Below are 59,841 nucleotides of genomic sequence, written 5' to 3' on the forward strand. Positions count from 1 at the left end.
GAGTCTTGATTCCATTTTAAAGGTTTTGTAATGCTACTTTATTGTTTTTGTTCAAATAATAAAATAATGGAAAGTTGAACCACTCAAAAGTTGTTTTCTACACTTTTTAATGCTTTTATCGGTGGACATTTGAAAGACATGTCTTGATTTATAACAAGTTATTCATAGCTAGTTAAACAGATAATAATGAAATTTCAATAAATAAAAATTGTTGCAAATTGAGCATTTTATTCTACATAATCTAAACAGCGACTTTATCATGTGTTTATGGGATTCTCCCCACCTTATTCAGTATCTTCTTTGTGAAATTTGCACTTTTTCATAGTGTAGAAATTACATAGGGCTTTAAAAATATCAAATTTATTCAGTGGATCAATTATATTATTTGACGGTTGAAAATATACATACGGGAGTTTAATTTAAAAAGTAAGATATTTGGACCAATGCAAACATACATTTTCCGATCGCCGAGTACTGGGAATAATGTGATTGACCTGTTCATTTAAATTTCTCAACTGCTCTCAACAAACTTGTTTTTTTATGATAGAATATATTTATAAGTGCTTTAAAATGTTTATATTCGTCCTATGAATTTGTTCATTCTACCATGTGCACCCCTAGCTGGCTGTGGTTTATCGAACATGTAGATATTATCGAATACAATTTAACATCATGCTACAATAATGCATTAGCATACGTGAGCCAGAAACTTTATCTATTGTCCATCTGTCTGTATGTTTGCATGTCATATTGTAACTTTTCACAATTTTAGCTTTTCTCCAGAGTATTTCAACCAAACTCAGTACAAAGCATCGTTTACAAATGAGAATTGATGTAAATTTTAATGAATGACCACCCCCATTTTCCATTGAAAATATTGTGAAACGTAAAATATACTGGGATCATTTACAGCTTCTTCTCAAGGACCACTGGTCAAAAACAAACACCATATTATATAAAACTTCCCTATGGAGTCTAGCTTCTCGGTCGACCCCCCCCCCCCCCCCCCCCGGGAGTGACACAACAGGGGCTCTCAGTTTATCGTAAGAGAATGTATCCGTAAATCCCGGTGTTTTTTAGTCAAGAGAGAGACATTCCTTCCGTTCAAGTCACACATGTTAGGTTAAGTACTTTTCGATATTCAATAGTATGACGTACCAATCGGACACAATTACACAGACAAAAATCATTTTCAGTTTTTAGCCATGTATATGACACAGGGAAAACCAGCAGCAAATATTAGCTTTCCAGACGAGGAAGAAAAAATCCTTAAATATTGGAAAGAAATAGATGCCTTCCGAACTTCTTTGAAACAGTCAGCTGGAAAACCAAGGTAAGTGGGTTCATACTTCTGTGATATTGGGAACATTTCAATTTCTTCTACTCATTCTTTCATACTTTTCTAAATACATTGTAAATAAAAAAGCGTTAAAATGTAATAGGAGTAAAAGTTTTTTATAAGCTTTACAATAAACTAGCAAAAAAAACTTTATATACATAGCAATATAAAAGTAAGAGAAGTTATTAGTCTTGGAAAAAATAGCTCTGCCTTCTTGCTGTAAATATACATTTTCGTTAATATGCCCTGGTATCACTGATAAATTCCAACTCATAGAAATATATTAAATCTTCAGAAGGTGAAAATACACAAAAATTGCAACATCATTTTATTGACGTTTGTAAAACCCCTGTATTTTCCCCTAAACATGCTAAATACACAGAAAAACTTCAGTCGGGTTAAATTTTTTGTTTGACGTTTGATTCATTTTGAATATCATTGAATAAGTACGCTAAAAATCATAGAAATGGGTATATGTATTTTATCAGCAAAAAGAATGGTAAAAAATGTGTATCCTGCTAAAAGAAAGAAGCTAAAGGAAAAAAAGGTTGAACTTGGAAATATTCCATTCTTCATTAAATGTAACACAACACTCCAAACGTAAATTTAAGAAATGTTTTTTTTAGTTTTGTGTGAATTATTAGTATGTTAATCACACAGACTTGTCACGTAGGCATATTTCACGAAGCGCTAGCGCGCTTCCTGAAAATAAGCCTACGTGCAAATCTGTGTGATTTACACACCCCATTAATTTACCCTACAATTAAGAAAAAAGTCAAAAGTCTTAAGAATTTTCTGTCAAGTATATTTTTATATTTTTTATCTACACACATCTATCTTAACTAAAAAATCAAAACAAAAAAAATGGGGTCAGTACGCTTCTTTTGGCGCTAGTCGATACATTTAATAATAAATATGACCTTTTTACACTGAAATTGTCTCTTAAACATAAATCATTTTTTCGAAGTTTTTCTTCAATATTTTTTATCCAAACAAATCAATGGTACCAAATATAACTTAATCTAATCTTGAAAAGACACAATAAAAATTGTGACAAAGAAAAAATTTCAAATTAATCGCATAATCAATGACTTGACCTTCAAGCACTCAAAAATTGTCAAATTAAACAAGCAGAAAATTATTCTAAAAACTTGAATGTTTACTGAATTTAAGCAGAATGATAAAAGTAATCTAATATATTCAGAAAAGAAAATCAAACGTCGGGGTCTAATGTAAATTTTTAGATATTACTGAATAAACGTTAATTTTAGGTTAAAATTGGCCCTAGTTTTTCCTGGTCTTTCAGAATATATTTGCTATATTTCACACAAAATGATGATAGAAATCATAAAAGTTAATTTAAGAAATATTTCAGGACCAGCTTAAAACATTTCACTGCACAAAATAACTCTGTATGTAGCCGGCTTGGAAAAATAGGAATCCAAACTTATCAGTACTGTAAATACTTTGAAAGAGAAAAATAGATTATTTCTTCTAAAAGAACCATCCGCCACAAAATATAGTTCCTCACTAAATTCTCTTTGTATGGAATTAAATCGTGGGCATTTAATTTGATATAGCTTAACTTGCATTGTAGAATCCAAATTTAATGTAAAAACTGAAATATGATGCAGAATTCTAGAAATAAATATCCAGACAAAAATCTGCTCAAAGGCTCAGGATCGAACCTCTTTAAAAACATTCCTTATATTTACATTTTACACGTTTAAAAGCAGCAAAAATATACTCAGTGTCTGAATTTCTTGCAAATCTATATCGTTCTATTTTTATTAAATATCGTATCACATCTGAAGCCTCAATGTGACGACAGTTTCGCTCGAGTATATTTCTACGCGTGAGTATATTTAAGCATTGAATTGATTTCTTTTTTTTTGACGTCGTCAGTCCTATAACAGCACATGGCGTTAGCGCGCGGTATGATAATTTGTCGATACGGACAGGTACTGTTCATTTATTCTCTAATTTTCTGACCTGTCACGGTAGCCTTGTGGTAGGGCGCTCGGTTCGTGATCGGGAGGCCCGGGTTCGATACTCGTTCGCGCGCCGCGTCAAACCTAAGACGTAATCATAGGTAGTGACTGTTCCTTCGCCAAGCGCTCGGCACTAGAGGTGAAAGTCACGGGTCTTTCGGATGAGACCTTAAAAACCGAGGTCCCGTGTCACGGTAGGCGTTGGCACTGCTCAAGGCCCTGAGTGCCGAGTATAGGACTAAATGTGAAGCCCTTCACCGGGAGACGGTGACGTCTCAATATGAGTAAAAATTCTCGAATGGGACGTAAAACAACATACACCCAATCAATCAATCTAATTTTCTGTATTCATGATTGTTTATTTCGTTATTCTTTATTATGAATTTAGCACGTTATACAGAGCTGGTGTGTTTAATAGACGTAAGAGCCGTTGGGACTTGGAAAGTTAAATAACGCAAATAAATTTTGTGAGGGAAAAATGACAACTCGAAAAGTACAATTGTTATATCTTTACGAAAAATTTATATGGTAATTGTTTTTAATTAAATTGAGCCAAACCAATATGCATTTTGATGTTCTTAGTGTATTAAAAATGTATATATATAAAGTTCCTACTGTGTATTACCGCGCAGTGACAAGATTTCGCGTGTGTTATAGAGTATTGAATGTTGTAGATTTCCAATGGATTTCATAAAGAAAATTACACTGAATGTGTAATAACACAGCAAATGTAAATATAATCAAATACTAGAAGAGTAATTAAACACATATGTATATCAATCAGGTACACGTTTTATGATGGGCCACCATTTCCAACTGGACTGCCTCATTATGGCCACATTTTGGGTGGAACAGTAAAAGATGTAGTTACCCGCTGGGCTCACCAAACGGGCTTCCATGTAGAGAGAAGGTTTGGATGGGATTGTCATGGTCTACCAGTGGTATGTGCAGAATGTTTAGTTGCTCTGAAAACCAACGTTCTTGCAGAGTATATATTCTCAAAGATTTTGATAAAAAAGGCTTTTGTAAATTTAGGAATATATAGATATTCAAAAATTTAATAAAGCAGGCAGTTAATTGAGACTAGTTGTTTTTTCTGACTCATTCAAGGAATATGAGATTGACAAATCATTAGGACTCAAAGGTCCCGAGGATGTTCAGAAACTGGGGATTAAAGCGTACAATGATGAATGTAGGAAGGTTGTCATGAGATACTCCACCGAATGGCAGGTGAATTTTACAGGAATAATTTAATACAAATAAAGAAACAAAACATCAACTGACATTTTTTTCAATCCTTTAATAGTACATACAGTACCAACCAGACCCAACCTGACACAAAGCAGTCCCAGAGCAGTCCCGGGGACTGCTTTCTGGGCTGCTAAAGCAGTCCCAGAGCGGTCCCGGAGCAGTCCCAGAGCAGTCCCAGAGCGGTCCCAGAGCAGTCCCAGAGCAGTCCCACAGCGGCCCCAGCAGTCCCAGCGGTCCCAGAAAGCAGTCCCAGCAGTCCCAGAAAGCAGTCCCAGCAGTCCCAGTGGGCGGGGTTAATTAATTTAATGGGCGGAGCTTACTCAGAATGAGATTACCAATAAACAATGTAACTATATAAAAGGCAGTTGAAATTGATGAGCAATTCTTTCTGAGTAGTATCAACAAATATTTACAATTCTTACGCGACAGTCATTTCTGAACTGTTAAGAAAATCACAGTACGCGTATAGAAACAAATTATAATTATTGAATGAAGAAGACGTTCACACATATTAATAACATGAATATTTAAACACAATTATTTGGTATATTAATTTTTAACCAAAATAAACCAATTTCTTTATTTTTTGTAATTGATATTGGTTTTCATATTTATTTTTTTATATAGAAAATTAAACTTGAATTGTTTATTTTATACCAGAATTAGCTTTAAATAGATAATAATAATTATGGAGCAAGGCCGATTCCCATACTATACTCTGAATACATTTTTCTTAAGTATTGGAGCTTTTGAAAAATTCTTTGTTAAACATTGCCGAGTATTATATTTCAGTCATGATTATTTTCAATGACTTCTTAATTAAATCATCTTTAGATTCTCAGTTTTAAGTGTTTTATTATATAAATGTTCGAGTGTACATCTGTAAATCACGCAAATGGAACCCTCAGATTATGTTCAAAATTAATTAATCCCGAAATAAATTTATACACAATTATTGAAACTAAGATATTTTGCAGGACATAGATTGAAATTAGTGTCAATGTTGACCAGCGTGTTCAATGATGTGTAACACTGATACCCAAATAACATGCATTGACTTTCTGCTAATGCCCAAAGGCCATTGAAACCTCAGGTGTTGACACCATTTTATACAATCCAGCTTTATTAACCGGCCAGGTAAACACAAACAAAGAAATAAGAAACAAGTCACAATTCCCGATATTTTCAAATGTTTATTTTTTAAATAAATGTACTCTTTTAATAACTTGTTTATAAATTAAAAACTAATTCATAAATAAATCCTCGAATAATTTTTCACATTGTTTATGTGACAGAAGAATGGTAGAATAATTTTATTTCATGGTCATTAAATAAATTATTACGTTTTATTTTAGGGTGGTAAAAAATAGCATGGAGTGCTCTTTTTTAAGCATGGTATTAGCTTTTTTCAATTAAGAAAAAAAAAAATCCAGTACAGTACGTTCCTCTGAACACATGTATCTTACTGAAATGACAAGTTTGTTTGTTTTTAAATAGTGCTAATGCAAACTTTGAGTACATATATAATTTGAAAGCATTAATTTATTAAATAGGCCTAGATAATTTTTTTTTCCAAACACCTGTATTGAAGTTTAATTTAAGGGATAAAAATCATCCCCTGACTTCCCTTTTTAACTACTTTTATTTTCTTAAAATTAATTCTAGACTACAATTGTGTAAATTTACAGCCCTCTTAAGACATTTAGTAATTACATGTATAACTATCTCTATTTATTTAATTTTTGTAAGAAATTAATACTTGTTTTTTTATATTTGTTTCTATCTTAAACACCTCTCTGCAGAAAGTAAACAAAACAACAACAAGGAGCTGCAAATTCAGAATACACAAGGGGCGGAGCTATCATGTCACTCATAACCTTTTTCACGCATGAGTAAACAAAGCAGTCCCAGAAAGCAGTCCCAGGGACTGCTGGGACTGCTGGGTCTGCTTTCTAGAGCAGTCCCACAGCAGTCCCAGAGCAGTCCCATAGCGGTCCCAGAGCAGTCCCACAGCGGTCCCAGAGCAGTCCCACAGCAGTCCCAGAGCGGTCCCAAAGCAGTCCCGGGGACTGCTTTCTGGGACTGCTTTGGTGTCAGGTTGGGTCTGGTTGGTACTGTATGTAGATATCACGCATTTATTTCTATATTATTTCTCTATAATTAAAAACTTTTCTACGAATAAGTTTTTGCATTATATATGTTATAAATAATTAAAACTAAATATAAAACTGAACGTACAGATGATTAAGCGATAATTTTCTCATTTTCATAAAATCAATCGGACATTGATAAATTGTGACATTTTCAGGAGATTGTAACCCGTCTGGGACGCTGGATTGACTTTGAGAACGACTACAAAACAATGTACCCCTCTTTTATTGAGAGTATTTGGTGGGTGACTAAAGAGTTACATAAAAAGGGCTTATTGTATAAGGACACAAAGGTTGTGCCGTATTCCACTGCCTGCAACACCCCTCTGTCAAATTTTGAAGCTGTACAGAATTGTAAGGTCGTGGAGGATCCATCAGGTACTATCATATTATATATATGTGCCTCAAGTGAATATCATGTGAAAAGAGTTTAACATGAAAAGTCTTCCTTTTTTGTGAAATTCACATGAAAGAATTTCGGCTGATCTTATTTTGTGTGATTCACTTGAAATTTGCATGAAAATGTTACATTTGGCATGTTTGCCTTCAATGGTATTTCATGCAAGGTGGAAAACAGGAAAAGTGGTACTTGAACACAAAAGTATCTTGAGTCTATTTATTTATTCATAGCGTTCTTACTCAAATATTCAGATGGAAATGCATACCGTAGATTCCTAAATAAACGCACGGTATTTATTATCTCCAAATTTCGTGAGAAGCACCGCTCGCGAAATAAAATTACTCGCTTTTATTTTTACATGTATGTGGCTGAAATACATGAGAAAACTTTTAATCAACAGTCCTCTTGCGAATTTCTGTTCTCGCGATTTGACGTCTACGAGTCATTTTTCGATATTTTAAAGTAATCACGTAAAGTAAGGAATCTACAGTATCATTTAAAGTTAACCTTACTTCCTTGTCACTTCTCCTGTATTTATACTGTATAAAAAGAAAAAAAATGAATGTATAAAATTTTAAGCATTTTTTATTCAATTATTATAATTATATATAAGATATTGTTGAATGAAATTCGCTTTTTTTCCAGTGATAGTAACATTCCCTCTTCTGGATGACCCCAATGTTGCCATGGTTGCCTGGACAGCATCCCCGTGGACGTTGCCTAGCAACTTATCTCTTTGCGTGAATCCCAATATGAACTATGTTAAAATCAAAGGTGATTTCGATTTAACTAGTTTAACTAGATTATAGCAGACTGATTTTTCTTAATATCTAAAAGTAAGAATATCTTCACCGAAAACATTTTTATCATATATTTTTCTGTATACTCATGCACTTCAACGAATTCAGTTCTCACAACTGTTCAATTAGTTGAACTGGTTTTTTTCCTCAATAACAGATAACTCCACAGGGAAGGTGTACATTATGATGGAAGCTAGATTGGAGGCTCTGTTCAAAAAGGACAACGAGTACACAGTTTTAAAGAAGTAAGACCCATTTCTTTTAAATCAGTCATTAATTTCTACAAATTAGAAAGTAAATGAAGGATTCTGTAAGAAGTAATTAAAGGGATTTTTTATGGTCTGAAGCATGTTGAATTGTACATATAAAGAATATTTTAGTGCATGAAGAATCCATAATAAAAACTTCAAAATTCTTGTAGATATGAAGGACGAGCTCTTGAAGGCATACGATATGACCCAATCTTTCCATACTTCAAATATGTAAGTCAACATAGAAATTATTTAGTGTAAGTCTCGAGGATCAGGTGAACTTAAATACCATAAAATGAATAAAAATAATTATTTCATGTTTTAAAATGGAAAATTTCTATTGATAATGAAGGGAATCGATAAACATAATTTATCAAAAACTTTTTGAGCCTCTGTCCAATGCCTAGTACTACATTGCATACTAATACTACAGAATTTTTTTTAATCTGCCAACTGTGGAAGTCTCTGAGGTTTTATTAGCATCAATCATATAATCAGTCATATGTAGTTATAGTATTTCGTTGTATATAATTATATACATTTATATAATCTCAGGTAAAAGGAAGAATTTTAAATTGACCAATCATCTTATTTGAAAATCATTTAGGGAATTTTGCAAATAGGGGACTAGGATATGGGACACTTCTCAAGAATATGGACGTAAATATTTTCCTTAACAACAATAAAACAGCGCCATTAATAGACTTAAGCTGATCTGGCAATCAAAAATACTGAAATTCCCTCCCATATGTATATTTGTAAATGAATATATATGGAAGTTAATTAGGCTGAGAAAATATATAAATCAGAAATTGGGAAGACTTTCCTTATCTTTCATATCTCACTGTTCAATGTAAATTTTTCTTGGTCGGACCTGGTGGTCTTCAGACATTTATTCACACTCATGCAATCCTTGTTGGATCTACTAATTAATTGCATAAATATTTTCTGATTCAAATTTGACTCTTTTTAGATGAGAGAGAAGACAGGTGCATTTCGAGTTCTACTAGATGAGCAAGTTTCAGCTCAGAGTGGGACAGGTGTAGTCCCCCAGTCACCCTACTTTCAAGAGGTGCTTTACTTCATCTTTGTAATAAAAAAAAGCACAAAGTTTAAAAGCATGAAAATTGAATTGAATTAAACAAGATATAAAGAAAAAAATTAATGCGATTTACAAAGTCTTAAAGCCTTGTATACCTCTTTGAAAACTGTCAAATCACATGTTTTAGTGTGTTCAAATTTTCGTTGTTTGAGGATAAAACACAGGATCGTAAGTATTTGATTGCGGGAAAAAAGTGTTAAATTGTTATATACTGTGGAATCATTTTATTCGTGAGGGTCAATGTTCGTGGGCAGGCAAAGGTTTACTTGTTTGTGGGGATGTAATTTTATGGGTTACTCATTTAAATACAGAAAATTCAATGAATCAATATGTTTACAAAATAAACGTTCTTCGGGATGTAAATTCCCCTACGTACAATGATGATACCACAGTATACGAAATTTTGAATTTCGTGGAGGATAGGAATTTATGGGTCTCTTTTACCACGAAAAGAACGAAAAGTAAACCCGCACGAAAATTAGTGATTTCACAATACATTTATATGAACTATGTCATGAAACGTACCTGTATATAATACTATATTTTAAATTTTTGCCCTAAGCAAATCGTAAAATGCATGTCAATTTAGACTAGAGTATCAGTTCTAGTTGGTCGTAGCTTAGGAAATCTTTTGATACTCAGTTGACGTTAGGGCCTTTTGTCAAATTTTTAGGATGATTATCACGTGTGTTTGAGGTATGGTGTCATCACCAAAGACATGAAAATTATATGTCCCGTCGATGCAACTGGAAAATTCACCGATGAGGTTGAAGATTTCAAAGGACAATATGTCAAGGTTATCTGTTGTACTTTATTATTGCTATCACATATTCAACAAGTATTGTTTTAAGCATAGATCAGAGTAAATGAAGTCGATGAATTTCACATATATAAGAATTGTTCATACTCTTCCTAGAATGCAGACAAATGCATTATACAATACTTGAGAGAGAAGGGTCGTTTGGTACATCAGACAACATTCAAACATAAATACCCATTCTGCTGGAGGTAAACCATTTTCTGCCTTATAATTGCTCTACTCTGCGTGCAGCTCAGAAATTAAAATGCCACTAGTTCATTCATTATCCTCTTATTTACTTCTTGTTAAAGAATACCGACTTACAATTCCTGGTACCAAATGCCTTGTTTTAGTAATATCTTTCATTAAAACATTATGATATTATTAAATTAGGTCGGAGACACCATTGATTTACAAGGCTGTGCCCAGCTGGTTTGTGAGAGTGGAACAGGCAACAACACAGCTACTAGAAAACAACCAGAAAACATACTGGTCAGTGAATGGAGACATCAATTATCATAACCACTTTACACAATCAAATATCAGCTACTGAAGAGAAACTTCTTACTAAATTGATTTTCCAAACATAACTAAATTAACGTAAGCTTCTTTCTTTCCTTCTGCATTAGCTCTATACGCACGAATTTTTATTTTTAAAAAAGAATTTTATTTAAAGGGTGCCAGACTTTGTGAAAGAAAAGAAGTTCGCAAATTGGCTCCGGGAACCCCAAGACTGGGTTGTATCTCGTAACAGGTACTGGGGAACACCAATCCCAATTTGGATCAGTGAAGACGGAGAAGAGGTATAAGAGTGTAAAAAAGGAGAATTCCCAATTTAAATGTTCAAAAAATGAAAAAAAGAAATATATATATTGAACGATTGAAGAAATTATCAGTGCATGTGAATTCTTTAAAACAACTTACTAAGTAACTAAAAATAATAATTGTTTGAACAAATCTTAATAAATGATAAAATGCAGTTTATTTTGGTCGTACATTCATTACAAATAATTTATGCAGCTTTGATTTATCCACTGTCATTTCATTGTGACCTGTATTATATCATTTTCAGACATCATTATTCATGTATCAGGCCATCTTTAAAATAATGTTTGTTTGCCCTCTCCCGACTCAGGGTAAAAATATAGAGTCGGTAGGTAGGTGGGAAACTCTTTTTTCTAGAAGATTTCAACATATTTGTTGACAGGATAAGGAGAATAAAAAGAAAAAAAATATCGTATCCGGAATGTAAGCAAAAGTTTTGAGTCGGGCCATTTTAGTCAGTCGGTCGGGAGAGGGCAACCAAACAATTTCCTAAAGATGGCCTCAGTAAAAATATTTTCCCTAAGCTGTTGCTCATTTGTTAATTTCACGACTTTATTTTAGTGAAAAAGGTAAGTAAAACACTAGTAGCCCAAAAATAAAGACGAAGGCCGTTGTGGAACACATGAGTTATTTCTCTACATTGTTACTAACAGATTGTTTGTGTCGGATCAATAGAGGAACTTAAACAACTGTCAGGTGTAGAAGTCACAGATCTCCACAGAGAATTGTAAGATGAAAGAATCTTAATAATCATCCATAAAATCTAACATTTCATGTATTGATGCATAAAGCAAATTAATGCACATCAAACGGAAGATTACTCATTCTCTAAAAATGGAATTTTCGGACAAAAAAAACAATATTTAGATTTTAAGGTATATCACTCGTGAAATTTGTTATATCAAGGATTTTTGAGAAGTATATTTTAGATAAATACTCATACAGCATGACTCAAAATCGCAAAGAAAACTGGGGTCAGTGTGCACCTTACTGAACAACGGTAAAAATTATAAAATTGACCTTTTTGCACTTAAATTGCAACTCTGATATTTTATCAGATGTAATCATGGCAATAAATATAATCTTATTTTACATAAAATAGTTGGAATAATATGTATCATTGAACAAATCATGCAAATTTATGCGCATAAATTATTGTGTGACCTTTTTGCACTAAAAAGTACCATATTTGGGGTATTAAAAATCCAAATAGGCAATCAATTTTTTCGTGTATCAAACATTTTATGACTTTTTTTACTGATCAGTTGGAAGTATTGTGTTGTTTAAAATAATGAAAGAAAAAGGTGGGGTCACTGATGTAAATTTTGCGATATTGGTCAAAACATGCGATTTTCGGGGAAAAAAAAACAAAAAAAAACAAAAAAAAAACAAAAAACAAAAAAACAAAACAAAAAAAAAGAAAAAAAAAAACAGTGTAATTTTATCTAGACTACTTTAATATATCTTCATTTCTTTGCAGATCTGTTGAGTGAATGTGTAAAATTTGTTCTAAAATATACATTGAAACCTATATCTAATATCCTAGCATATAATAACGGAAAATAGTCTCTGAGTAAAAATATATGGGTTTTTCTTTTATTTGAGGTACGTCACTCGTCAGCTTTTAAGAAAAGTTTGGTCAGAAACTTTAACTTCAAAACTATTCATTACATTTCAACTTTTATAGCATATTTGAATTAAACAATGCAAATTTTACAATATTCAGTTTATAATCTGCTCACGAAGTCATAAAGAAACAAGATTTATGGGGGACTATTTCTTGTGATGGAAGGATATTTAGAAGAAAACAGAACTCCTGAAGTTTCTCCTTCACTATTGTTAATATTTTCATGAGAAGTAAAGAAATAGGCTTGGTAGAACTTATACCAGAACATGCTATGTATCTTTGTAAGGGTTTATTATGAAGTTTAGAAATTCAGTATATGCTAGGTATCGTATTAAATTTGGTTGTTGGGAATATAAAAAAAAAATATTTAAAAACTGATATATAATTTTGGTGAATTTCCTCCTTTAAGGAAGAAAACCATGAGTTATGCAATCTGGCTTAAAAGTAAAGAAAATTAACTGTTTTCACTAATGAAAACCCTTCAAATTAGTTTGGATAATGTCACCATCCCTTCCAAACTCGGAAAAGGAGTCCTAAGACGTACCCCTGAAGTGTTTGACTGTTGGTTTGATATTGGCTGCGTGCCTTATGCCCATATTCACTATCCCTTTGAACGGAAGAGTGATTTTGACGATTCCTTTCCTGCTGACATCATAGCTGAAGGACTGGATCAGACGAGAGGATGGTATATTATATCAATTAAAATACATCTAGCTCTTAATAAGCGGAGGGAATGCAAATATACTATACTGATACATACTGTATGGATACTTATAAGGATTAGTCTCGTAGCGTAGCATCATTTGATATTCTCATAATGTATTATTTAAATATATCCTAAAAGGAAAAAGAAACACATACCTAAATACATAAGGTTAGCATTTATTACTATGCGACACTATGAAAGCCAATTTCAATTTTGTGTAATATTTTATTCATTACTGTCATAAATAATGGCATTATATTGAATCAAACGGCATTTAAGCACCACAGTTATTGATTGTAGGGGTCTGAATTTTAAAATTCAAAATTTCGAAAGTCAAAGTCGTAGGTCGAAATCCCGCATTTACAGCAGCTGGTATCATTTTGAACATGGAATTGCTCAGATGGCTGATTCTTCGAATAGGCATGAGATTTCATTCCGTCATAAGAACTTGCATTCAGCTCACTGGTGGTGCTTAAATTCGGATTTTGAAATCAAATGTGTTGATCCATTTCTTCCCTTAATTGATTTTTTGGAGACAATTCGGGACTAAATGGTAAACATTCTGAGTTCGTACATTGTTAGCCACAAGGAAATCTCAGTATCCCCTAGGAACACTCGTTCTTGTCATGGGAACACGTTGTTCTAAAAGGATGGCCAGCGTGCTTTGAGGCCTGCCTCTACGAGACTTTTGAGTAAAGTTTCCTCTCTAATTCTGACATTGTGGTGTCCAGGGATGTTAATAGCGGTTTCACTTGCAGCTCGAAATCGTTCCGTCCATTCATGTCCAGTTCAATTTATCGATTCGATATTGTCGACATCGCAATGTAGACAATGTTGACACGATGTAGAGTTTATACCGTCTACATTATTTCAGAATTTCAGTAAGGTGTAGCATCTTTTAGAGTCAAAATCTGATCAAAATCCCAACGGATATTTAAGAAAAAAAAAATTCATTAGAGATTGCAAAAATGCTTCAACATATCCAAAATTCTAGCTACATGTCTTTCAACTTGAAGCTCAAAGGCAAACTACTAGTGCTCATGTCGAACACGCCAGATTCATGGTTGAGTGATTTTCTACTGAATATTCATTTCAAATAAATTCAAAACTACTATGTATATTAACCATGATTAGACGCAGTTGCAGTAGATCAATAAAACATATGCGTTTCTTTTTCCGTTCAGTATTTTTACGTCAATAAAATTGGTTTAGCATAATTTTTTATGGTTATTTAAAAGTGAAATATTTTGTGTCATGTGAATAAACCGTTTTATTCTTCCCAGACTGCTAGCGAGACTTTATTTCATGTACAGCTCAAAAAGAATTATTTATTCCAGGTTCTACACACTGCTTGTGCTATCCACTCTACTTTTTGGAAAACCAGCATTCAAAAATGTCATTGTCAATGGCATTGTCCTGGCTGAGTAAGATCACTTTTTGCATTCTCTAATTTAGAATATTGTGTATAAATATATATATATATTTATTTACCAATAAATTCTCAAGTGTCGCAGAAGGACTCGAGACAATGAGAATGACATACTAGTATGTCATACTAAGATTTTTGCAATGATGGCTTCATATTACTGTTACACACGACCGTTGATTTAAATAGCCTTTTACAGTTTAAAAATATGTTTAACCACCCAAATAGTACTAATTATAAAGGATATCCAAATCCTATAGCAAATTTATTAATTTATCAAAGTCATTTTGGTTTTATCCAGAGATTTTAAAATTACAATGAAACTTGCTTATAATATCTAATTTAGAAAAGTATAATAATTAAGTCTTTAAAATTCTTAGATATTTCCTACACGTATCTTATCATCTTATTCTTTTAAGGGATGGAAATAAGATGAGCAAAAGACTGAAGAACTACCCAGACCCAATGCTGATTGTCCACAAATATGGTGCTGATGCACTCAGGTATGAAATAAATACTGATATGACCAGCAAATATTCTTAAACAAAGATTCTATTCAGGTACGAGAGTTAGTAGTATCCTTTTGAAATTAACATTTGCTTTCACTAGCTATCTAGTTTAAAAGCACACAAGATACTTTCTATTCAAAATATTGTGACGGATCAGATTGCTAAATGTATACACATTCGTGTTACACAATAAAAAGTATCAAGAAAACTTGAAATAGCTATAGATTACATACATGTATAATTACAGTTTCTTAATTTTATTATCATCAACTTGATTTCTAGTGTTTCATTACAGATTTTACCTGTGCAACTCTCCTGCTTTAAAGGCAGAAGGTCTACGGTTTAAGGAAAAGGGGGTAGATGGAGTGGTCAAGCGTGTGTTCCTTCCTTGGTACAATGCCTACAGATTCTTCATGCAAAATGTCGACAAATATCAGACTGTAAGCCTTCCTACATACTGTATATGGTAGATGAGTAAATTATAATCGTGTAAGATCAGTTTGGTGGACACCATATCTATGGGATGAAAGAAAGAGATCAACAAATAAAACATGACATAGAAAATATTGAAATTGAATTGTGATTTGAAATGGATAAAAAAGTATGTAGTTAAGAATCATAAAAGATTTACCTGAATACAAAACGCTGCACGACCAACAAAATCATTGTTAACTCTGTGTAAAGGTAACTGTTTTGTGTAAAGGTAACTGTTTTGTGTAACAAAAACATATATTGATCGAGGTTACTGCAATACTTTGCTAAGAAACGTTGATATAGATATTTTTTGTTTCAGGAACATGGTCTGATTTTTTTGGTCAGCGAGAATAAGATCACCAAACGAGCCAACTATACTGACCGCTGGATCCTGTCACTAACTCAATCACTCATCAAGTTTGTTCGAAACGAAATGAAAGGTAACGTAATGTCGATTTACTTCATTGTATATAATGCTTTTGAAATATGCAGCTTTCTATAACCATTCGCAAGTTTTGTTTGAATATTATTTACCAGGTACTTTGTCTATATCAATTCGTTTTAAATACGCACGTGTACGTTTATATGCTTGTCTGCTTTTTCTCTTAAAATCTTCTAAGAAATGAAAGGGTACCACCGAAAATATTTAAAAAAAAACACATACATCCAGTCACTTCAGAAGATAGAGGTCTCTGATCTTATGAAATTATTCAAAACGAAAAAAAAAAATTATTTAAGTTTATAATTTATGTAACATTTTTTCACGTGATATTAAATAAATTTATGATCATAGTGTTTTGTGGCTTGTGTATGAAATAAGTGTGTCTTGTATTTTCAAGCATACCGTTTGTACACGTTGATGCCGACACTTGTAAAATTTATAAAGCAACTCACCAACTGGTACATCAGGATGAACAGAAGGAGACTAAAGGTAAAAAAAAGTAACGTTAAGGGTCAAAAATAGAGGAAAATGAAAGTAAGAAATAAGTAAATGACATCTCTGAAAATAGAATGAAAATAAAAAATCTTTTGATAATTTAAACTTGGTAGAAACACATACTCAGTCTGTAAATCATAATCACAAGATTAAACTGCGCCATTTGGTCAGCTAAATTGTCACCGGAAAGTCTGGAAATGTGACTGAATACCGCCATTCAGTCATCCTTCAGTAAAGTTTCAGTCACCACTCAGTTAACTTGGTGATAGAGTTGCATCATGTGAATATAATTTTGTTCTAATTGTCAGGGAGAAAATGGTCTGGATGATTGTAGGATGGCCTTGGAAACTCTATTTTCTGTTCTAATGACCATGAGTAGGCTTCTGGTGAGAAATTTATATTTATATTTATATTAGAAAGGTTGCCAATCAAAACCTCAGATTTCATGTATTTCTTATATTCTTTGCATGAACGTTAATTGAGCATATTCCACAAGAATAAAAAATTAACTTGGTTTGTTTTAGAAGAAAGTATAAAGCAAAAGAAGAAATTTGAACGTGCTTGGTGCTGCTAAGCAAAATTAGTTTTTCCTTTCCAATGATATCATTTTGAATATGATCCTATAAATCTGTCAATATTTTCCAGGCTCCCATGATTCCATACATCACAGAATACATGTTCCAGGGTCTTCGGAAATGGATTGATCCCGAGTCTGTGGAAACACAGGACATTCGCAGTGTTCACTTTCTTATGATACCCAGTTATCGGTGAGAAATGGAATTAAATCAAAGCTTCATAGATAAACATATTTTATGAGTTTCTAGGTGAAACATGTTCAAATAATTTAATATTTGCCGTGTTGCCTCTTGATTGGTGTAGAGTAATCCTTTTCAAATACATCGTTTATGCTACTATATATAAAAAAGTATTCGAGGCTTTAATTTTGCCACTAAGATATTGATTACATTGCAAGACTGTATGTCTTAATTTAAACAATGCGAACTTGCAGCAGGACACAAAATTGATTATGTATAAGATATTTCATATATTAATCATTTTTTTAGGAAGACAATAGTGTAAAAACGAAGTTATAAAAATGATAAATTAAATTTACTGTGGTGACTTGTCTGAACAACATTTGATATTTGCTAAAAAACTATACGTGAGATTATTTTACAAGGCCAGAAAAAAAATCATCATTTTAAAAATAATTTTACTATCTGTAGGGAGGATCTGATCGACACTGCGGCCGAAAGATCCGTGTTTCACATGCAGTCTGTTATAGAATTGGGACGCATCATAAGGACAAGGAACAAATTACCCCTTAAGTATCCCCTCAAAGAGGTCGTCGTCATCCATAGTGACCCAGAGATTGTAAAAGACATTCAATCTCTCAAGTCGTACATTGTGAAGGAACTAAATGTACAAACGGTCAAAATATCTGAGAACAAGTCCGATTATGGGGCACATCTTGTTGCGAGAACCGATTTTAAGTCGTTGGGAGCTAGGATGAAAGTAAGAGGACGAAAATTTAGTGACTGTTTCAATTAGTGATTTTAAATATATAAGAAGAAAAATATGTTTTTCTTGGTGAGGATATGTAAAACCATTCATGTTCTTGAAAAATACTAATGATAGTAGTAAAATTAAAAATTAAAATAGAAGAATTATTGCAAGAGTAACACCTTTGCAGGAAGCTGTGAAGACTATTGATAAGACTGTACAGAAACTGACAGATGCAGAGCTGGAAGATTTTCAGTCAAATGGAAAGATAGCTGTGGCTGGCCATGTGTTGGGGCAAAGAGACATTAAAATAATGTACAAGTGCGACAGGGCTAAGGTGAAAAATTCCTTTGACGCAAACTGGAAAAAAGAGGTAAATCTATCTTTTTTTAACAGATATGTGACAAAGAGCCTGCATATTGTGATGAGAAATCTTGACATGGCTCAACAGCTGAAATAAGTTTCAGTGTCATTTTTCCCATACAGTGATAGAAAGAGATATAATTGGGGTAGAAAGGAGAGACATTTGGTTTTTAAAGAATGTTTCTTATGTTCTTTAATATACGTTGTAAAATTTCAGCTTTTCAGATTTCAATTGGATTAATCCTAACAAAACAATTACTTTAGTAAACTATAGATAACTACAGTAAATCAAAGTTTAAATGTTTTTACTATAGTAAATCAAAGTTTCAAAGTTTTTACTGTAGTAAATCAAAGTTTCAAATATTACCATTCAATATATAGACACTGTAGTTTCAAATGTTTCAAATGCTTTGATAATATAGTTTACTATTGTAGTATTTTTTGTTGGGGATGTGTTGAATTAATTATAATGAATGGGAGAGGGTTTTCTTCACTTATACTAGTATTAGTATCCTTTTTTCCCTAGATTTTAGTTTTAATGGACATAGTTCCAGATCAGAGTATGCTGGATGAGGGTGTAGCCAAAAAGGTCATCAACTTAGTCCAGAAACTACGAAAAAAAGGTCAATCTGTATGTGTACACAATTATCAGAGAAATTGTATTAAACTGTGAAATTAAATCGCATAATAACTCTTTAGAGGATTGTTTGTTTGTTTCCTTTACGTTGCTTTGAGAATTTTTACTCAAAAGAACTGGGAGGATAAGCCGAGCCATATGCTTACTTAACGACAGAAAAAAAATCAATAAATTTATTTCTCACAAATGCCACTTTATGTTAAAGTAAGGTAATGTTTATTACCATTTGCATACAAAATTGATAATACCTGAATGCAGTAACAGTAAAATTGATTATAATTAGCACAACAAAATGGCAACACGCTCAATTTTCACAAATACTGACAAAAATTGGATGCTATAACTACATTTTTAAATTGAGTGGGTCTTTACACCACTTTTTTTAGAACGAATAATGAAAGGCAATGGAAAGATATATCTTCTACATTTGCGAAAATTGGATATGATGACCTACTCTACATAAAAAATTAAGTTTACTTACGTAAATTTTACCGTGGTTTTAAAAATTTCTAAGTCCAAATACACTTGTTAAATACGGAGAACTATTCGCTATTTAAATAGCCATGTTTATGTAACCGTTGTGTAGTGGTCAGCGAGGAACCCGGGCTGTTTAAAAGGACATTTATGGAGGAAAGTGTTCGAATCATGCTCTGATGTTTGGATATTTTTCTATGGTGTTGTATACTTTATAATTAAGTCGAAATGTTGCGATATAGGAATAAAACATTTTTCACTAAAACTAAATTTGTGTTAAATAATGAACCCATTTACAGTAAATTAATTAAAATGCCGGATAAAATTTATAATAAATATTGGAATAAGTGTATTTCCGTGTTTTTATTTATTTTTTACTACGAGCTTAGCCAAAAGATCACCACTATCATTATATACAATGTAAACATTTGAATAATATATACACAATTTGTATTAACATTCAGTATACAGATTGCAGAATAGAAATCACTACCTTGTTAAACTTTCTGTGGCAGAAAAAGAAGATCAAGTGTTTAGCTTGTTTAAAATCTAGATACAGTATATCATCATTTTGACAAGTACTGTACACATTTTAATGCTTTGGTCAATTCGAACAATCAAGATATTTCCAATCTGCGTACTTGCATAGCCGCCAAAAAAGGGGCATTGGCATTTGGCTCATCCATTCCTCCCAAATTCTTTGACACATATCGCTTACTCTCAATAAATCTTTGAGGGTAAGATATTATCAAATCCAATAATATAATGAATTTTGAATAAATATTTGTACAAAGCTTAAGAATATTATTGGAAAGCAGGTTAACTTCAAATTAAATTAATGAAAAAAATCAACTGAAACTGCATATGAAAATTTCCTTAAAGGGAGATGTCACTCCGTCAGATCAGATTACCGTGTATTACAAGGCATCTGGAGATCTACAGAGGATAATCCAGGAGTTCAGTGATTTTATCTCCAATGCCATGGGACATCAAATCTTACCATTCCCTGTCCCACCATTACAAAAAGTCTTCCTGCAGAAAGCAATGAAGGTAAGTCTAACATCTATGATGGATCAAAATTTTATATTTTTCTTTGTATTCTTAGAAAGTAAGTTTTTGAATAGTTGTTAACTTTACTTTATAAGATTATTTAAAACAGGTAGTTATAAAAGAAAAATAATCATAGACTGAAAAATTGATTCATCTAACTGGTTAGTTAATTATGTGATGCACAGATACACAGTATTCTATATCATACCAGAAAAATACACAATACATTATAAAGCATACATCCCTCTTAATTATTTACAGGTGAAAAAGGAAAAATTGGAGATAGCCATTTTAAAACAGAAAGCGATCGTAAGTCCATGCAATAACCTAAGCTTTCTCAACCAAACTCAAGCTAATGGTACACCCTTTCATACAATAATTAATGGAGTTCTTGTTGGCATGCCCCAACAGAAGGGAGAAGAGGGCAACGAAGCCATTAACTGTTCCTTTGGATAACCTTTTGCTGGAATACATTTGAGTGGCTTGATGACTAATAATGCGTAAATGTGTGTACATGTTTAAAATTGTACATTTATTTCGTTTTCATTCTGGAGCACCAAAATTACAAAGTGTTTTTTTAAATTGTTTATGATAAATTTTATATCTTTAGTGATTATGACGGTAAATGCTTTTACAAATGTATATTTTTCACAGGAAAATGATCAGAAATCTGGCATAGTGTAGTGTCTTATGGTAATTGAACTTTCAAATTATCATTAACATACATAATTATACAAGATGCATGACTTGATTCAAATTGGCTACAGAATTTGTGAAAAACCGGGGATTATTATTTAAAAAAAAGTATCCAGAGAAAGATATTCAACTCAACGACTAATACTTATGACAGAAACTCATAGACTATAATGTATGACAGGAATGTGAAAACATTACTCATCAGATAAGCAAAACTATACCATTTAAATACTAGAATACTTGTATATCTTAGAAAGGTCTATTCTCCCTTAGAGGGAGTTGCAAATTGAATAAATATCATAGAATTTTCTAATTTTATTCATCATGACATTATTATTTATCAAAATAATAATAATAATAAAAATATTTATAGTATGGTGTGTCTTGATGTTTTCTCCATGTATACCAAGTTTCATTGAAATCGGATGAAAATGGGGAAGAGTAGCGTATTAAAAAAGGTTTACAGGCAGACTACTAGCTAACGCAGACAGATAAACAGTAGAAAGGTAGATAGATAAACACGTTACAGTCGCTCAAACTCAGCATTGCCGACTCTTCAATCGAAAGCCATTAATGAATAGCAAGGAATGCTTACATTTTACACGTTCACGCTCCAAAGTTAATGAGATGCATAGCCGATATATTGTTGCGGAGATAATTGTCTTAAGATTTAAGGTATGTAACTCCTGAGTTATATCAAGGATTTTTTTTTTGAAAGTATATTTTAGGTAACTTCTCGTACACCATGACTCAAAATCGATAAGGAAATTGGTTTCGATGTGCATCCTAGTGAGAAGGTACAATACACTTGATACTTCCACGTGACCAAATATGGTGTAGCTGGGTGTTTTTTTTAGCTCCGCAAATTTTGCTGGAAATCAAGAGAAAAATGTAGATAACAGCTTCAGATCTTCATCGATAAGGTAACCAGTACACTTCTATCAGTGTTTAGTACTTTGTGTGTACTTTGTATGAAAAAATGCGTGGCAATCTTGTGGAGTTTGTGCAATAATCAAGCACTGAGTACTGAGTACTATTCGCCTATATTCACCTATACAGCTGTACAGCTGTAAGTACCATTATAGAAACTGGGTGCCTTAAACTTTCAATGTTAACATTATTTGTATGTAATTGTGGTCTCAGAATTCATCACAATGGATGGAAGAGGTAATGCATATAAAAAAACATTCAGATCCTTTAACAAATCATCCAAAAACAATGAGACAACGTTAAAATCTAACCCAACCAAGAGGTCAAGGCCCAACTCGGACTCTGATATGTCTCAAAACATGTCTCAAGATCTTTCGGATCTTAGTGACATTCTTGACAACATCTCTAATGACGATGGCCTACTACAGCAAGCAACAAACATCATCTTAAATAAACCAGCTCTCAAGAACAGCATTATAGACAGAATGGCTAATGAAGTTAGGGATCTCAAAGATCGGGTATCGGAACTAGAGAATAGAGTTGACGATCTTGAGCAATACTCCAGAAAAACATGCTTAAAGTTCACTGGAATTCCCGAAATGTCGGATGAGAACACTAACAATGTAATTCTTAACACAATCAACAAATGTGTTTTGAATGAAGGGCAAATTTCATTAAATGTCAATGCTATTAGTACTTCCCATCGTCTTGGACCTCCTCGTCAAGACAGGCCAAGGGACATTATTGTCAGATTTGTACGATACAGCGACAAGGTCCTTGTTTATAACAACAAGAGCAACCTAAAGGGCTGGAATGACAACCCTACTAATGGCTACAAAATCTATATCAACGAGGCACTGACTCGAAGAAGGTCCATGTTGTTCGCCAAGACCAGAGAAGCTGTCCGAAATCACCGGGTTAAAGGTTGTTGGACATACGACGGAAAAATCTATATTAAGAAAAACAATGACAAAAAGGCCGTTATTAAAAACATAACTGATTTGGACCGTCTTATAGTTACAAACACTCAGGCAAGGGAGACGATAGATGAGGCCTAGGACGACACACAGGAGGGGTTATATTCATCAGTGGTTAAGGCCACCTCTGTAGGAGCATCAACCAGCTCTCTTTCCGGAAATCAAGGTACGCCCCATGGTGAGAATTTAAACGGCTGACCATTTGATCCAACATGTAAAATAAATTTACCAGATGTAATATCGTCTATTTTCTTCATTCACAAATCAAAATCATCTAGCAGAATTGTGAGCATAAGCACTTTCTCTATGGCAATCTGCCTAGTAAGACTCTGTTTTGCTAAACTTGTTTATCATTCTAAACTACACCATAACCGTGTTTCGGTTTCAAACCCTTTATTCTCTTTTGTACATATATTACTTGTCTTTAATTTTCACTAAAGTCACTTATTTTTGTATATTTCTAGCATTTGCACTGTTTGCTTCTTTTTTGTTACATCGTTTCTTTTTTTATGTTAAAACAAAAAAGTGTGATTGTCAACCTATTTTCCAACAATCTTTTCCCTTGTATTTCTATTTGACACATATATACTTTCCTATGTGCGACCAAAACATCAATCACTTTTTATTTTGCATAAATACAGTCATGGACAATGGGTAATACGGTTATGCAACATCGTGCCGCAATAGGAAATTTCTACCTTGCATGTAGAGGTATTTATACATCTTCAATGTTTGTTTTCTTTAGTTTTGTACAGTTATCGGAATACGCCCGTAAATTCTTCAAAAAACATTTGTCATGGGATTTAAAGAGTTTTATTAGAATATCGATGTGTGTAAACTTTTTCTTTCAATTTTTTACTTTTACTTTATTGTTGTCTGGTGATATCGAGATTAACCCTGGTCCCACTCATGAGAGTGTCCTCGACATTTTTCACTTAAACATTAGAAGCATAAGAAACAAGATAGATTATTTAAATACAATTATTCATGATTTTGATATCGCCTGCTTCACTGAAACTCATTTAGACAATAGTATACTAAATGATGATCTTCATATCTATTATTCGCAAAGACAGGAATTCATTTGGGGGCGGTGTGATGATTTATCTATCAAATGCTATTTCTGCCCGTCGTCGGGTAGATTTAGAACCTACAAATATTGAATGTATATGGATTGAAATAGAAAACCCTACCTCTAACTATCTTCTGTGCTGTATATACCGCCCACCACACACTGAAAATGTTTCCTGGAGAAATTTTTCCTGGTCCATAGATAAAGCAGTCGAATTATCCAATCGAATAATAATTGTTGGTGACATAAACACAGATTTTTTAAACATTCCTCCTTCACACCATATATACGACATCATCAACAACAATAACCTCACAAATAGAATCCATGAACCAACGAGAGTCACGAATACCACACGAACACTTATTGACCCCATTTTAACAACACAAAACATTGAAGCAAACGATTCAGGTGTTCTATATATAGACTCCTTTATAAGTGATCACAAAGCAACCTACATATCAATTTCACAAAACTACAATCTTAATCGTGCATATAAACGTAAAATATGGCAGTATAAAAATGCAGACATTGAAAAATTAAATAATTTAATTGAATGTTGTGATTGGGATGAGCTAATCTGTAATGCAGAAAACATAAACTCCGCTACTGAGCTTTTTTCTTCAAAATATTTGCCATATGTTCGTGAATGCATACCCGAACAAACAATTACTATAAGACCTAAAGACAAACCTTGGTTTGATTCCCTTTTAAGAAAATTTATTAGAATACGAAATAGATTGCGAAACAAAGCGTTGAAAACTAAAAATGACTCTGACTGGGCTAACTATCGTAAAATTAGGAATAAAGTTAATAATATGAAAAAGCATGCGCTGTCAAACTACTATGACAATATTGATATACAAATCAACGATGCAAATAAAAATAACAACAAATTATACTGGAAGCTAATGAAAGAAGCTTTCTGCACTAAACTTTCATCAGATATACCGCCCATTCACTATACATCCGAAAGTGGAAATAATGCAACAGCATTTTCTGATCTAGAAAAGGTTGAAATACTAAACAACTATTTCTCGTCTATTTCTAATATAGATGACAATGGCAATGAATTACCGAAAAAATATTCATTATGTAATGATAGGCTAAGTGATATTGTGATTCAAGAACAGGAAATAATTGATATGATATATATACTTCCGGTAAACAAAGCTATAGGACCAGATTGCATAAGTCATAAAATGTTGAAAGCAACAATCCAGACTATTTCAAAACCATTATGTAAACTATTTAACAGGTCTCTAAAAGAAAAAGTTTTCCCATATCACTGGAAACTAGCTCATGTACTGCCTCTTTTCAAAAAAGACGACCCATCTTTAACATCAAATTATAGACCAGTATCATTACTGAGCTGCGTAAGTAAAATTATGGAAAGAATAATTTTTAAGCATGTTTATAATTATTTACATACAAATGATTTGTTCTACAAATACCAGGCGGGTTTTCTACCTGGTCACTCAACCGTTTATCAATTGCTAGAAACATACCACAGTATTGCTAAAAATATTGATGAGGGAAAATCATGTTGTATGATATTTTGTGATTTATCAAAGGCTTTCGATAGAGTATGGCACAAGGGTCTTCTTTTTAAACTACAAACGTATGGAATTTCGGGCAATCTTTTTGAATGGTTTCAAAGTTACCTGAACAATCGTACTCAAAAAGTTACGTACAAAGATACTTTTCTTCTAGCAAGGCTATTAATGCCGGGGTACCCCACGGCTCAGTCCTTGGTCCCTTGTTATTTGTAATATACATAAATGATGTTTCAGAAAACATGTTATCACTTTGTAGATTATTTGCAGATGACAATTCTATACAAAGTTCTTCGTCAAATGTTGCTAACATAGAATATAATATTAATCACGATCTAGAAGTTTTAGATGAATGGTCTAAAAAATGGTTACTAAAATTTAATCCTTCAAAAACTAAAGCTATATTCTTTACACTTAAAAAAAATTTGAGCTTCCAAAACTATATTTTCAACAATGTCAAATACAGTGTGTATCCACGCATAAACATCTTGGTCTACTTTTTTCACAAGACTTAAGTTGGTCTGAATATATTAATAGCATAGTAAATACTGCATATAAAAAACTTGGTCTTTTGAAAAAACTCAAATTCACTCTTGGACGTAACACACTTTCTAAAATGTACATAGCTTTTGTTAGGCCTCACCTTGAATATGCATCCGTTGTCTGGGATGGATGTACACAATATGATATTGAAAAATTAGAAAAAGTTCAGCTTACTGCCGCACGAATCATTACAGGTCTCCCCATTTTTGTTTCTAGTGAATCGCTCTATTCAGAAACGGGATGGGAACCTCTCGTAGAGAGAAGGAAGAAAGCTAAATTAACTACAATGTTTAAAATACATAATAACACTGTCCCTGATTACTTAAAAGAGATTTTCCCAAATACTCGAGGGAACATTTCATCATACAATACTCGTAATACAGAAAACTACACAATTCCGAAATGTAGACTTGAAATCTTTAAAAAATCCTTTGTCCCAGACGTAATTAATAACTGGAATTCTCTCAATCTGGGAGTAAGGGAATTAAAGTCCATCAATCAATTTAAGAAAAGTATTTGTACACCATCCTCTAAACCTCCCTCTTATTTTTCATATGGAAAACGTTTTTGGAATATAATTCACACTAAATTAAGACACAACTGTATCTTAAATAGCGACTTGTATCGGAGAAATATAATTTCTTCCCCCAAATGTACTTGCGGCCAAACTGAAGACATTTATCATTTTTTCTTTGTATGTAAGAAATATGAACGTCCAAGAAATGACTTAATAAACACTATTCTTCAACTTAACCAGCAAAATATAATAGATACTCATTTTTTATTGTGCGGAAACGAATCTTTGTCTACCGATGTAAATATTAAAATTTTCTGTAGTGTCCAGAAATTTATTCGAGAATCAGATAGATTCTAATTCAAAACAGTGTCTTTGATTTCAATATGTATATGCAGTATGAAAATTTTAAATGTTTTATCAAATATGAAAGCTTCTTGTTCAATAAACATTGTAATCAGTGTATATGTAACATTAGAGCTCTGGTAGATTACTCTGAGTATATGTCTTTATAATTTTTCATATATATTACATGTACAACATAAAATTTCGTAAATTATCTCAATTTACTTATTATGACAATCATATATTGTATTCACTGTTTGTATAATAAGGAGAGGATTTATTAAGTTGAAAGAACTTGTATCCAATCCTTTTGTATATGTATTATTACAATAAAATATGTTCAAATCAATACACTTGACCTTTTTGCACTTAATTGTAATTTTTAGATTAATCACTTTAATCTTTATCATATTAAACCAGATGTTATGGCAATAAATATAATCCTATTTCTATGTAAAATAGTTTAAAAAATATTTATTATTGAAAATATTTTGTAAATTACTGCGTGTTAATTATTGCATGACCTATCTGTACTAAAAATTATCATAATATGAGTATGAAAAATCTAGAGGCAATAAAACATTTTCTTGCATGAAGCTTTTTGTGACAATAGTGATGATAGGTTGAGAGTATCGTGTAGTTTAAAATAATGAAAGAAAATGTTGTGGTCAGTGATATATATTTTGACATATTAATCAAAATATACGATTTTCAGGCAATAAACAATTTATATTTTATTTTAACTTCTTCAATATGTCTTCTGTTGTGGCAATGTCTGTTGAGTGAATGTTTGAATGAAATAGCAGAGTAAACGCAATACTGAGATGCTCATTGCCATCACAGGGTTATTGTGTGTTTTGGGAACACAGGAATTATTTTGTTTCACCCTGAGAAGGAGATTATATGCGACGGAGTTCACTTAAATAAACTAAAGGTACTGTGAGCACTGAGCTCACTAAATGATACCCCCGCCTCCCATATGTTTATAATGGCAACGTCCATGTTTTGCTCTAGGAGACTCGAAATAAGTGTCAAATTAAAAAAATAAAATAGGAGGTGCACATTGTAATAAAGAATCTGTGAAAGTATAGTTCACTTATGGCGTTTATTTAAAAAAAATAAACGATTAATAGTTGTCAGTTACAGTAAAAATTGCCGGTAACTTAGAAAGCCAACCGTATCCACCACTGTACTTTTTTTTTGCTCTTTTACGGCTAGTTATCGAAACGAAAGTAGACTTTTGATAATAACTATGTGAGTACAATGTAAACATAGTATAAGGATACGTGTATCTTCTTATGTCTAATGTAATATAATATTAGTAAGGATGAACTCTGGTGCCGGTGTTTAGGAGTTTATTTGCAAAATTTGTTAATTTCTAAGTAAAGATAAGTTACTGTTCCACACATATCTCAATAGGGAATCATCAAAGCATAACTGCAAGGAATACTGTGTCTAGAGAAGGAATGATTTTTGGGACATTTTTCCTGCATGCTCATTGTTAATACTCCAAACTAGCATCATTGGGTTAAAAAGTAGCATATTTGTGAAGATGAAACCAAAAAAAAATAAATAGATAAATAAATAAAAATAAATCTTGTCTGGATTTTATTCATTGCTTGGTAGAATGTTTATGTTGAATCCAACAATCGCAACACACACTTCTTTTTTGAAACCATAATTTAAAAGCTGCATTTTATCATAAATTATGGAAATGAAAAAAAATATCGTCAGAAGAGAAAGAAAAAAATCAAAGAATTCATTGATTGTTAAATACATGTGATTAGTATCAAATGAAAAGATTTTCTTTTAAAATTTCATTCAGTATTTTTGAAAAAAAAAATGAAAATGATCAAATAAACAGACAATAATACAGAACAGTCACACACATGCTGCAGTAATTTAAATGTTTCCAAATTATTGTAATTATTGCTGAATATGACAAAGTTCCCTAATCAGGTTATCATACTTGATTTTTTTTTTAAATATTTTTTTTTTACAATTCTCGCTATATTAAGCTCATGGTTGATTACATTTATGCAAATATAAATAAGCAAGAAGTGATTAACATTCATCATATGACCTTTGGCGTCTTGTTCTTGTTTCATTATCAGTCATTGACGTTCCTTCGATCAGTGCCGAAAGTTCTCTACTTTGTAGGTCAGTTGTCTCTTCTTTGCTACACCACGACTCAAAGAAAAACAAAGCTGCCTTGAAACGGTAAAATATGACGAAAGGAAAAACAATTTTGTTGAAGATTTTCCACCATGTATCATTATAGAAAGACTTTAATGAATATGTAAATGGGGGATATCTGGCTTGTGCCAAAGAATCGACCATCCAAAATCCCAGGTTATTAATGGAAAGAAGGTAAAACAGCAGTTTGATGCCTGATTGACCATTTTCATCATGCTGACCATCGTGTAAAATAATCAGGTAGATTGTTTGAACAAATGTATTTGTAATTGTTAAGACACCATTTAAGCCTCCTGCATATTCTCCAATGTAAAAGGAACTGTAGCTATCAAAAAAATTGTAAAGGATATTCGCAAAAGCACAAATTGAAAACACAATGTTATCCAAATGCATATTTATGTCACTGCGCCAAGGGTAGGTTGCGAGTAACGTCATGCTTAAGAATAGAAATTGTAAAATATCAAAGGTTAAATCACCCCTGTTATAAAAACGGTAAAATGATGACATGGTCGTCTCATCAGGATTTGCCGCAACAACTACCATCAGGACAGAAACCAAAGCAAATAGTGAAACCAAAGTACAGTATACTCCTTTGACGGCAAATTCAAACGTTTTCAAGCTCGTAATTTTGTTCAAGATGGCACGTGCATACAAAGGTAATTTCATTAGCTTCTTTACAATACTCGAACCATGGCTGTTTATCTCCATCGTTTCATTAGTGGATACATTATGTTGCCAAAGGTTCTGCTCCTGTTCTTGGGAATCGAATTGATCTATTTTCGATGCCAATAATTCAAGAGCCATGAGAAAAAACTCTATTTTCAATGGAGTTGCGTAAGGGTGAATAGTATGAGCAATATCATCAAATAGGCTATCTATAGTTGAGGCTCCTTGAGATTTTTCCAAAGTTGAAAGCGACATGTTAGTGTCTACCAAAGTTGAATTGAATATGTCGGATTCGTGAAAAATGATGTATATTTCATTGATTTCTGTATCAGACCAGATGCAAAGGTTAACGGCAATAAGCAGAATAAATGCTATTCCTGTGTATTTATTTGTTGGTAGACTATTCGAATCGTTAGAGCAATGATAAAATATTTGCAAAGTCGCAAACACACAACAAAGTCCATTATAGGATGTATAGCATAAACCTCGTGTTGTCAAGGCGTCCACCAGAAAGGAACCAGTCGTGGAAAACCCAAGTATTAAAAAGAAAACTCTCTCAATAGAAAACATAACACTTCCTCGACATCGTTTTGCATACAGAATGCATATAACTAAACACAGCTGATCTGAAACACCAATTACAACAACTGTGATAAGAATTCCACTGAGAGCATCTCCATATTGTGTATCTTGATTTAGACTAATTTCTAAATCAGGCCCAAAACGTAAGCCAAATATTAAAGCAAAGAAAATGGCAAACGAAAGAAATCCAGTGATGTAAATACAGCACACGTGCCTCTTGTTGTTCTGTTGCCCTCCCGTTCCTGAAAAATTGAAAAAATACTAAAATTGCATAACTGTTTTAGCGAATTTTTTTTACAAAAAAAGTATTATGATGTGCTTGTCAGACCTGAAAAGTGAAACACCCAATGCACTAAGCAAATAGCAAAAAAAAAAAAAAAAAAAAAAAAAAAAAAGAGAGTTAACCAAAGTATCTTTTTCCGGAGGTACAGTATAGTTGTAATAAATTAAAGTCATTTACCCTAAAATGCTTCATTATTTCATTTCTAGAGAAACAAACGATTCAAGTTACAGGTTGTTATTGCAAACAAGAGGCCCAAGAACCTAAACGGTCACCTGAATATATTATAATAATTGAAAGGATCAATAGAATTTAGTTTTCCAGCGTTTTTGGAGAATAGCGGGAAAAAGTTGTATGATGGCAACGTGTTTGAATGGCTATGCGTAGAAATACAAGGCGGGCAATAGGAAGGCCAGTATAAAGGGTCAGTATCGTAAAGTTAAGATCATTTTAAGCCAGTCTGGCGCAGTGCACGGAGCACTAATTTCGCGGGCAGCAGGGCGGTTCCAAATGACGAATTATTACAAAGAGTTTCAGAAATAATGGACTCCAAACTTCCCTCGATTGATTCAAATGTTAAACATTTTATTCAAAATCGTAGTCAAAATGCAATGTACCTGGTTGTCTATGATTTCCCGCGGACATGCGTGTCTATATACTGTTTACGCACTTCCTTCATCAATATTCATGAATAGGCTAAATTCTTAATTGCAGATCTTGCTTAATTGTTTTGTAATTACGACTTATTTAGTAAAACTTTGTGGAAAGTTATTATTTTTTATTACACATCATGTTTCTCAAATCATTTAATCATTTTGTTTCACATAAAAAATCGCGTTGATATAGCGTGTATATCTTTAAGCAGTAGTGAATGGGCCCTTTTTCTGTGCCGTTTTAATACAGAATATATTACCAAACTCTTGTCTGTTGCTAATAGTTAAACAATGGTGGATATTTCTAATTCAAAATCACGTTAAACATCATCTAAATCAGCATGGATTTTAAACAATAGATTTTTAAACGCCTATAGATACACCAAATCCGGAAAAGTCGTACCGAACCTATTTGAGTTTCGTCTACTTAAATCAGGGGGAGGAGACATTTAAATCGACACTTGAACAATCTGGTGATGGATCATCGACGGGCGCGTTTGCCGAATTATACGTCTTGCGTTAATTTGTCTATAAAAAATCGAATGAAGCTGTATAGTTGCCTGTAGATATCGTGATCAAAGTAAGAATTTTGCACGAATACATTTGAAATTGTACGTTAAGTTAACATTATTTTCTTTATCAATTTTAAATTACAAGACGGTATTTAGGTGTATTGAGTGAACTGTTTTACTGTACTACCATTCAAGAACATAGTTTGATTTATTTGTTATCAATGTTATTTAAAACAAGTAGAGCTGAATGTATAAGTAACATTGAGTCAAAAAGTTTGTGCAAATCAGTTTCATTTAGCATTGTAATAATTAACTTGATATAATTGTTGATTAATTATTTTTTCCATCTGTATTTTTAAGAGACCATTGGAAACAAGCTTTGAAGCTTTAATAGGTTATTCTGATATCAAATATATGTACAGTCATGCATATAATTTATTGTATTTATTTATAACTGCGTAATACTAGTATTATGGCTTTCAATACAGCTACCATCGTCTTTCATTAATGTTATTTTTTAAAAATGTTTGACATTTTTATGTATGATATTTTATAAACGACACTAAACCTTTTTTACATGTACCCTCCCGTTTTTCATTAAACCAAATCTCTAAAGTGGCACGACTTTGGCGAACGATACACGTATAAAACGTGGTTGTGTTTTACGGTGAGCATTTTTGAGGAATGTTTACCAGGTGGAACTCACGTGACTATTTAAAATAATTTATTCCACAGGTGGGTTAAACAAAGGTCACACAGGTACATAGCTCTAGGAAAAACATGGAACTTTTCATACAATTTTAATATTTTAAGTACCAGCCTAATCTTGTACAGATTTCTTACTTTCACACAAGTTTTATAAATGTATAATGCGTCTTTCGTCTTTGGTGCAAGTTTGTGCAACGTTAGGCTGACAATAAACATAGGCTTTGAAATGAACGTCCGTCTTCGATTTACTACAGAAAATCACAAACGTCGACTGACCCCTACCACATTGTATGCCTTGGTATAAGCATGAATTTTAGCGCCAAAATTTGTTGAATCTTATAGCTTAGATATCAATTGATGATGTGAGATGAAAAATTATGCTTGATTTGAATCTTCATTTTTTCACCTTTTACCGGGACCATAAGTTCACTTGTTCGTTGAAAGAGTTGAATGCTCAAATAAACAAAATATGGGATTTTATGTAATGTGTGGTATCGCCTTACGGCGCATGGTTGATAACGTCAAAATGTCGAAAGCAACGTCACGTTACATCTTTCCTTAAAAGGCTAGATAAACCCCACTTAAATTCCGAGAATTTCACTGACGCACACACTCAAGTTCCCCTTTATTTCTCCATAAACAGTCGAGATGATCAAAAACAGTCGAATGACGTCACTTTCTGCCAAACAGGGGGTAGTCTAAAATGGGTATTTTTTGCAGATATTAGCTTGAAATCGAATAATGAATGTCACAGAAAACGTCCGACTTCATTTTCAATGGAGTATCGTCGCTTTGGTTTCACATATATAGGCGTAGATTTTTACTAAGACAGATTGACGTCATTTTTCGCCGAAAAGCATGCTTTCATGAGCCCTACTTAGGGCAGTGATACTAAAAATTGGACGGAAGACCTACTTTTTGCTTTGCAACGAGCGTTGCTCTAGTTATTATTATTATTTTTTATCCCTCCTTTTTTGTCTGCACGATTTGGTCCCACTAGAAACAAAAACCACAAATTCCGGTTAAAAGAGAAAAAACTACGTAATTTGGATATTTTACTTTACCATAAATATCGCGTGTAGATAAAGTATCTGAAATTATTTATATATATAATATTCAGACTGCAAATGTCTAGAGAAACGTCAAATATTTTTGTAAAATTCACCCGGTCGAGTGTTTTGTTATACGAGCGAGATCTCGGAAAAATCGGTAGGAGATTAAGACCCCAACTTATAAGAATAATAGACCTTGAGGAGTAGGCGAGACCATTTGGTTTAAACGCGTAAGCCTTCACTTTCGGTCGTCACAGGAAGTGATAAAAAAATCAAAAATTTCAAGTTTTCTTTTTCAAATTATAACTTTCATTACTTCATTCCTGAACATCACTTTCGTTGTTTTGATATATGTTAGATCGCATCGGAAACAAAAATGACAACGTCCGGTTATAAGAGAAATTTACGTTACATTGTAATTCAGTGCTTAATTTTCCCATAAATATCGCTTATACGTAGATGAAGTTTTTGAAATGATTTTTATAGATTTTGTAGATACTTCAAATGTCGAAAGTAACGTTAAATACCTTTGTAAAATTCACTTCCTGTCTCGTATTTTCCTGTCCTCAAACTGAGATTTTGTTCACACAATTGTTCGGCAACAGAAAACGACTGAAGTCTAAAACTTTCAGTCATCAGTTTATCTGCATCATTAAAAACCGTGTGTCGCCATTACTTCAAAACGTGAAAGGAATTAATGTCAAAAGTGAATTTTTCAAGTTCTTTTTGTTTCTACAGAAGTTTTAGGCTAATACCGACTTTAGAGAGGACATGTCCATGCAAACTATTTCCATCGGAAGTGACTGTCGAAAAACCGGAAGTTGTCTCAAACATGAGAATGTTATTATGTAGAGATGATCAGTGAATAATTTAGGTGTATAATGACCTTTTCATTCGTTTGTAGCATTTCCGGTAACGACAGAAGTAAATAAATAAAACAGGAAAGTAATTCAAAAATAAAGATATTTCAATTTTCATTTTTATTTACATATCTTTGGAAGGTTTGAGATGACTTCTAATAATAATTTAGCGATATCTACAGTATAAGATTGTTTTAAGAAGGAGTCAAGAAAACGGAAGACCTGTAATTGCCTAGGCATTCTAGTTCTATTAACCTTTCAATTACATTAACAGTGATTAACTATCAGAGGTGAAAACCAAAGGGGAATAACTGCTTCCAATAGAATACGAATTAATATAGTTCTGGCCAGCACCAGAACACTTGATCACGTGGACCAGAATTTCAGAAGTCTGGTAAAATACCCTTGCTTATTACAACTTTTACTTCGTTTGCCTCCTAGATGCCCAGGAGCAGAGAAGAAGATTTTCAAAAATATATTGCATTTTCACTAAAGATTCGACAAAGCCACACCCTACACCAGAACCTATGACCATGGGTCATGAAATTCACAAATTTGGAAAAAGGTGTCCTTGCTCATCATTACTGAGCACTCAGTTGACAATTTTTAAAGAATTGATGCATTTTTAATCTAAAATCAGTATAGCAACACCACAACACCAGAATCCTTTGAATCAGTAGCCATGAAAATCTCAATTTTGGAAGAGGCACCCTTGCTACATGTAATCATAACTATGCTCTTAGTTAAAGAAAATTTTCAAAAATTAATATATTTTCACTATATTATCAGTACAGTGTAGTGCCCTACCCTAACAACAGAACCCCTGATCCAGGGACCATGAAGTTTACAATTTTGGAAAAGGTACCCTTGCCATTATAATTATGGACTTAGTTTCTTTGCTTTATGACCAGGAACAGAAACGAATATTTTCAAAGAAATTATGCATTCTTACTATATAATCAACAGAACACTCAACCCCATCCCAACCAACCCCCAGTATCCAGAACTCCAGACCCTAGAGCCAAAAAATTAAAATTTTTAGAGGAAGCATCCTTACTTATCAAAACCATGCACTTAGTTTGGTTATATTATATCCAGGAGCAGAGAAGAAGATTTTCAAAGAAATAATGCACTTTCACTATATGACCTATATATCCCAGTCTTGGTACCAGAATCACTAACCCTGGGACAATGAATTTCATAATTTTGGTAAAGGGCTTAATGCTAATTGCAATCATACCAACAGTTTGACTGCTTGGTTTCTAGGAGTAAAGAAAAAAAAGATTGCTTAAGGTTGCATTAATTTTGATAAATTAATAATCACTCCTTAGCTCCAAGGGGACAGGTACCATGAAATTCACAAATTTTGTTCCCCTTCACCCATAGATGCTATATGCCAAAATATGTTAAAACTGGTTTAGCGATTTCAGAAAAGAAGCTAAAAATATGTTCAAATAGTCAAATGTTACTAACGAACGACTGAAGACGCACGACGACGCCGACGGACGAAAATAGATAGCCAACAGGTCATCTGAGTGATTCAGATGACATAAAAATAAACATCTGATGGATTTAAGAATGGATGAAATGCCGTTTTTTTTTTATCTTAGTGACAAATAAAGATCAAGGTAAACAAAATCGTTACATATAAATATATTTATCAGCAAAAAGCCTTCGAATTTACGCTTTAAATTAGCAATTTTATGATTTGAGGTAGTATAGAGTCAATGTAATGTTGCTTTGTTATTTATATATACATGTAGTTTGTATGATTTCATGTACACCATTCAAATCTTTGACACCTCTGCCCACGGAGACACATTTGAACAAACCAATATTCAATAAATAAGCTTTAGTTTAGTTGGTCTTTTCTGACCTTGAGGTTCTTGAAAAGATTTAAAAGCCAATCTTTTACAAAGCTTTTTTTTTTTTTAAAGTATATTATTTCTCCTTTTTAAAAAGGAGTTGCCGTCCTTTTGAAAAAAAAAATCCTTTGTCAAAAGGTTCTTTGTAATAATATGGCCTGTCGTTTTGGAGAAGGGGACGAAATGAGAAAAGTTTAAATGCATTCATGCATACAGACGAACAAACCAGGATCAGAAAACTCACTTAAGCCTCCAGTAAACCTTTTCTAACTTTTACGTCAGGTTTGTTATTGTGACGTATTTGCTTTACAATCGATTGCACTTGATTTTTGCTGTGCACAGTGTTTGTTTCACTTACAAGTGTAGAAAACTTCGCTTCATTTTTATCATCATCAATTTTTTTGAAGATTATAAAGCATATTGAGATCTTTGCTAGGGAAGAAGTCTGTCGTAAATAAAATCTTATGTTCAATCTGCAACAAATGTATTCATGAAAAGCACGTACATGTAAGATGTTTTGTAAGAGATTCCTAAGTTAAAATCTTACTAAAAAACTTAATATTGTTTTGTGAAATTTTAAAAGAGCTACAGATCAGGAAAGTTGAAAACTTTGTAACCTATGCTTGAAACTCTGTCACTATCTGGTCTTGATCCATTTCCAAGAAGAGGTGTTGTTTCATCAATTTCATCACATTCTTCGTTTGCACTTGCATTGGCATTAATTGCACTTAAAATCTGAATAATGATGACAGAAAACATTAAAGAAATAAAACCATTTAATTTTGTTTTAGTTTTACAAGAAGATTTGATTTCTAATATACAAATTGTTTCTTTTTTAATTTCACTCAACTTATCGTATAATTCATAATTCAGGCAATAATCACTATTTAACTATCAATAGGCTGGTCCACGTTGTAAAGTTTACCTGAGGTGCTTTAGATAAATAATTTATCTGACATTGCTTTTCCAGGGTTAAATAAATTCTACGGAAGGATATAGTGTGGCAAAATTCAAATCAACCTGTCTTCCCTATCAATTATTTCCTTATTCGTGCGAAAAGGAGTCCAGAAGATACAAAGCCGTAGTGAGTTCGGTTAGAGTAAACATTATTCCAAAGCATCTATGAAATCTAATGATAAAACAAGATATGCAGTGCCATATCAGAAGAAAAAAAAAGACATCTGCCTGATAGCCGATCAAAATCCAGAATTTTCTGGTGCCTTTGAGAATGCAAATGCTTTGTCGCAGAACGCTATTGTAATGTCAACTCATGTCAACTGCTTCTTATTATTTCAGGTAGCTTACCTGTTCACAATCCATGATATTGATCTTTTGCACCTGCAGTTATTACTTTGAAATTTATACTGATCTTCTGAAATGAAGAATACATTATACTACAAATAGATTTTTTTTTTTAGAATAAACAATAGTACTCTATCCAATAACTTAACGTGGCGTTATTAACAGACCTATTTTTGTATTCATATGAAGCAGAATTTATTCAAAAACTTCTACATGAGAAGAATAAAAACGCTTGCTATGGCCTTCAACTCGAATTTAGATACTGTACATGTACATAAATTGGCGTATTCAAAATTCAGCGCAATCACTGGGTATGGAGTTGTTGGCGTAATCATGAATTGGCGTTATAAATGATTTCTTAGCGGTATTCATGAATTAGCGCATCAGTGTCCGCGCCAAAGCCGCTAAAATATGAAGCCCGCGTTTTAAAGTACATATACAGTATATCGACGACGTATTTTCAATTAAGAATAGTTACTTCCATTTATATGTCGATTCGATATATCCCAGTGAACTTGAAATAAAAGACACCACGGACTCTGACACATTCGTTTCACATTTGAATATTTTACTAGAAAAAGACGTTAATCGTAACCTAACAATAAAACTTTATGATAAAGGTGATGATTTCAATTTTTCTATCGTCAACTTCCTTTATCTATGTGTAAGAGCATGCTCTACGTACGATCAATTTTTAAAACGAGGCAAGCTATTAACCATCGAGTTGATGAAACAAGGATATCAACAGCCTCGTTTGAAGTCATCAAGTTCTATCTCCGATATAATGACCTTATCAGTAAATACAATCTATCATTATGTCAAATGCTGATTGACGTTTTTCATACTTATTGTTATTTACACACTGAAATTTCTACAGATTTTTCTGCTTACCCAATCACGACAAGGAGCACATGGCAGGTGTGAACGGTCGACAGGGGATACTTACTCCTCCATTGCACCTGATCCCAACTTTGATGTTTTTGAAGGTTCGTGTTTGCTCTGCTCCCCATTTGTATTATTTAAATGGACTATGAGCTTGAATACTGTTCGTTATCTCCAACTTTCATTGCCATCGAGTCATCAGTAGTAAAATCATGTTGCATAGGGATCTGCTCATGTCCATTAACTTGTTTCAATTTAGACGACAAATCAACAGTTAATTGTAATTACATGTAGTTATGAATTGTAAGGTTGCAAATACACAACAAAGCCTTCTACATGACAAAAAACCTAGATCTTGTGTTGCAAAGGCATTAACTAGAGATGAACTAGTCCTTTAAAAGCCAAAAAATCAAGAACATTATTTCAAAGAAAAAATTGACAGCTTCATTACTAGCCTATGGTTAAAAAAAACCCAGGCCTGGCCATCCAATTCATACATACATTCCTTCAATATGTTAGTAAAGGAGTTATCGAGGGCTTTAATAATGCTGCTATGCCTTTTGTCACACCTAGATTTTGACTGTTTTTATTTTTTTGTATAAATCCATTCAGTCGCATATAAAGTCTTTATTTTAGCGTAAATATAGTTTTATAGCTTTGTCTTTAGAATTAAAATATGTAACATGTGTTTTCCTTATTACACTTTTTTCTGGTTGTTGTATAAAATGTGTGAAATGTCTTATAATTTCTACTTTACGATTCAAAGTATATTTTCTTTAAATTGTGGCATCTGAGTCTACTTGTATTTGAGTCACTTTTTACCTTTGATATAATTGTTTTTTCTTGCTGTTAGACAGGTGTAAACCAATTAATTGTTCAAACACCAGATGTCATAACCGAGTACCTTGTTTACTCAAGTTGAGTTGTTTTAGCGAAAAGTTGTTTGTGACTGTCGTTTAATTATCATTACTCGTTAATTGTCTTTTCACTAATTGTTCCCTGAAAATCCTGAGTTATAATTTTTGATTGGTCCTTTTTCAAGAACTAATTCTTTAAATAGGCAAGAGTTGGGAAATGCGCATCACATCTATGATTGCGCTAATAAAGACGTAAAGTTTATATTTCCCACTCTTCGCCTCTATTTCTAGGTATGTACTGTATTTAAATTATTTACTTTCATTTTTTTAAAAGACGGATTTTATTGATTTTGGAATTAAGTTCAGAATTCGGTTTCTTATTTTTGTCTAAAAATGTACACTCAACTTTATTTCTTAATTTTCTTATTTAAGAAATTGGATTAACAATTAATATGGATTCTTGTAAATACGCTTTCTGCATTTATATCATGTTTTATTATTTTGACAATTTTAAATATAGTTAGCTAAAGGGAAATAATACATGCATTTGCTTATCAACAAGTACAACTCTTCCATGTAGGGAGATAGAGTTTTTGTAATTCTTAAATTATGTTAATCGTTTCTAGAGGTGCATAATGACGAGCAAAAAAATAAATTCTATTCCTAAAACTTTGTCAGAGTTCAAATTTGTAAGCAATAAGTAAATATTCATTTCTGGAATTTTTAGCTGAATTAATTAATAATTGATTTTTAATATGTTTATTATATTAATGGTAAACAGTTAATCTGTACTTTGTTATTTCAATTTACTTTTTTTGTGGAAGTAATTATATTCGAGTGTCACCCCGGTCTCAATAAATTTTTTTTTTTTTTTAAATATATTTTTTGTTACATTTTTTTTTTACTGAGATCGGGTTACTTTTATAAGATCACATCCATGATTGCGCTAATAAAGACATAAGGTTTATATTTCCCACTCTTCGCCTCTATTTCTAGTTCAAGGACAAACCTGATTGCAAGGATCGTCTAACTGACAAAAGATTGTCTCAATTTACGGATCGAGCACATTTGAAATAGAAACATACCGAAACCGTGTGAGACACTTTGATTATATCATAAAAACACTGAGTCGTTTGAATAAGAACCTTATGTAAGAGCGAAGACACCGAACAAAATGATCCTGTGATATCATTATCTGTAAGATATATCAAATATCAAGACTGTTTCTGCATGGAACTATTTTTCTGAAAGCATTGTCTCTACGTGTTAATTTATCAAAATAAGGAGCGCGACAAAGATTAAAAAACTTAAATAATTAAAAAAAAAAAATTGTTTGGGAATTCTTATTGTATATACCTTCTTCTCTAATGTTTTAAAAGATGTTTTTTTAAATCATGCAAAAATAGCTGAGGTTTTATTGATGGGGCATGGTATTATGAAAAATTAGTACTCTCAAGTTCATTCCATATCTCTGAAACAATTTTATGCCTTAATTAATTTTGTAGAAAAAAAACTTGCATAATTTCGATATAATACTTTGGAAGCAGTATTTAACTTATATTTATCATGCCGATTATAGATTATAGTGTTTCCCAATGTTATATACAGGTAACTCTCGATACCTCGAAGTCCGCGGGACCGAGGGAAAACTTCGAGAGATCAAGAGTTCGAGTTTTCAAGAATCCAGAATTTTCCGGGTTTTTTGACAGGTTTTAAAGTTAGTCTTACCGAATTTAACAATTTTCATGCAGTGCTAACCTTTTACACGTGGTTTTTATAAAACAACGATATTTTTTCGTAATTTAGATGAATATTTCATTAAACTGAGTAAAGCAAAACAATATATATCGTCATTTCATGTATATTTATTTATTCTTTGTAATACGGACATCATACTACGCATTCGTTACATGGAAACGACATTTTACAGCGTCGTACATAACACTGACTATTCCAAACATGATCATGATTGAACGCAGTTCTGTAAGTATATGTCCAATAATAGTCGTCATTGACATTTAGGCTGTTTCTGCTTTTTCATATTTCATTTAACTTGGACACTGACTCGAAATAATGATTAAATTAGTGTTTCGTCTTTTAATCAATTACTACTTTTCACTGACACTGCGTCTCTTAATTATCGTAAGACAATCGATGATAATTATTTTAATAGCATATAGGCAAAATATGATTAATTATAAATCAATTACCACGTTGCAGCATAAGTGTCACCTGAATAAACACCCCGTTCCTCGAGACCCGCGTCTTCTGCCTGGGGCCATTTAAATGTCCAGATAAAGGTGCTAATTATATAACCTTGTATACACATAGCCACTTCGAGGTATCGAGGATATATTCTAATAGAATATGCATAGCGGGACTGCATTTTGACCTCGAGGGATCAAGGGTTTCAAGCGATCAAGAGTTCGAGAAATCAAGAATAAATTTGCTTAGTTATATATGTGGAAAATATGGGACCGGAGACTCACTTCGAGCGATCAAGAACTTCGAGAGATCGAAGTTCGAGCCATCAAGAGTTACCTGTATTTGACTATCTGCAGCAACCGCAGTTCATTCTAACTTTTCAAATTAACATTTACTTTTGTTTTAAATAGATAAGCCAAAGATTAATTACAATATTCCTGTTTATTTCTCGAAATAAAACGATTTACACATTCAATTTCACACTAAGGCAATGGTATCAGTTGTATCAAGAAGGAACAAATTTACATTTAGGTAATTTATCTACAGGTGAATTACACACAGAATTATATTCGTATTATAATATAAGGGTTCTTATTGTTTTTAATTCCCTAATGATTTGATTACAACTTTAAAATATTTTCAAGCTCCATTTGCAGATCTTGCCTAATACTGATCTCTTAATTATTTAATGATCGTATATCTTACCTATTAAATCATTACAGAGTTGATTTATTAATTGATAAATGTAATTTATCATCGATCCAAGTTGAACTTTAAGAGGACCTATGATCTTTGCAAATTACTCCAGCTCTTCGATTCTTACTTTGTTGTAAACAAATTTTACATTTAAGAACCCTCTCTACATTGCACACTAAAGAGTTCTGATTCTTTGGTGTTTTTATGCAGTTAGAGTGATCTGCCCTTGGATCTAAACTCAAATAAATTGAAATTTACAGTGTATTTTTCTCAATTTGTAATGAATTCAAGCATTCTCAACATTTTAAAAGACCAAGATAAATTAACAGAACACTTCATTTGCATACCTTTTATCCACTGAAGTAAATACATGTAGCTGTGATTTCTGTTCATTGATACTTTGTCGTCTAGACTCGTCTTTGAACATTTTTCCTGGGTGAAATGCCAGGTACCATATTTCGAAAATTATATAGATAAGCTTAAAATTACATCTTTATGCAATATAATTCTCTCAATGTCAAAAAAAAAAAAAAAAAAAAAAAAAAAAAAAAAAAAAAAATGAACTGGTGTATAGAGGGTTCTTAAAAGGAGAAGTAAACATTACTTCGTTTGAATATAAAGATTACATAGGTGATGAAAAACCCTATGAAATTTACTTTAATGTAGTAATCAAGAAAAAACATACTAAGAAATCAGATGTGTTCATATTTTAACTCGTATAGCCTTAAATATTGCAGAATGAAATACGTACACATAAAGCAATCTAACAAAAAAGGAAAAAAGTGTAGGAAAAAAAATTGATAGCAAATGACCAAATATGTTGTATTGGTTGGCAAATATTCTTCTAAAGGAAATTCTTTTACTTACCATTAAATGTAGGACACAAGGAAAACCAAGGAAAATTTTTCAGACACTGGCATTTAATGATATGCATGCAAGCTAGTAAAGCTCCTACGTGACACTTGTTAAAACATATCCTAATTTTGCCGCAAAAGTCTTAACAAATCAACAATGACAAAAAATACGTCAAATCGGTTTTAGACGAGTAAAAAAAAATGCAGACGTGTGCACAATTTTTGAGTTGCAACATTGATCTTATATTTTAAGTGTAATTGATTTTTAATGTTTAACTGAATGGTTTTGACTTTCGAAAATTAATTTGAAATAAATAAGAAATGATCAACTTGTATCATGGGGTGCAATTAAAAACTGACATTCAAACATGTACTATCTGACTTACATTCATTAATAAAAAATCGAACTCGAGAGGGAGAGAGGCATTTTTCCAGTATATGGCTAGTGATTATATATATATATATATATATATATATATATATATATATATATATATATATATATATATATATATATATATATATATATATATATATATATATATATATATATATATATATATATATATATATGTATATATAAGTAGACTTATCTAAGATACATAACTTAGTGTATCGGTTTTAGATTTTGTTGAGCGGTGTTGTCATGGTTACTAAAAATAGAAATTTCTGTCAAATTCCTTTAAAACACTACTCCTCCTACAGTTTTGGTTTGATTTAAAACACATGTAACTTGGCACATAAGTAGACTGCACTAAGATATATTAAATTGTTCAGTACATCAGTTTTTAATTTTGATGAACGGTGTTGCTATTGTTACTAAAAATAGAAATTTCTGTGAAATACTCTCAAAATCCTACTCCTTCCACAGTTTTTGGTTTGATTTCATTATAACTTAGCACACAGGTAGACAACACTTAGATACATTATTCAGTGCAATGGACTTTGATTTTGTTGAACAGTGTTGCCATGGTCAGTAAAAATAGAAATTTTTGTGAAATTCTTTTAAAACGTTACTCTTCCGATAGCTTTGATCTGATTTCAATATTACTTGGCACACAAGTAGACTACACTGAGGTACATAAGTCAGTGCATCAGTTTTAAATTTTGTTAAACAGTGTTGCCATGGTTACTAAATAATACAAATTTCTGTGAAATGCATTCAAAATGCTACTTCTTCTTTAGTTTTGCTTCAATTTCAATGTAATTTGGTATGCAAATAGACTTCACTGAGAAACGTAATTGTCTTTATCGTATTTTAGATTTTGATAAATGATGTTGCCATGGTTACTAAAATTAAAACGCAGCTGTTAAATTCTTTCAAAAGGCTACTCTTTCTACAGTTTTAGTCCGATTTCAATGCATCTTGCCACAAAAAGAGACTAAAACAAGGATCATTACTCTAAGCTGCAATGTTAAGGTTTCCCGAAGCTTTAAATGCGTCCAAAACATAACACTGTATTGCAAGGTCGATTTTAATTTTATTGGTAAGTTATATACTTAAGTACGGCCAATTTATATAAAGAGTTCTCTTAGCTATATAAAAACATATTTTTTATGATATCACATGACTTCGTTGATCACGTGACGGTCATTTATAATTTTTGAAGTTTTCACATTTATCGCTTCGGCGCAGCTGATTAACACAATTATTATTAACATTTTGTCACATAAATATACTCGTTGCATCCTTGTGAACCTGAAATATGCTTGGAAAAGTTATACTATTACTCTGGTACAAAATATTTCACAATAAATTAGGGATGTCAAAATATTTATTTTTCTTAGTCGATTATTCGATTGCATTATTCGAACGATAGTCGAATATTCGGAACATTTTCTGAAATAATAAAATTTTATTTCAAACTTCACTGGTACATGACGTATTTATAACTCAAAAACCCTTAATCTGTTTAAAAAGTAACATAAAAATTAATGCAGCGTAACGTTGGATAGCAAGATTATATGAAATAAATTTAGAAATCTAATATTCCTAAATTCAAGATTTCTCCATCAATCGAATTCATAAATTGGTCTGTACATGCCGTTAGTTTTTATTTTAGTTAGCATTCAAAATTTGCTAGCCGATATTTTTTAAAGCTTATTGTGAAATAAATTAGGGGGGGGGGGGGAATCTCACACTATCCAAACGCCAGGTGGCTGTTAAATTATTAAACAGTTAGTTACTGCTTATTCATTTATTGATGGTTCTGGCTATCAAAATGTCCTTAATTATGAACAATTTAAAATGCAAGCGAATTGTTCTAATCATTATCGAAGCGTCAAAACATGTCACATGTTCCTCGCATTTGAGCAATCTTAAAATAATAGATAATTGGTACATCGCATAAAATCAAGTCCAATTAATTTTTTTTTACAAACAAAGCCCAGATATATGTTGATGGTTGATTTATTACAAAAACAACACAAGCAGTAACTGGTAGATAATTAATTCTCGCGGTAGTGAAGCATTCAATATAATTACTGTACTTTCTATGCGCACATGGAAAAACAAGTTTTTTTGTAGAGGAAAATTATCTTATCAACTGTCTCCGAGGAAAGACGGTTTCTCGATTTTGAAATGAGAATTCCATATCGTTATCACTCTTTTATTGCATTTTTTTAAAATTATAATATTCGAATAACGTTTCATTATTCGATCGTCGGTCCATTCGACTGACAGTCGAATAGTCGACTATTCGTTGACATCCCTACAATAAATTCAACTTACCGACAAATTTGAGGGTATTTTCCACTCAATATTGTCATCTGTATTAAAACAAAGCCATCACACATTTTTCCCAAGCAAGATCCAGTTAGGGGGAATCTCCTCTTACAGATTTCCACAAAAGATCTCAAATAAATCCTCATTAATCACCTGCGCCAGGCTCTTTTATACACATATAATAAATTCTACTTCTATCCAAGGGTATAAAAAAGGTAAATGTCAAACGTATATTTTTGTATTTATTTTGAACACGCTGACTTTTAAACAAGAGTAATAAAGCAAAGTTATCTAAAATATTCCGATATATAAGATTTAAAAAAAAAGATGAAAACACGTTTATTTAACACTAGCTTTCTGACAGATTGAAATAAGACGTAAAGTTTATAACACTCTCCCCATCATAACAGCTCAAGTTTGACTTGACGTCATTTTCAATTCTGACGTCATACATTTGAAGTTCAGAGAAGTGAAAGGCACAAAGTACACTGCGATATTCTCCAGGAAGCCTTAACATACCTGCGTATTTATTGCTGTTGCAAAGTTTCAAGTACATGTGCTACTTTTCTTTTCCTTTGTTATAAGTACAAACCAGTAGAGCTACAGTGTCATCTTCTGGTTTTCAAAGTATTTCCTACTGGGGGGTAAGGTGGGACCACAATATGAAACTAATATTCTAAGATTAAGATTATAAGGATTTCAATTTCAAAACATTCTGTTAAACAAGGCAGGGTCACACTAAATCACCTTTATAAAGAAACATTCAATAGTTGCGTGGATACAGTTTTTTTTCAAAAAATACATGTAGATCATAGAGTTAGAGTAAGGCTAAAATCAGTTAGAGGCCCATTAGCCACTTCGCTCACCTGAACACTTTGGCTGGGGAAAAGAAGATATCACTTCAGTATTGAAAAGGGATCATGATTTAAACAAACTATCTACACTACCTTAGGATGCTTCCATATACATATGACTAATCATTGCTTTGCTGTTCTTGAAAAGGAGTTTTGAAAGATTCTTCCTATACATTCCTATGTAAAACTTTTATTGTCCCCGTCCTACCCCCGGGGATCATGTTTTGGACAAACTTGAATTTACATTATGAATAAAGCTTTCACACAGATTTCATCTTTTCTGACCCAGCTAGTGTTTATTGAGAAAGTTTTTAAAAGATGCCATCAAATTTTTACAAACTCTTAATTACATGTATCTCCCCTTGTAAGAGGTCGTGGCCCTTCATTTGAAGAATTTTAATCCTCTTTACCCAAGGAATGCTTTATGCAAGTTTTGTTAAAATTGGCTCGAATCAACTGGGAGACATATGCCCCATATGCAGGTGTTAAGAGTATATTGCTTTGTAATACTGTATAATTGATCAGCTTTTTGAAAAAGAAACCAAATATTAAATAAATTATTTGTTGAGGAAGCTTAAATTTATTCTGAAAGGACCTCATGACTCCTTTTCAACAGACAATAATTGATATAGTCAAAAAGGGGAGGAGGCTTGTCCAAATGGCCGACCCTGTTTTTTGATTAAGTTTTGCTTTTCTGTTATCATCGGCATATTTTCCAGCGCAAATATCATATAAATATAATGATGATTGTGTAGTATCGGTACTTTTCTTCATACATGTACTAGATCGAGTCCAATGAAAGGGAAACAAGCATGGCCTCGCGGCCCATTAAATTTCACAACTGGAACGAAACTAGATAAAAATAAAAGTAAAGTAACAGATGACGACAAGGCTAAATATTAAAAAAAACTCGACAGAGAGGATTCAAACATAGCTGGACAGATGAGCGGGAATAGTTAAAATATTATGGTGTGAAAATGACATACAGTATTTGCATTGACAATAACAATACCACGGGTTTCGTATCAAAGAACCGCGAACAAAATTGTATCGTCGGCTCTACAACTTACAGGTTTTCTACTATATCAGATCATGAAAATTCTGTTCTCCATCAAAGAAATGTGGAGATCTCACAAGCAAAACCAAATTCGGAAGAAAACAGATTATCTCTTGCCCAGAAAATATCAGTAACAATGACCCAAACGTTTCGAAAATATGAAAGAATTAAAGTGTCCTATATACACGCAATAATTAAACATGGCCGAAGTATTTCGGATTTTACTTGGATTAATTCGCTTGATGAAGCAAAGGGGATGCAACATGTTTCAACCTACAACAACAGATGGGCAGCCACAGCATTCATAAGTGCATTTCTAACACTGTAAAAGAAGTATTATTACAGATTGAAGGCTCCAAGTTTTTTCTTTATCTATGGACGGAAGCACAGATAGTGGGTCTGTTTGACAGGTGATAATTTCATGAGATTTTGTGCAGCTTGGAAATTTAGTTTGAATTTATTCTCTATTGGAGACCCATGATCCTAACTTTCACCTCATAATCAGAAAAAAATTCAAATATGATAAAAGAAGATTAAGATAACGGTTGTAACCAATAACTAATGTGCCGTATCTATTGTGCGATGTTTATGATATGCTGAGACTGAGTCGCCCGCGTGGCGCAGTGGTTAGAGCGTATGCGCTACAGTCACGGAGTAAGGAGTTGACCCTTACGTCGTGGGAAATGGAGACTGGTACTTAGATGAGACCGTATAAACCGAGGTCCCGTGTCGCAGTAGGTACTGGCACGAAAAATATTTCCCCTCTGCTCATAGGCTGTAAGTGCCGAGTACAGGTCTAAATCTGCAGACCAGCGAGTCCACCGGCAAGTGGTTGCATCTCAGTATGAATGAAAAATTCTAGAAGGATCGTTGAACAAACAAACACAGAATGGTGTGCTGAGAACACAATAGTCCTAATAGATAGAAACATATGTAATGCTGTTATATGCCATTTTTATTGCGTGTTCGTCCAGTGTTCGTTAGAAAAACGCAAGATGATTAAACTTTGAGACCCAAACTTTGACTTTTAAGCTTTGTATTCACTCTGTTTGGATAGGAGTCATTTTTCGACTGGGATTAATTTTTTATAGGGTGCAATTGTAGAAAACTGACACAAAGTCCTTTTTTAAAACAAAAAAATAACATTTTTAAGGAGTAATTCTTCCAAGTCCAAAATGACCCCAGTTGAAAACGCATGTAATGCCTTTATGGCTTAATCCTTAATTTACAGTTCGTAATAAACTATTTGTCAGCCACCATGACTAGAAAAAGAACACGCGGTTTTCGGGGGAGGGGGGAAGGGTAACATCTATGCAATTTTTTTTATTTAATTTACCTATTCTTGCCCAGGTTTATTGACATTGATAAGTTGGAGATGTTTAGCTTCTAATATTTTTCCCATGTGAGAGAACTTACGTAATGTTCCATTGTTACAATAAAAACGAACTTCATCCTGAATTTTAATAAAGTCGTATCTGAAGAAATGTTGAATTTAAATATATATTAAAATCTGATTTTTAAGTAGATTAAAAGGATAATTATCAAAAGCCAGGAGCAGATTCTCAGACATATGGATAATATCAAAAAGCAGATAGATATACTTTTTCTAGAAAGGTCTTCCATTATATTTCCTATATAATATACTCCCTTATCTTGTTTTAAAAATGTCCTTCATTCAATTTGTCCTTCAGTGTATATAACCTATGGCCTAAATTATTTGAAGTGTTGCATATTTCTGTTTTGTAAAAGAAATTGAAATTAAAAGAACATAGAAATGTCAAATTGATACAATGATGTAAAAGTGATACAACGTAAACAAACATGTTTATGTAATGGAACTTGTATTGATAAAAAGACATGCCATTTGTGAATCTGTGGTTAAATCAAATAGTGATGTTTCCCCAGACTTTTCCCTCCTAAGAAGCTTACTCATACTGATATACAAGCATCTCCATATAGTGTAGATTTACAGTGAATAAGATCCGAATTGTAGGGCATTATTGTTGAGGCATGCAAAATATCTGAAAGCAAATCTGTATAAGTATATGTGTACCACAAAAACTTCATTTTATCGCCCATTTCTCACACTATGTATGACTTCAGTAATATTAGGTGACAATATTAAACATGAGCTGTTTTTGCAAATCTGGTATACCGTTAACTTTACCAGATATACTTCGGTCAGCTTTCATCTGAGACACGTACGACCATGCAAAGTGTCTCAGTTAAGCGGCATTCAAAGAACAGGATTATTTTATTTCTTTGTTTTCAAAAATGTTGTTACAACACAAGCGAGGAAGGAGAAAACATATAGCAAGCACAATTACAAACGCATTGTGTAAAAAAAACCCCATGAAATGTCAACATTGCTTAAAGAATAAATAATATTGATAGTGTTTTCTTTCCTGGTGGATAAGCTGTAGGAATTTAAAATTGAGACATTTTTATTAAAAAGAACTGAAATTATAGAACATTAAAAATGTGTTCATCTATAAGAAAAAAGAATAGTTTTTTTTATCTCAAGATCATTTTTTGAGGATGGTTAGTAAAACATACATATGGAAAATTATGTAAAAATATCAATTAATTCATTAATTTGCGAAAAAAGGGGAAAATCTCAAAGTAATTCCAAAAGTAAAAAAAAGTCCAACTTACTTTGCATACAGGACTAGGGTACGTGGATACTTGATAACTGTTTGCAATGCACTGAATTTTAAAGACTGTTTTGGATGTTTAAAGATGAAATGTTAAGGTTTGTGCATAATATATCATAAAGGTTACGTAATCAGGAATGTTTAGCCTCGGAAACTTGGCAGCAATTGGTCGCTTGAGTGACTTAAGCTACCTAAAAAGAGGGAAACTTGAGATTTTTTTTTTGTCTCAGTCAAGTTTTTAATTTGACCTGTTTTTCTCTCTTTCTCCGTTTTCCCCCTCTCATTGTAACCTTTTTTTTTTCATTTTATATGAAACACATTTTCATGAAATTTACTATGTGAGATATAGGTAGAAAACATCATGGAAAGCTTTAAAATGTCTTTCAACATCTTCTCATTATAAGTTAAGTTTTATGTCGATCTTTAGTATTAGTGTACAAAATGACATAGGTGCAGATAAAGAACAACCAGAAATCTTTAAAATAAAACTACAAACAACACAAATAACTGTAAACGGGGCAACACGGACCCATGGTAATTCCAGATGTGGAAGATGCCTAGGAGGATTAAGCATCCCAATGTCGAGCTTTCATATCCTTCGTGAGACCTTTGTATTGATCAGGTAGACGGATTGATCCTTAGTCAAGTTTAGTATGAAAATAAAGGCCTAATAATTGATACGAAATATGTCGGTAAAACCAGTAACCCAGTGATGGTTTTTTTTCAGCTAACAGGGACATCATAACTACTTTAGAATTTACAAAGTGCTGACTTTAAACGAGGTTGTTGAAATTCCCGTACAATCATTTTCTTCGTGAGTAGCTTACATCGGTTTAAAAATTGATTCAGAGCAAGCTATTGAGTCTCAAATAAGTTGGGAGACATAAACACAATATGCAGGTGATGGAATATTACTGAATTAAAATAGAAAGTTGAAGATGGAAAAGCTGAAATAATCTCATTTGTCATGCAGTTTAGTTTTTAGTTGGCCCTTATTGTCTATATAAAACAAAATCAGAAGTAAAACTTGTTTAATTTGATTACTGCTTGATTTCTATATTCAAATATATACATGTATATTGAAAAAAGAATAGAAAACATTGCAAAGAACTCATTGGTCTCCTAACTTTCAAAAGCGGTTTCTCATATATGCCTGACCTTTTTTCTTCACGAATGGTTGCACATTCATTCAACATATAAAACATTTAAAGGTTTTTTTTATCACGTATCTAAATTTCTTAAAATTTAAACACTATTGTATTCTTGAAACATATAATTATCGTTTAATTCTAAAATAATGTTGAAAACGGCCGTAATTAGACGATAAAAAGCCCGTAATATAGGGTCCTCTAAATAAAAATCTCCACTAATTAGATAGCGGTCACGTGGTACTGAAACGTCATAGGTGTCAATGGTCAATTTAACTTGTAAAGCTTATCGTCAGAAAAAATATATTGAATAGATTTTTACGCTAAATAAATAGAGTACACAATATAACCGGTTGAAATTTTGACATCGACGATATTCTTTTAGTTATGGACGGTCAATCATTTATGTATGGACATCTAGCAGAGAGAAATAATCAGAAAATATGCCGACAATTGGAGAGGTCACCGAAGACGAAGTCGTTGACAACTCGGGACTTCGACTAAATAGAACGAATTACTAAAGTTTAACTTCGTAAACATTTATAAATATGGGAATTTTAAATTCTCCTTCATTATTATTATACTTAATTATATATAAATAAATCCTGGATATCTTCTATCCGTTCCAGCAGTAACTATCATGTACTAGAAATGACAGTTCTTCAATGGCGCCGTACGCCATTACAGAGTTCACAACATTCCCATTAGATTCTGTGCGACTTTCAAAAAATGCGTGTTTGTCATTTATTATTTTTTTAAAAGGTATCTTTCCTTAAAATATTTTATGGGACAGAAAACAAAATCGTGATCGATCGGGCACAAACAATTGTTCTGAATGGAGATAAACCGCATCGCATTTGCAGAATCTCGACGAAGTCCAGGAAATGTGGGGGAAAAATCTTCCTAAAACCTTTCTTGTGCACATTTGTGCATCCTTAAGGCCTAAATTATACCTTTCTAGCTGTCAATTATCCAGTTATCTCTTAATTATTTTCTAACAGGTTTAATGGACACAACAAATGAGCCCTTTTTTATACACAATATGTACTTCGCTTGACCAGGATTGACACCTATGACGTCAGAGATATGGCGCGTAACATCGGCGATCAAAATATGCATATTGAGAAATTCAAACTTTGAATCGCTGAAACATCAAAAATATTAATTTTCTAGCAAAGATTTTTAAATATATGATTTTAATAGCATGTAAACTTTGTCATATCAAAATATTTTGAGACGTGTTAAAACCCTTTAATCTGTTAAAAGCTATAATCATTGTTTAACGAACGAGAAAAGTACCAAAATTCAATGAATATGAGTTTGAAGTAACATATGTTTTAGTTTTTATGGAATTCAAGTTTTCTTTAAGCAAAGTAGTTTTAATTTACAAAAGTCTGAACATGACTGAGGATCGAACAATATATCCTGATTGAACGTTTTGCTACATTGAAAATGGAATTCATTCAAACCATTACTTTACTGTGAACCATGAAAAATATTCATTCAGAACAATATAACATTCTAGTTATCCAATATTTTCTCCAAAAGTGTCAAAATACATGTAGCCTGACTTTAAAATTAGGGATGGCTATTCACCGGCTAACCGACTAATCGTAATTTTCATAAGCGGTTTGTCGATAGCTTTTGCAGTATATATACTTTTTTCCAATAATATTTCCACCTTTTAAAATAAAAACTCTTGAGAAGCATGCATGTTTAAATCTGAAATCGGTAATAGACCGGTTAAATAATTCACAAGACGCCGCCGCTGTCTAAAACATGTCCTGCATTTAAATTCTTAGTACAAATGCAACCCTATTCAAAGTTTACGTACCCTTTTCAAAAAGTTCTATCTGCTTTTGTTCTAATTGATACGTAAGAAGACAACAACTATTTTCTACTCAGCAATGTTTGACTGGGTAATTGTTCTTGTTTATTATATCACTGCAAAACTCAGCAATTTACTCAGCGAAATAACACTGACGTCGACAGACCGGCGATATTTAAAGAGCCCTCTATACACTACACAATAAAGAGTTCTAATTTTATAGTATTTGTATGCAGATAGAATAATCTGCCCTTTGATCTAGAATAAAAAAAAATTGAAACATACAGTGTATTAGTTTGTAATCAACTCAATCATTTATTATATTTTAAGACCACTTCATTTGCAGGTGTTTTTCCCGCTTAAGTAAACAACGGTGATTTATGTTCATCAGTACTTCATTGTCTTTGAACATTTTTTTCTGTGGGGAAATACAAAGTACCCTATGTTGAAAATGAAAGAGATAAGCTCAATGTTTACACCTTATGCACTCTATTGTTTTCTAAATGTCCATGAAAACTTTTCCTTTTGTGTATAGAGAGAATCCTTCAGAGAAAGTCCGGGACGGCAATTTTCGTAAACAAAAGCCCCAAAACTTAAAAGACCAAGCAATCACCATTAAAAAAAACCGATTAAAACAATTTAGCGCACTGGTTTCATAAGGTACATCAGTTCACTTTATGTTATTGAATAATGAACTAGGTTAAACCTGAAATAAGCAACCCTCTCCCCTTACAGTAGTGCAAAACTCCCACAACTTGCAATTCTATCATTAACATACATGTATCTTGCGAGTACCGGAATATCTAGAGATATTTCTTCAGAATGAGTTGTGAAGTCATTGTCAATGAAATCATTTTTTAAAAAAGTAAAAATAGCAATGGAGAAGAGAAATTGATATGAATGTAGGTGAATATGTGAAAATAGATTTGACTCTGCATGTTTGCAAACGTAAACGGTTATGTTAATATCTTTTTGTTGCTTTATTAAAAAGGGAAGAAACTCTGATTATCGTAGCTTGGCATTTAATTTTTACCAATTGATTTGTAAGAAAATATATTGAATAATTCATAATAGAATTACAATAAGGTAAACGGATTGATCCTTAGTCAAGTTTAGTATGACATACGAAATATGTCGGTAAAAACAGCAACCCAGTGATGGTTTTTTTCAGCTAACAGGGACATCATAACTACTTTAGAATTTACGAAATGTTGACTTTAAATGAGGTTGTTGAAATTACCGTACAATCATGTTTTCGTCAGTAGCTTACCTCGGTTTAAAAATTAATTCAGAGCAAGCTATTGAGTCTCAAATAAGTTGGAAGACATAAACAAAATATGCAGGTGATTGAATATTACTACATTAAAATAGAGAGTTGAAGATGGAAAAGCTGCAAATTTTGACCTATACTCGGCACTTAGGGCCATTGAGCAGTGAGGGATCATTTTCGTGCCAACACCTACTGCAACACGGGACCTCGGTTTATACGATCTCATCCAAAGGACCCCTTTAGTGTATAGAGAGGGTCCTTAAGAGAGACCGGGACGGAAATTTTCGTAAACAAAAGCACCAAAACTAAGGTACGATTTGAAGGACATTAGCAGTGTTCAATCATATGTGTGTATAATTGAAATTTCTTCCTCAATGATAATTTTTTTTCAAGGAAAACACATCAGATATGCGTGGCATCTCTTCCAATACTTGTTCGCCTTAACTTTCTATAACTTAAACCACCCATACCAGCTTAAGTTTGAACGTTTTAATAACGAGCAAAAGTTTTTTTTTTTTTTTAGTTTTTTTTTTAAATTGCAACATATTAGACAGAATTTTATTAACTGCAAATTTTATCTCATTTTTTTTTAAATAACACATTGTATTTGGGCAGGCAAAACTAAAGCAATGGATTTGCTGATTATTTTTACTATTTTGTTTCCCGGTTATCCCATACGTGGACTAGTCCAATCTTAAACAAACTCCCTCCACGTAGTAAATGGGACATCCCTTCTTGATTCAGTCTGTTTTCAACCCTTCTTTCAATATTACAAAAGAAGTTGCTGTCCTTTAAAAAAGGACTACAATACGTGGACCATATGCATGTTTTTCTAAACGAAATTCAAAGAAAAATTTCTTTTAACATGTATCTTGTAATTTTAATCGTTATTTAAGTCTGCTTAATTAGGCTGTAATGATAAAAAAAAAATCATGACCTTGAAATGATATGAATATGAAGTGATGATCTAGGTATCTATCACAATTGTAATGTAGCCTTTAAAATTAACAACAGAATTAAAAGAGGCTTAAGCGTGCAGGTATCATAACGGTTGAATTTTAACTCCATCGGCGGATCAAGGAAGGGGGGGGGGAGTTCCGGGTGTGGAACCCCCTTTGTTTTTGCAGAAATGGGAAGAAAGAGAGAAATTCAATGTTTTTTTTCCTGTAATATAGATATTCTTACGTCTAGTATTTTCAATGAAATAAGAACTTCAGTCTCTGCCCTTTCTGCTCTCTTGATAGAGTTTTGCTTATTGCTTTCCTCCGTGTACCTTCACAACCCCGGCCCCGGGCCTCGACCATCCACACGTAACATGAAAGATTTCACTTTGATATCATTGGAAGATTCAGGCAAACGTATACGGCTAGGCCATTTTTGGAGCATCTTCTAAACTCTAAAGTAACTAACTTTAAGAAGTATGCATAAAAAGTCATGAAAGGGAGTATACATAAGAGAATATTTATCACCTTATATTATGGGGATATTTTAATCAATGAAGAGAAAGGTTCAAAATGTCCCCGTAGTATATGTGGGAGAGGGGGATCACTTTTTCTTAAAAAAAAATATTTTGTTATAATCTTAATATATAAGTTTTGATTTGCAGTGGAAGCCCCCCCTCCCCTCCCCCCCCCCCCCCCCCGCAAAATACGGACAAAATCAAACATTTAAAAGAAATCAAAATGTTCCGAAAAGTTAGACGAAAAAGGATTTTACAGTGTGGTGCACATGTTGTTATTTTTATTTTATTTTTTGGCTTGTCAACTCTTTTTGGAGGTTGCCCCCTTTGAAAACCGTTGCTACGGACTTGAAATTAAGTACCAGCGGTGTGACCTAGACCCCCCTCTCAAAAACTGCTGGATCCGACCTTGTACTGAAGCACTAGAGGGTCTCGGCACAAGAAGGTCTCGAGTTATCTAAAGCGATGCTAGGTAATCGATTAACTCGATCAATTTAAAAACACAAAGAAGATTAATTTTGTGTGTAATTACCTGCAATCGTAACTTCTCGGCAAAACAATGTGTTTTTCCGAGCTCGCCAGAAAGATCTGAAAAGATACGATTGACAATCTCATTGCGCGCTTGTAGACCTAGAGTATCTGGTGACAGTATTTGCTACGGACATGAAGAAATATACACAAGTTTCATAACATGTACAGTCTTTTTTCTAGTGAAAATTGGAGTAAATTAAAAGCCTAATATCTTGGATATTGGGAACCCATATCTATTCTAAGACTCGTTACAACGGCCGTCAATGCATCCACGAAAGAGTTCATTGGTTACTCTGAAAGGTGGCACAGGTTAACATTTTGTTAACATTTTTGGCATTGACCTGCCTACTTTGAGTGATTGTACTTTTATAGCAAAATTGTTAAATTTTATCCCCGATTGTATAGCCTATTGTTTTGTCATTAAAAAATCGGGCTATTTCGATAAATGTACTCCGATAACCCATAACGGCTGGGACTTGACATCTGTACTAGATTTATACGGATTGGAAAGATAGATGGTACACGTATAGCACAGATCTGTAATATGCAGATTTTTTTTATGTTTCTCCCTCTCACCCACATGGAAAAACGTTGCTACAGGCCGTTATCAAGCTATATATATTTGGATTGCTGTCTATCAAATTATTTTGTGAACCTTGATGCACAAAACTAATGCCGGTAAACATGGTAAAGACTAGTAGCTGAATTAAGTTTTTAATTCAACTTGTTCAAGCTGTTAAGCTATCTATATAAGTTCTTCCTACTTTAATATTTAAAATGCTTGTACCATAGAAATTAGTTTGTACATACGGATATATGTATAAAAGAGAAATTCGGATCTTGGTTACGCCAAAGAATACATAAATAGTTTTATACGATGTACTGATTTTAGAGCGAGGTTTGACAATGATTGACATAGTCTAATTCGAAGAGGGCGAATTGTTCTAAGGGCAAGTTGTTTTAGAGGCGAACTCTCTAGCATTCTCGCGCATGCGTAGCCTGACGTAAGTCCATGGCATCCGGTTTAACCTCGTTTACATATTTTCTGCGTGGACCTCAGGGTCCACGCAACAATTAGTGTACGCTATAAGGTTAGCTTTTCAAAAAGCTTAGAAAATCAGCCAGTAACATATTATTTCATGCTTTGTGATCATGGTGATGAACATGGGTTAATACAGTGATAAGATTGTAGGCCAGTACCCGTTGAGGAATGGGCTGCACCCCTGTAATGTTCTAAGTAAAGAATCGGCAAAAGGAAGAAGACATCATGATCTGTTATGGTTTTCATTTCATAAAAAAAAAACTCCAGAAGGGATATAGAAGATTATAGAAGAAATGAGAAAGGTCCTGAAATTGATTGAAAAGTAAAACTGTAAACGATTTTAAAGCTGTGCATGAAGATGCATTTTAAACTCATACATAATATATGGTAAGACCATCATTGCAAGTGAGTTTCGTCCGGGGGGGGGGGGGGATTAGTATCTTGTTTTGCTCTAGCTATAAAGTGTGCAGGCCATTTACTTTGCGTCGCAAATCTAGAGCAGCTTTGAATCATTTTTGTCTCAAACACTTCAAGACAAAACTGTTCGCAATTTACTTCGTTTAGCACTGATCTTGCTTATACGATTGATTTAGTCAAGCAAGCTTTGTGAAAAGCTATTACTTGTATACATGTTAGGATTATCTACCCATACGTACATTGCAACATTGCCCTCACAAAAAAAATTTATCGTAGAAACGAGTACATACTACAATCTCATTTTCACTGTAGAACGTTATACCTAGTAAGTATAAATTAATCATATTACATGGAGGATTACTGATGTAATTGTAGTACAGATCTGTGAAAACAGAAGTCAGTAAGATGTAAATTGCTTTTTTGCCAGACGAGGTCCTATGTAATTCTCAAAATGCCACAATCATTCCGAGTCCATACCAAAAAATCACTGGCTTGTCTCCCAGTTACAGAGAGCTACCCTTGTATCTGATCATACATGTAAATAGAGTGGCTCTTTTTGAGCTTGTACATTTTCTCCACAATTTCTAAATTCTCTTTAAATGAAAATATATACATGTATTGACCAAAAAGAATCTTGTTTAAATATTGATTTCAATACCTAAAGAGGAAAAAAAGTGGTCCCACTAAATCAATTTGATCGTATCAGGCATACATTAAATGAGTTTCAAAATTATGTTTTATATTCAAATAACCATTTTAAAGTTCTAATATATGAATGTACAGATTGCTAACCTAAGCAAAAATCACTAATGATGTCACATGCTTGAGAAATCTTTAGGAACTCCCAAGCGACCAGAATTATGGCATCTTTCTCTGGTTGTTCAAATGCTTGGGAGAAACGCTTGAAAAGGGAAACAGGATACACCATGGATACACCATGTATACATTAATCAGTACAGGGAAAATAATTTCTTCGTAATATAATAACGAGTAAGTTCATGAATTGCTTGCTCTCTGCACCCCCCAGGTCAACCAATTTTTAAATAGCATTGTGAATTTGAGGTGTGAATGTTGAATATTTGACTTTGTTACTTGGAATATGTATTACGAGTATGCAAATAATTCTGACTTTGCAAGAAAATAAGTTGTGTTGTGAATTTGAATATTTGATGTTAAGTTGATTATGTAGTTGTTGTTTGTTGGAGCCTACACCTAGTTATGCTGGAGGTCTATCCTCCTTGTTTTGTAAATACAGCCGTGCACATAAAACGCCATATTGTATATTTATATCATACATGTATTTTATGGTTTTACACTGCACTGTTCTGAGATAATTGTATTACTCAAAAATTGCATAAAATTTATTTTTTTCTGCACATATTTCTCTTTTCAACTACTTTTGTCCTTTTGTGAGGTGAACATTGTTATGCAATGAAATA

At 32.7% G+C, this 59,841-nt stretch overlaps 2 protein-coding genes across 2 annotated transcripts; both read left to right on the forward strand.

Annotated features, from left to right (window-relative positions):
* Positions 1 to 1,211: 1,211 nt before the first annotated feature.
* On the forward strand, positions 1,212 to 21,070 carry LOC133195244 (isoleucine--tRNA ligase, cytoplasmic-like). Its single transcript, XM_061331101.1, has 26 exons — positions 1,212 to 1,333; positions 4,115 to 4,271; positions 4,441 to 4,560; positions 6,890 to 7,109; positions 7,777 to 7,905; positions 8,089 to 8,176; positions 8,353 to 8,413; positions 9,156 to 9,254; positions 9,958 to 10,080; positions 10,201 to 10,292; positions 10,477 to 10,575; positions 10,760 to 10,886; positions 11,562 to 11,635; positions 13,026 to 13,220; positions 14,579 to 14,665; positions 15,087 to 15,170; positions 15,472 to 15,616; positions 15,970 to 16,090; positions 16,490 to 16,581; positions 16,896 to 16,973; positions 17,233 to 17,354; positions 17,814 to 18,102; positions 18,281 to 18,463; positions 18,980 to 19,086; positions 20,458 to 20,614; positions 20,876 to 21,070. The coding sequence occupies exons 1-26, from the start codon at positions 1,212 to 1,214 to the stop codon at positions 21,068 to 21,070; spliced, it is 3,366 nt and encodes a 1,121-aa protein (XP_061187085.1).
* A 1,394-nt stretch (positions 21,071 to 22,464) lies between these two features.
* Positions 22,465 to 23,298, forward strand: LOC133195245 (uncharacterized). Its single transcript, XM_061331102.1, has one exon. The coding sequence runs from the start codon at positions 22,465 to 22,467 to the stop codon at positions 23,296 to 23,298; it is 834 nt and encodes a 277-aa protein (XP_061187086.1).
* The last annotated feature ends 36,543 nt before the right edge of the window (positions 23,299 to 59,841 follow it).

Source organism: Saccostrea echinata, unplaced genomic scaffold (genome assembly GCF_033153115.1).
Source record: "Saccostrea echinata isolate AGI-Se365-2 ecotype Australia unplaced genomic scaffold, CSIRO_AGI_Sech_v1 ptg000029l, whole genome shotgun sequence".
NCBI lineage: Eukaryota > Metazoa > Mollusca > Bivalvia > Ostreida > Ostreidae > Saccostrea > Saccostrea echinata.

Coding starts and splice junctions, on each gene's coding strand:
- LOC133195244 (XM_061331101.1), top strand. CDS start 1,212: ATGACACAGGGAAAACCAGCAGCAAATATTAGCTTTCCAGACGAGGAA. Junction 8,177..8,352: donor GAGTACACAGTTTTAAAGAA/GTAAGACCCATT, acceptor AAATTCTTGTAG/ATATGAAGGACGAGCTCTTG. Junction 15,617..15,969: donor ATGTCGACAAATATCAGACT/GTAAGCCTTCCT, acceptor TTTTTGTTTCAG/GAACATGGTCTGATTTTTTT.
- LOC133195245 (XM_061331102.1), top strand. CDS start 22,465: ATGGATGGAAGAGGTAATGCATATAAAAAAACATTCAGATCCTTTAAC.